The sequence below is a fragment of the Mustela nivalis genome (assembly GCF_964662115.1).
Source record: "Mustela nivalis genome assembly, chromosome: 8".
NCBI lineage: Eukaryota > Metazoa > Chordata > Mammalia > Carnivora > Mustelidae > Mustela > Mustela nivalis.
Window position 1 is genome coordinate 11928805 of NC_139027.1, and position 72089 is coordinate 12000893.

Here is a 72089-nt window from a genome sequence, read left to right on the forward strand (position 1 = left end):
GTATACAATCAGTGCTAAGCCTGGGGGTTAGTGGGTCCTGGGACCTGCAAAGCTGCTGATACAGGCCAGATGGAAGGGGCTGAAATAAAATGAATTCACAGATCAAAGTATCTCAAAGGAATATCAAGAGAGTAACCTTCTAAAGTCAATCTCTAAAAATGGCGAGATCTGGCAGTGATTAGATAAATTATTTCAAAAGGTATTTGGTGTTTATTGGTGCATCTGCATCCCTCCTTTGCCTCACCCCTGCAGCTCTATCGGTCACAGAGTTTCATCTATATCAAAAAGCTTTCCTTCCCTCTGATTGCCATGCCTGTCAGTAGACCAACATAAAATAGAGTAGAATAAAGTCAGATAAAGTGAAAGAGGGAATAGTAAAATGCAAGCCACGTGGAAAATTCAATGATCTCAAATTCAAGTATGAGCTTTGTTCTCCCCAAGGAGAGAAGAAATGCAAAGATTTTGGCAAGAATCATCAACAAAGTGACTTAATTGATTTTTTCATCTATATGTACATTTTGTGAATCTAAATAGCAGTTTGTACTGCAACACCTTGTGTTTTCAAAGTCCTTAACTATTGGTTTATGCTCAATTGCCTAAAATTTCTACATGTTTACTTGCCCCAGCCTCTTCCCTGGGGAAGCTCGTGGATTCTGCTTATATGAGTTTTTCTAGAAAGGCAGCCTTTAAAGTAAACAGTGTGGACATTTTAAAGTAGACAGTGTGGACATTTCCGGGAAGGAGTGGTGACTACCATGTTGTTATGGGTTGAATTGTGTCACCCCCAAACCCACATGCTGAAGTCCTCACCCCTCAAACTGTGACCTTATTTGGAAATAAGGCTGTCATGGATGCCATCACTGTGGAGCCTAATCCAGAATTACTAGTGCCCTTGTGAAAGGGGGAAATCAGATACAGACATATACAGGAGAGCAGCAGGGGAAGATGAGGCAGAGAGCAAGGTAATGCCTCTCTGTTGACAGTGTCCAGTCCACCAGCAACAGCTAGGAAGGAGGTTTGGAACAGGTTCTCCCTCACAGTCCAGAAGGAACCTGGATCTCAGACTCTGCCCTCCACAGCTCAGATACTGGCTATTGCAGTTGGGTAAACACCCCTCCTCCCAGTTTATGGTACTTTGTTACAATAGCCTCAGGAAACTAGCACACATTCCTTCACCCTTTTCCTCCTTAATTTTTTGGAAAGCATTTCCACTTCTACCACTTAACACTTTTTCAAAGAACCCCAGTAACGTTCTAATCTTCCAACAAACTGGCATGGCCTCTTTCCTCCTCCTCCCTGGCTCTCTGTCACATGTGACCCGGCTGACTTCCCCTGCCCCTGTTAGACAGATGGTCAGGGAACCAGTCTCTCTGGGAGGGGGATCCTCAGAGTGGGGCCCTTCAGTGCTCAGGTCCCAGGATAAATGTCACAATCATGTCTAAATGTAGTTGTCAAGTTTGAAGAAAATTCCCATGGAATCATCTTTTTCAGTGAGGGTGGGAAGACAAGAGTTAAATAGAATAACCTAGGGTTTCTCAATATAAACCTCAGCACTATTAAAACATTTTTTTAAAGACTGATTTATTTATTTGAGAGAGAGAGAGAGAGAGAGAGAGAATGAATCCTCAAGCAGACCTCACTGATCACAGAGCCCAATGTGAAGTTCAATCCCAGGACCTTGAGATCATGACCTGAGCTGAAATCAAGAGTCAACCATGAGCCACCCAGGTATCTTGGCACTATTAATATTTTGAACCAGGTAACTCTTCACACTTTTTTCAAGATACCCTCAACTCTCTAAATGCCAGTAGCATTTCTTTCTAGTTGTGATGATCAAAAATGTCCACTGACAGGAGGCAAAATCACCTCAAACTGAGAATGGCTTGAACAGCATACTGAGAAAAGCAGCCAAGCAGAAAGCAAAGAGCCCCAGCCTACTTGAGTCAGGAGAGTAGGGTGAAGGGAACAGACAAGAGGAGACCTATTCTAGAGAGCTTTCAGTGGATGGACAGTAGCTCCCTCAGTGCCTCTAGGCCTCTGCTCATGTCCTTTCTCCTGCTTGAAGATGGTCTTATCATGATTCAGTCACTAGCTGTCTTTTGAAGTCCGGACGAAGGCTACAACACAGCTGGCCACAACATGGCTCAGAAATCTTTCCCTTCCCTCTGAGTTCTACTGACCTGGACCATCTCTGTCCCTTTTTGGATACCCAGCCACTCAGTCCTCTCAAGTTGTTATTGTTGGCCTAAGTGAGAAGCTTCCTCTCCAGTTACAAGGTATCTCCCGGAGGGTGGGGTATAGTCCTTGTCTACATAGTCTTGCATATCAGGGATGTTCCAGACACCATTGAGGAAGAAAGGAAAGAGATGATTATGAATGGTTGAATGCTTTCTGATACATAAAGGATCCTTTCTAGAGCCACCTTCTTCTGGATTTGCATTAACTTTCATAAGAGAAGGTAAAACCTGACTGGGGTGGAACTCCTCTGCAGTAGTCATTTGAGAATCAGCAATCAGTTGTTCAGACTCAAGAAGCCACAATTCCTCTTTTGGCCCATCTACAGTAGAAATGATAACCCCTTCATGGCAGTTTTTGTGTTCCTGCTATAGGTAACGACTAGAACATTCACTCAAAGTTCTGTTTCTGTGAAACTTAGTAAATAGGACTACATGGTTCCAGATTCTCTACCATCTGTGGCCATTGCTGCTCTGCTCACACAGCTTCCATGTATGGCCATGGGTCCATTTGTAACACTCTGTCCCAAGCAGATAATGTGAGTCTTTGCACATCTAGGAACACCTAGGACTACACAAGAAGCTCTACAGCAATTTGGCATACAGATTTTCTCTGCATGCACAGCACTCCCCCCAAATAACCAGTCTTTTGACCCACAGCAAGGATTCCCAGATACCAAACTGGTTAGTGAACCAAGCACCTGCAGAATTAGTACCACATTCTTATTATATTTTGTATGAAGGACCATTACTGTGTGGTCCTTGGGCTTGAGTTCTACTTCCCCCTGCTCTGCACCTGAACCCCACAGTATACTTAATCACTTACTGTCCCTCAAACACACTTGCCCTCTGCCCTCCATTTCTTTCTTCTATTGTTTACCTGCAAAACATCTATCTACTCACACTTTGAGACTCAGCCCAAAATTTATCTCTTCACTGAAACTCATCTCAAGCCTCATAAGCAGACCAGATTGCCACTGTCTTAGGCCCCCTCTTTTCCTCACATCTAACTCCATTATGCATTCATTTTATCCTATTTTAATTACTTATTTCCCTGTGTCTCTTTCTTACCATTTCCTAATACCTGACCAAGTAACATTGTCTTATCCATCCCCATAAATTTAGAGAGACAGGTCAGACTTTTTCTCTAAAATATCTGAGGTTTCCCACCTTAAATAATGATTGAGAAAACATTTGATACCTATGTCAAATTATTGGTTAAAACTGACTGACATTAACATTAATTTTATTGTTCCTTATTTCTCTTTCATGGCATCAATAAAACTACCCGGGCAATTTTTAGATACATAATGTTTACTCAGAAATTATGGATTAACATTTATTTGACTAAAGTTCAAACTCTCTGAATTATATTAAAAGTTATTCATTAAAACAGATGTATTACATATCAATCTTTCCTCAGAAATAGAATTCCTATTATATAATAAGGAGAAAAATTCTCATTTAGAAGGAATGCAATTAAGCTTTAAAATCTACTTCTAAATGTTCAAGGATTTGGCACTACCAGCTGAAGTGTTTGTACTTGTCAGGAGTTTAATAATTCCCTTTAAAATGCATTTTTTTTTTCTGATCACCAAAATTTTTTGACAATTTGTCGGAATAATAATTGCTAACTTTTATTGAGCAACCCTCAATATTATTATAAATCACTTTATTTAATTCTCATGGTGGTACTTTGAGATGGATTGCCCTTAATCTTGCAGAAAAGAAATTTGCAGCTCCGAGATGTAGGTGACTTGTGTAAGATCGCACAGCTGGGAGGGGTGAACCTGGGACGTGAATTCATCGGTCTCATTCCAGGAGGCCCATTCCTACCCTCCACTATGTGCTGCATTAACCTGATCGATTTTCAATCCAAGACTTCCGCAGTCCAGCTACTAATGATACCTTAATGCGCGTGACCCAGTGCAATTGGCATTTGGGCACACACACTAGACAAGTGTGGTAATTCATGTGCTTGTTCCTTGTGTTACAAAGAAGTCATCTGTGGCCCAGCGATGTAAGATGACTTGACATAATTCAAAGAGCTAAAAAGCATCAAAACTGGGGACTGGATGCTAGGTATATTCCAGTATTGTTACTTTTAGTTCAATGCTTAATCCACCTGGCATACCTGGTCCACATATTTAGACATTTATATGAATTAGGGAATTCTTCACCAGCATATACACATACACATGCCAGTGTGACCTAATTCTGAGGCCTTTAAAAGTAACATGGAAAAGAGACGTTAAGTAGTGAGAATTCAACACTCTTATTTCACCCCCAGGCTGGATTAAAACATATGTTAAAAAATTGGCATGAATTCTCAGAGCTGCTTCATCCTCCTAGGGATAGGGAGGGCTTGTACTTACGGGATTGATTAATGCTCTTAAAAGGATTTTTACAAGGTATTATCAACATATGATTCCTTACGTCTGCTGAAAATGAGTCAATACTTTTTAACTTAAAATTTTTAAAAAGACAGAATTTTCTCTGTGGGTTACAAATACTCATTGTCAAGGTCATTCAAGACTCCAATTGCTCACAGTACCCCAGAACGCTCGCTCAGATTTACTCACAGCCTTACAGTCTGCGTTTGCTGGTGAAGAACACGGGCTACATACAAATGACTTCACCTCTGCAGCACAGAATTTAAATCAGCCAAGCAAGAAGCCAAACAGTCCTTCCACTACATGTTAATCTGACTCCAGAATCAGGCCACGAGCCGACTAAATATTTTGGTGGTGTCAGAACTTTACCATATCAAACATAACTTCAAATGAGGGGACTGTTAAAAGCAATTGATTTTCTAGAACTCCTCAGCATTTATGGCAGAGAGCCTGGCTCGGTTCATCTCTTGTTTACACCTTTACTAAAGAACAACGGACACACAACAAAATGCACGTATTGAAAGTGTTCAGTTGGATATGACTCACATAAATACGCAGGCATGAAACCATTTCCACAATCAAGATAACAAACCTATCAGTCACCCCCGGAAAGATCCTTCGTAAACACTTGATCCTGCCCTTCTCTGTCTGGCTCATCTCAACCACTGGTCTGATTTCTGGCACTCTATGTTCGTTCGCATTTCTTAAAGTTTTTCACAAATGGAATCAAACAGCAGGCTGCTTTTTGCCTGACTTCCTCATGTAGTGTAACTGTGTTGTCACATATGTTTATAACATATGTATTGTCACATGCATTAGTACTTCATGACTTTTCATTTCTGAATGTTGTCTCATTGTATGGGAATACTACAATGGGTTCAGATATCTATGTGTGGATAGACATTTGAGTTATATCCAGTTTTTGGTCTTTTTTGGTTATTTATGGTTTTTAAAAATATTTTATTTATTTATTTGAGAGAGAGAAAAAGAGAGAGATAGAGATAGTGAGAAAGAGTGCACATAGGAAGGAAAGGGAGAAGCAGGCTCCCTCAGGAGCAGAGAGCCCAATGCAGGACTCCATCCCAGGACTCTGAGATCATGACCTGAGCTGAAGGCAGACACTTAACCAACTGAGCCACCCAGGCGTCCTCTAGCTTTTGTACATTTATAAAGCTACAAAGAACATTTTTGTGTAAGTCCCTCTCTTAGGGCAATATGGAGAAGAGTGGCTGGATCACGTCTTGCGTAACTTTTTTTTTAAGGTTTTATTTATTTATTTGTGAGAATGAGTGAACATGAGCAGAGGAGAGAGGCAGAGGCAGAAGGAGAGGGACAAGCAGGCACCCTTCAAACCTAGGAGCCCAATGAGGGACTCAATCCCAGGATCCTGGGATCATGATCTGAGCCGAAGGCAGACACTTAACTGACTGTGCCACCCAGGCATCCCATTCTTACTATTTTTTTAAAGATTTATTTATTTATTTGACAGACAGAAATCACAAGGAGGCAGAGAGGCAGGCAGAGAGAGAGGAGAAAGCAGGCTCCCCGCCGAGCAGAGAGCCCGATGCGGGGCTCTATCCCAGGACCCTGGGATCACGACCCAAGCCGAAGGCAGAGGCTTTAAGCCACTGAGCCACCCAGGCATCCCGTTCTTAACATTTTTTAAAGAAACTGCCAAAACATTTACCAAAGGATTTGTATCATTTTAGATTCCCACCAGCAGCAGATGAGATTCTTGTTTTCCACATTCTAGCCAATACTTGGTATGGTCTGTCTTAACTTTTAGCTGTTCTATTAGAAGCATGTTGGCCTCTTGTTACTCTTAATTTACATCCCACCAGTGACTGGGGATGTCAGACAGTTTACACAAGCTTATTTTCTATTTATATTTCTTCTTTAGCAAAGTGTTTGTTCAAATCTTATGAAAAATTTTAACCGGGTTGTTTGTTTTCTTATTGAGTTCTGAAAGACCTTTATCTAGATACAAGTCCTTTAGCACATGCATGTTTCTCAAATATACTTTCTCTACAACTGTCTGTTGCCTTTTCATTCTCTTAGGAATCCCTAATGAGAAGCAGCTGTGTTAATTCTGATAAAGTCCAGTTTGTCTATCTGCTCTCTCGTGGCTTCTGATTTGGGGAAAAATCTTTGCCTAACTCAAACTCAAAAAATTTTCTCCAAGTTTTTCTCAGAAGTTTTATAGTTTTAGGTTTTACATTTAGAAGTATGATCTATTTTGAGTTAATTGTGTATGTGTACCCAACATGATTTATTAAAAAGATGATCATCTGTCAGAATGGCTAAAATCAAGAAGACAAGAAACAACACATGTTGAAGAGGATGTGGAGAAAAAGAACCCTTGTGCACTGTTGGTGGGAATGCAAACTGGTGCAGCCACTGTGGAAACCAGTATGAAGGGTCCTCAAAAAATTAAAAATAGAAATACCACATAATCCAATAATTCTACTACTTGATATTTACACAGGGAAACAAAAGCAATAATTCAAAAAGATATATTCACCCCTATATTTATTTCAGAGTTATTTACAATGGCCAAGACATCAAGGCAACCCAAGTGTCCATCAATAGACAAACAGACACACTACTTGTATATTAAGCACAAGTTTACAAACTCGGTTTAAGTGATGTCATTTGGGGCCCATTTGTTTTTTTCTTTAACAATCCAAAGACATGCACAGTATCTTTATATTTAGTCTCTGAAATAAATACCATTCCTACTCTTAAAAAAAGTAGACAAATGGACAAGGAAAATGTGGTATATCTACAATGGGATATTACAAAACCATAAAAAAGGAAAAGACTGTGCCATTTGAGATAACATAGATGGAGCATGAGGGTATTATACTAAGTGAAATAAGTCGGACTGAAAAGACAAGTACAATATGATTCCACAGAATCTTTAAAAAATGAACAAACAAAAAGCAGAATCATAACTATAAATACAGAGAAAAACTGATGATGGCCAGAGGGGCAGGAGGTGGGAGGTTCAGCAATGGGTGAAGGGGAGAGGGAGATATAGGCCTTCGTTGATGGAATGAATAAGTCAGGGGAGTAAAAAGCAGAGAATAAGGAATACAGTCAAGGATATTGTATTAACGATGCAATGGGACAGATGGTAGCTGTACTTGTGTTGAACATAGAATAATGTATAAGATAATAAAATGACTAAGTTGTACACATGAAACTAAGGTAACGCTGTGTGTCAACTATACACAAACTTTTAAAAACATGATCAATTCTCTAGTGAGTTGTCTCTGCAACTTGGTCAAAAATCAGTCTTCCATATGTGGATGAACCTGGCTCTGGACTCCCTTCTCCTCTATTGATCAATTTATTTGTTTTCATTTTAATTCTATTACAGTTAACACAGCGTAACACTAGCTACAGGTGTATAGTATAGTGATCTGACAATTCTCTACATACTCAGTACTCATCATGGTAAGTGCACTCTTAATCCCCATCAAGTACTTCACCCATTTCCTCACCCTTCTTCCCTCTGGTAACCATGAGTTTATTCTCTATACTTAAGATTCTGTGTTTTGATTTTTTTCTTTGTTTTGTTTTTAAAATTCCACATATGTGTGAAATCATATGTTACTTCATTACTAGTGTATAGAAACGCAATGGCTTCTGTATATTGATTTTGTATCCTGAGACCTTAACTGAATTCACGTATCAGTTCTAGTAGTTATCTGGTGGAGTCTTTAGGGTTTTCTATAGGTAGTATCATGTCACCTCCAAATAGTGCAAGTTTTGCTTTTTCTTTACCAATTCTGATGCCTTTCGTTGCTTTTTCTTGTCTGATTGCTGGGTCTAAGGCTTCCAGTACTACACTGAATAAAAGTGGTGAGAGTGGACATCCTTGTGTTAGTCCAGATCTCAGGGGAATAGCTCTCAGTTTTTTACCATTAGGTATGATGGTAGCTGTGGGTTTTTCATATATGACTTTTAGTATGTTGAAGTAGGTTACCTTTAACCCTATTTGTTATGAGTTTTTATCATGAATGAATGCTGTACCTTGTAAAATGCTCATTCCACATTTATTGAAATGATCATAAGGTTTTTATCCTTTCTTTTCTTGAGATGATATATGACATTGATTGATTTGTGAATATTGAACCACCTTTGCATCCCAGGAGTAAATCTCACTTAATAGTGGTGAATGATTTTTTATTAACATATTGTTGGATTCAGTTTGCTAATATGTTGTTAAGGATTTTTGCATCCATGCTCATCAGAAATATTGGACTGTACTTCAATCTCTCTCTCTCCTTTTTTTTTTTTTTTTTGGTAGTATCTTTATCGCGTTTTGGTATCAGGGAAATACTGGCTTCATAGAATGGATTTGGAAGCTTCTAGCCCTGTTTTATTTTTTTTTAATAGCTTGAGAAAGATAAGTATTATTATTCTTTGTTTTTATAATTTTTTATTATGTTATGTTAGTCACAATATAGTACCTCCTTAGTTTTGATGTAGTGTTCCATGATTCATTGTTTGCATATAACACACAGTGCTCCATGGAATACATGCCCTTCTTAATACCCATCACCGGGCTCACCCATCTCCTCATCTCCCTCCCCTCCAAAATCCTCAGTTTTAAATGTTTGGTAGAATTCACCTGTGAAGCCATCTGGTCTTGGACTTATGTTTGTTGGAAGGTTTTTGATTACTGATTCAACTTCATTGCTGGTAATTGGTTTTTCAAATTTTCTACTCCTTCCTGATTCAGTTTTGGGACATCATATGTTTCTAGGAATTTATCCATTTCTTCTAGGTTGTCTGGTGTGTTGACATGTAATCTTTCATAGTGTTCTTTTGTTATTGTTTGTATTTCTGTGGTACTGGTTGCTTTTTCTCCTCTTTCATTTCTATTTAGTTGAGTCCTTTCTTTTTATGAGTCTGGCAAATATTTATCAATGTTCTTGATCTTTTCAAGGAACCAATTCCTGGTTTTGTTGATCTGTTCTATTGTGGGTTTTTTGTTTGTTTGTTTCTATATCATTTATTTCTGTTCTAATCCTTATTATTTCCTTCCTTCTGTTGGTTTTGGGTTTTGTTTGTTTTTCTTTTTTCTAGTTCCATTAGGTGTAAGGTTGGATTGTTTGAGATACTTCTTGCTTGAACTAGGCCTATATTGCTATAATCCCCTCTTAGGATAGTTTCTGTTGCATCCCAGTTGGACTGTTGTGCTTTCGTTTTCACTTCTCCCCATGTATTTTTTTAAAATTTCTTTTATTTCTCTTTTAACCCATTTATTGTTTAGTAGTATGTTATTTAACCTCCATGTGTTTGTATTTGTACCAGATTTTTCCTTGCGATTGATTTTAGTTTCATAGTGCTATGGTTGGAAAAGACCTACGTTATGACATCAATGTTTTTGAATTTATTGAAGTTTGTTTCATGGCCTACTATGTTATTTCTTCGTGTTCCTTGTGCACTTTACAAGAATGCATATTCTGCTCATTTAAGTTGGAATGCTCTGAAGGTATCAGTTAGATCCATCAGGTCCAATGTATCATTCAAAGCCACTGTTTCTTGTTGATTTTCTGTTTGGATGATTAATCCACTGAGGTAAGGGGACACTAAAGTCTCCTCCTATTATGTATTACTATGAATTACTTCCTTTATGTTTGTTACTAGGTGCTTTATGTATTTTGGTGCTCCCATGTCTGGTGCATAAATATTTACAATTGTTCTATCTTCTTGATGAATTGTTCCCTTTATGATTCTGTAGCATCCTTCTTTGTCTCTTGTTACAGTCTTTGCTTTAAAGTCTATTTTGTCTGATATAATCATTGCTACCCTGGCTTTTTTTTTTTTCCACTTCCATTTGTATGATAAATATTTTGCCTCCCATCACTTTCAATCCATGTATCTTTAGGTCTGAAATGAATCTATTGTAGGCAGCGTATAACTATATCTTGTTTTTTTATCCATTCCATCACCCTATGTCTTCTGCTTGGCACATTTAGTCTTTTTACATTCAAAGTAATTATTGATAGGCATGTACTATTGCCATTTTGTTACTTGTTCTACGGTTGTTTTTTGTAGTTCTTCTCTGTTCCTTTCTTCTCTTGCTCTGTCCTCTCACAGTTTGCTGCCTCTCTTTAGTCATACCGTTGGACCCTTCTCTCTTAATTTTTTGTGTATCTATTACTGGTCTTTGACTTGTGGTTATCATTAGGTTTATAACATCTTATGATTATAGCAGTCTATATTAAGTTGATGGTTGCTTAAGTTTGACCCCACTTAGAAGCACTAAGTTTTTACTCCTTTCCTATTCACATTTCAGGTATATGGTGTTATACTTTACATCCTTTTATTTTGTGAAATCCTTGACTGGTTGATATCCTTAATTTTACTGGTTTTGTGTTTCCCACTTTTCTTACTCCAGCTTATAGTCTTTCCTTTCAACTCAAAGAGTCTCCTTGTTAAAGAAATGTTAATTTCTTGTATGGCTGGTTTAGTGGTGATGAATTTCTTTAACTTTTGTCTGTGCCGGGAACTCGATCTCTCCTTTTAGTCTGAATGATAGGCTTACTATGCTTACTATGCTTACTATGGTTGCACATTTTTTTTCTTTCATGACACTTTCTTCCGGCTTGCAATTTCTGCTAAAAAGTCAGCCAATAACCTTATGGGGTCTCCCTTGAATATAATTTTCTTTTATGTTGCTGCTTTTAAAATTCTCTATCATTACTTTTTTTTCCATTTTAATTACTATGTGTCATGGTGTAGACCTCCTTGGGTTGATTTTGTTGGGGGCTCTCTGTGCCTCCCAGATCCAGATTTCTGTTTCCTTTCCCATATTTAGGAAGATTTCAGATATTATTTCTTCAAATAGATTTTCTGCCCCCTTTTCTTTCTCTTCTCTTTCTGGGATCTCTATAATGTGAATGTTGCTACATCCCATGGTCTTGTTTTCTTAATCAATTTTCATTTTTTAATTACTTTTTTTCTCTCTCCCGTTCAGCTTGATTGCCTCCCATCACTCTGTTTTCCAGGTTGCTGATCCATTCTTCTTCTTCCTCTTACTATTTATTCCCTCTAGGGTATTTTTTTAATTGCAGTTATTTGAGTTCTTCATCTTTGATAGGGTCTTTATGTTTCCTATCTCTTTCTTGAGGGTCTCACTGATGTCCTCCACTCTTTTCTCAAGTCTAGTCCGTATCTTCATGACCATTACTTTCAATTCTCTCTCAGGCATATGACTTATCTCCATTTCATTTAGCTCTCTTGTGATTTTGTCCTATTCTACATTATGGACATAATCCTCTATCTCTTCATTTTGTCTAATTCTGTGTCTGTTTCTATGTGATAGGAAGGTCAGCTATGTCTCCTGCTCTCGAATGCAATGCCTTGTGAAGTAGAGGTCCTGCAGTGTCCTGAGTACAACATCCCCTGCTCATTAGAACCTGGTAGTTCAGAAATGTCTTCTCTACAGGCTACATGTGCCCTACTGCTGTGCTGAGCCACATGTCTACTTTCAGTCCAATCATCTGCAATGCTCTCTTTGCCTGTTGTGGGCAGGGTTTGGTCCTTGTGCTGTTTTTAGGTCATTCTGGGGCTGTCTTGGACGTGAGATGAGTCAGCCCTGGTGCTTGCCAGAGGTGCAGTAGCACTGAACTGTTGGGGCACTTTCCCAGTGTTATCCGCTGAGAAGCTTCCATGGGGGGGCAGCACCTGCAGTCAGACAGAGGTCCACCCCAGTCCATGGCTGGGGCCACCGTCAGACTGGTGTGTGGGGTTATGTTCCGATCTCCCTGAGTCTGGAGTCACTTTGCAGTGGTGCTGGCCCCTGTTAATAATGCTGGCTGTTGAGTAGTGCCAGGCTTGTGGTACTGCTTTGGATGGGTTCAAACAGAGATTGTATTGGTGGGAGAATGTCTGCAGGGTGGTGTGGGGGTAGGGTGTGCAGTTAGCAAGGTTTGTACAGGTCTTCTGTGGAAGGGGACTGAAGCTGGTTTATAGAATTCTTATGGCAGTGTTGGGAGAGGACAGAGCTGCAGAAAAACATCGGGTGGGGCACACAGTGTTAGCAAGGTTTGCATGAATCTGCTGTGGGAGGAGACCTGGAGTGGAGGCCTGGTTGGAGAGGCTGTGTCCACAGGAGAATGCCAGGGTTGGGTGTATTGTTACCTAATTAGATGGAGAGTGTTGATGCTGAGCTGAATCTCACAGATGTCCCTGTGTCTAGGTGGAGGTGTGGAGAAGTCTCATTAAGATCCTGGCCCTCTAGCACGTGCTCTGAGATTAGAAAATAAATCTTCCTGTATACCCCAAACACTTCTCAAACGGTTGCTCCTATGTTGTATCTCCATGGAGCTATTTGTTGCACTAACTCCGTAAGGGCTGCAACTCAGTTTCTTATTGTCCACCAGTTTTCCCAGAGCCAAGTCCACTGATTTTTAAAGTTCCAGGTGTGAAACCCCAGTGATTGTAAGAACTTGGAAAGTAAGGCACCCTCTGGTTTTTAAAGTCAAATATTATGGGGATTCATCTTCCCAGTGTGAGTCATCAGTGCTAGAGTGCTTTATGTGAGGTTCCTTTTCTGTTCTCTGTAGGTACCTCTGGTTCCCTCCCTCCCAGAGACAGTCCTACAAGACATTCTGGCTCCCAACTGGGTCTCCCCCCTTCCTACCTCTTCAGTGTGTCCTCCTTACATTTAGCTATGGAGAGTTTGACCTGCTATTCTTTGGGTAATTTCTGGGCTATTTACACTGATGTGGGTGTATCTAGGTGAATTCGTGGGTTGAGGTGAGCATGGGATCTTCCTATTCTGCTATTTTCCCCAGAAGTTGAGCTTCAACTTACCTATCTTGATGTCAGTATCACACTATATTGGTGACTGTTGCTGTAACAAGCCTTGAAACTTCCAAACTTGTTTCACAGTTCGAAGGTGTCTTGGTTCTTCTAATTTCTTTGCATTTCAATAAAAGTTTTATAGTCAACTTGTCAGCTTCTACAAAAAGCTTAATAGAATTTTTATGGTGGTTACTTTCAATCTATAGATAACTTGGAAATAATTGACATCTTAACAATAAGGAATCTTCTGCCCTTTAAAAAAATGTATTAGGTCTGTTTTCTCTTAATCTTTTGTAATTTTAGTGCACATGTCACTCACAACTTTTGTCAGATTTATCATAATTATTTCACATAGTTTGACACCATGGTAACTTACATTTTAAAATTTTAACTGAATAATCCTTTTAGTCTTTTGGTAGATTCCATCAGGTTTTCCAGACAGACAATAATGTAGTTTAGAAACAAAGGCAGTTTAGTGTGCCTGGGTGGCTCAGTTAGTTAAGCATCTGATTCTTGATTTCATCTCAGGTTATGATCTCAGGGACCTGAGACTAAGCTCCATGTCAGGCTCTGAGTGCAGCGTGGAGCCTGCTTAAGATTCTCTCTCCTTCTCTCTCTGTCTCTCCACCCCACTGGAAGGAAGGAAGGGAGGAAGGGAGGGACAGACAGAGGGAGGGGAAAGGGAAAAGAAGGGGAAAAAAAAGTCAGTTTTATGTTTTTTTTCCTCTCATTTTAGATGCCTTTTATTCATTTTATTCATTTTTCTTGCCTGATTGATTGTATGATTGTATTTAGCACCTCCAATGAAATGGCCATAGAACTGATAAAAAGTGGACATCCTTGCCTTATTCATGACCTTTAGAGAAGATATTGATCTTTCACCATTAAGTATGATGTTTTTCATATATGCAGGTTTTTCATATATGCTCTTTATTAGAGTGAGGAAGGTTCGTGATATCATTAATTCACTGAGAACAAATGTTGGATATCGTCAATTTTTTTCTACATTTATTGATATGGTAAATAGTATTGTTTGACTTTTGAAGGGTAAATCAACCCTGCATTCTTGAGATAGACAACACTTGATCATGATGTATTATGCTTTGTATATATTTTTGAATTCTTGTTTGGAACATTTTCATCTATGTTTTTGACAGATATTGCTCTTTATTGGAACAATTCCTGAAATATATATGCCTGGCTTGTGTGTCAGAAAATGTCAGTCTCATAGAATGAATTAGGAAGTATTTCCTCTTTTTGAATATTCTGGGGTGCTATGTGCAGAATTTTATAGTTGGTAGAACTTATCAGTGAAACCACCAAGACCTGGAATTTCCTTTCTGGGAAGGTTTGTAACCACACAATTTCTTCAATAAATACAGGTTACCTATTTCTCCTTAAATGAGTTTCTGTAGTTTGTGTTTTTCAAGGAACTTGTCCATTTCATCTGTTTTTCAAATGTATAGACATAATATTTTTAATAACATTCCCTTTTAATATCTATAGAGTCTATAATGATTTCAGCTCTCTGACTCATAATTCTGGTAAATGATGTCTTCCATCTTCTCTAATCAAATGCTAGAGGCTTATTAATTTTATTCATTTTCTCAAAGATCCAGTTTGAAACCTTGATGTATGAGAAGAAATATTGAAGTATGTGAGGGAGATAAAAGGATGAGTAGAACATTGATAGAGTCTTATAGTATTAATTTATCTAAAGTCAAAATATTTTTTAAATTAGTTTTATTAACATATAATGTATTATTTGCCCCAGGCGTACAGGTCCATGAATCATCAGTCTTACACATTTCACAGCACTTACCATACCACATACTCTCCCCAATGTCCATAACCCCACCACCCTACCCCTACTCATCCAACCCCCAACTTGTTTTGTGAGTAAAATCAAAATATTTTTTGAAAATATTTGAAAAAACAACCCCTCAGTTTGTTTTGTGAGTAAAATCAAAATATTTTTAACATTGAAAACTAAAAATGCCTTTTCAAGGAGCCTTGATCTTACTAATAGTAGGTAGCTGAATGTAAGGATTCCAGGCAAAGGATTGTGGAACCAGACTGCCTACCTTTGTGTTCTGGCTCTGCCTCTTATTAGCAGTGTGAGCTTGGACAAGTCACTTACCCTCTCCATGCCTTAGTTTTCATGTCTATAAACACTGGTAATAATAGCAACATTGTATAAGGTTATTGTGTATGAGTCAGTATATTAGTATACGGGAACTAACTTGAAACCTTCTGGCGTATGATGAGTGATAACTGTTACAATAAGACAAAAACATCCAGAAATAATTTGCCATACTTCAGAATTACAAAATGAAAGCATTTCATATTGCAGATAAAAACTCTTTATTTTTTCCTCCCAAGAAAGCAAACTAAAAGTCCAAAGAGAGAAACTGGCCCCAAAGGAAGAATTACTGTTTGGAGAGAATAAATTCAGATCCTACAATATGCCCATCTTTCTCTTCGATACATCTCTAGAATGATTATGGGTGTTGTTTAAAGTTAGAAATTCTCACATCTAGCAGGGCCTGAACATTGCTCTAACTATCCTTCCTATGCTTACAAAACCAGACATAATTTCAAGTACTATGTCTCCATGTTCTCTGTACTTATAAACCACCAACATGTTTCTAATATGTCAACATTTCAACATCCACAGTACATTTCCAAGATTGTCATATCATCCATGATAGGCACCAAAGGCCATGCTCTGTTTCTTGGCTCAAAATGTGTGGTTCTCTGGTTCAAAAGTCTCATGACTTTTGATGAGAAAAATGAGTCTTCCAGAAGTGACCTACTGACAGGTGGACTCTTTCCCTTTCACAAAGTAGAACTGAATGAATTAAAGTTTTCCATGGAACAAATATCCTTTCATAAATAATTAATGGAAATTTGAAAATGGGAGTGTTGAGCAATTTCACAAAGTTCAGAGCATCAAATAAAAAAGCAGTGAATATAATCAATGTTTTGACATTTTCACAGCTCTCTGGGTAATAGATGCTAGGCAGGAATGAATAATAGATCTTAACATCTGTAATCCCTAAAAGCATATCATTCGGACTCTCTAAGGCCCGAGTTTATGTTGGAGAATATCATATACCTTGGACTCTGACCCTATTCAGTAGAAGCAGAGTTGTACAACATACCAGCCATCATGAAAGTTCTCCTTCATGAAGTAGTTTTACTACTTGAAGCTTAAAGCTATTCTGTAAGAGTGCAAGTCAAATACCTAAGGGTTAGAGGCATCTCTTGACAGTACTATCCATGTTCAGTGATCCTTGGATTAAAGTGAGACCATTTAACTTGTCTAGGAATTTGGAAATCTGAAGAGGAATATAGAAGCTGGATAGAAGTACATTCAATAAATAAATAGATAAATAAATAAGTCAATAAATAGAACTCTCGCTTAACTGCTGACATCTAAATCCACTCATTCTGTAAGCATAGGTGAGGTCTACAGTGCAAATCCCCAAGGAAGAGAACAGATAGTCTTGTTCACACTAAAGTGTGAGTGACTGCACTGATCCGATCATTCCTTTATAAACTTGGAAAAGGGAAGCAGACTCCATGAATTCTATAAACTTTTCTATCACCTCCCAAAATGTAGTCATCATTTCTTCCTTGTTCCTGAGAAAAAGGAAGTATTTTTAATGGCTAGAAAAATATATCTCTTCCATGAGCACAATGCTGTCTGTCTCCTGAAACTTAAGTCTGACATTTAGTTGTCTTAAGGCAAATAATTTAAGGATATAATTCTCTCTTTGGATGAGAGATTTTACTCTTAGATGTTACTTTTTAGAGAGTAAAGAGAGAGTAGAGATTGATGACTGGCAGGCTAAGGAAGCCAAAGGAGTGCAAACTTAAATAAAACTGGGAGTGGGCTGGGGGAAACTTCATTGATATGGTCACACTGAAGCAAATATCTACAGGGAGAGCAAGCTAAGGGAATCTGTAGGTGAAGAGTGTTTATGGAAGACAAAACATGGAGTGCAAAGGCCCTGAGGCAGAAGCATGACTAATGCATCTGATGCACAAGAAGGAAGCCAGTCCGGTTGAGTCAGAGTGAGCCAGGAAAGAAAGCATATCATGTGATGTGTTGAGCTCTGGGTGTTATACGCAACTGATGAATTACTGTTGTAGAATAACTCTACATCTGAAATTAATGCTGCTCTATATGTTGGCTAATTGAATTAAATTTTTTTAAAAAGCAGATCACGTATGGTTTTTAGTCATTACAAGTGACTTTTACACTAGGATGGGGCTTCACCAGAATGATTTGAGCAGAAGAGTAGTAAGATCTGTCCTTAGCTTTGGAAGGCTCACTTTTGTTCCTTGCTGAGTAGAAACTATAAGGCAGGGAAGAAAGAAGAAAGGGTTTAAAGACTATTGCAATAATCCAGGCAAATGGGATAAAGGCTAGGATTTGGATGAAATGGAGGAAGGGAGAAATAAATTCTGGATGTATTTTGCAGATGGAACCAATATGATTTCAATATAGATTGGATATGGAGTGTGAGACAAAAAGGAAGAGTCGAGGATGACTGGGCATTTGGCCTGAGCCAGTAGAAAGATGATATTTGCATTTGCTGAGAAGACAAAACTTCTAAGCAGAGCATCTTGGGTAGGGATGGGGGAAGATCAGGAGTTCAGTTTTGGATTTGTTACTCATCCTGGTGGAAATGTCAAGTAGGCAATTGGACGGACTGAGTTCAGGGGAGAGGTCTCAGCTGAAGAGATACATTTAGAAGTCGTTGGCATTTGGGTGGAATTTAAGGAAGTGAATCTTGATGATATCATGGGAGTGAACATACATAGAGAAGAGAAGGACTTGCCCAACTCCAGGAGCTGCACTGCCTCTGAAGTTTATATACGTATCTATGTTTCTAACATAAATCTTCTGTTCTAATCCATTGCAAACTGATACTTTGATAAAAACAAATAAAAGTAAATTATTAGAAAGGGGACATTTAAAAAAATAACATAATCCCACATTTTTATTGTTAGTTTAAAAAAACTTAAGAGTATATTTCAATAACATAATCAGAAAAAAAAATAATCAAAAAATGACTACAAGTATGCCTTGCTCATTGAAAGTATGCATATAGGAAATTAACAGGAACAATACATTGTAACCTTTTATCCACTTGCAATTATTATTAAATAAAACATGAATTAAATAGTGATTCCCCATTTTCAAAATCTGAACATACATGGCAGATATCAATTCTTAACTTTATAAAGTGATAAGTGAGTGTGCTTCTTGCTTGCTTATTTATCTACTCTAGGTTGGAGTGATGACAAGAGTACTTATTCAAGCTAATGCATACCTAAATTGTTCCTGTATTTTGTTTTAAATATTACTCATGGTGTAAGAGGCAGGTTGGTAAGTACAGAAAAAGAATTTAAAGCAATTTCTGAGGCTCAGAATATGCTTTTTTTTTTAAATTTTTGTACAAAATGAAACAAGGGAAGTCTTATTTTCAACATTCATCTTCAATCCTTCATCAGTAATCTCTTTCAACAATTTATTTGATGGTGTTTCAAGGATTTAAATTCTCTTTCAATAAAAGAAATAGATTCAGAATTTGTAAAGTTTTCAGTTGACCTATGAAACTTAAAATATCACACATCGCAACACGATCATTACTGTGCATACCTAGGATACAGCTTGCATCAGCTCTGACTCACCGTTGGTAACAAGCAGTGTGCAGTCTACCGTCCTCCACTCGGATCACTGCTGCAGTACATCCTGGTCTTTGTGAATAGCAGGTACCAAGGATATATGGATCTCTGTGAAAGCGCCCTCTGGCGGTAATCAGTGTTGCACCTAAACCAAGAACCAAACTCTGGTAGAGGCTATGGTTTAGAGCTCAGGTTGATGAGAACTCCATGAAGCAGAACAACCTGTGTAGGATGAGTCAAGCCAGGACATTATCATGTCCAAAAGGCAAGAAATGTACTAGGTCAAATACTACTGATAGGTCAAATAGGACATTCCCAAGAAATGATTTATAGAATTGGCCTCATGGTCACTGATGAACTAATAAAAGATGCACAGTATGGTAAGAAGCTCAGAGAAGGGCACCACCAACCAGATCAGTTTCACATGATATTTTCCAATGGACGCTATTTCTATGGACTTTATGAACATTTACTGTTTTGACAATGGAGGGATGAAAACCCCCCAAAAGGAGGTAACATCATATCCAAGACTATTGGGACACAGAACATAGACGGCCTACTTTATCCCTAAATTGAACTGATCACCAGGCTCAGATCGCACTCTCTCTGGCTGCCCTAAGCACGGAGGGTTTTCACTGCCAATATTCCTCTGGCTCACAAGTACCCTGCTCTGCTGATCTTCTTAGTCTGAGCCAATGAGAGTGCTGTTCTCCCACTACACCCAGCATGGAGCTTGACACCTAGCAGCTATAAGATTTATATCAACCTCCATAATGACACAATCATATGCATTTTGGGGGCTTTTCCTTTTGCTTTTAATTATCAGGATTAGAACAACTATTTGAAATGAAATTAATTGGGACAATGCCTCTCTGAAATAGAAATGGCTCTGGGGAATCAAACTCTCTCAATCCCAGTGTTCCTTCCATCTATTAATCCTGCTGGAACATTCCCCCAGCCTGTGTGTAAGTATCCATTGTCTCATCCTGCTGCTTCTCCACTGTCTTGAAACTTCTAGCTGCAGCCACTGCCATTGCCACAGGAAAAAATGAATCCAGAAAATATCTCAGTAATTGAGTCAAGTCCCACAGCTCATTAGAAACACAGTGAAGGCCTTCCTAGAAGAGTGCGCCTTCCTGAAGGCTGCTGTTTTCTAGGACCCGCTTTTAAGGTGGGCTTTAAACAGCTGCATGTAATCTTGCTACTTCCCACCAGCAAGAGGTGAATTAGGGTGTCTGGTCTGGCAGGACCCAAGAGCATCACAGTGTTTCCTCAAGACTCAACATCCTTTCATCTTAGCAGAAGGAAGATGTAAGATAGTTTTGAAAATGAAAATGAAACACACTGAGATTGAGGGTTTCCTGAAGGTGAGATGTCTAGTATGAGTTGTTACCTTGATGTTACTTCACAAGAGGTCACTGGGAGCTTCCATGTGACCCAGCATGGCCCCCTCTCTGCTCTTCACCTATGAAACATGTGGGCTAGACTCCATGGTCCTGAAGGTCCCTTGCAGCATGGGCAGTGGTGATGCCTCATTTCTGTCCTTTACATAATTATTTATGGGGGTGTGGGCTCGACTATCCTGACATTTAAATGCTGAGTAATTTTCTCAAAATATGCTCAGTCTCTAAGAGATGCAGGCAGTTTGAGTTGTGTTTTAGACAGCAGTGTAAATGAGATGACAACAGTGTGTGGGGGGCCCTGGACCGGGCGGAGCCTGGGAGGCTTTTGAGGCCTCAGAAGGCAAAAGTCAAAAGCCCCTTAGATAAATTCAAATGTTTTGTGAGACCTGAAGTTTTAGAGAAAGCTTGAGATCATTCATTGGTTGAACCTGAAGAAAGAATAATCAGGAGGCTTCTGAGAAGGAGCAGGGCTGGCAGGAAAGCCCCCTAGGAAAGCCTGACATTGCCTTGAAGGAAGGAGGGGAAGGAAATCTCTCTCTGTTCTGGATCCTGAGGTTAAACCCAAGCCCACCCGTTTGACTGGAGGAGGGTTTCTAGTCTTCAGGAGAAAGTAGAAAACAGCTGTCTCACTGGCAAGAATTCTCAGCAGCCCTAACCCTGGCACCAGCCCAAACTTGCTGAAACTAGTACAAGAAGAGCCAACCTCAAGGTTGGCTGCTAGAATCACAATCCTGAAAGGGCACAGTGTTGGAGGGACGGGTGTGTTTTTGCAGCAGCAGGAGTCTGAGTGCAACTATGCTTGGAATAGTCAGCCATCATGTTGTCAGACCAGCGGCTGGAAGTGAAGGGGCCTCCAGAGACATGGAGAGGATAGCAGTGCTTTGCCCTAAGACCACTTTGCACCTGAATCAGGGGGAAGGATTTCAACAGAGGCAGAGTTCCAGTTAATCAACCTGGAGTGTGGAGGGAAAACAGAGGCACCGAAAAATGTCCCACAATGTTGTGGCCTGAGGAAATAATTATCACCCAAGTCTGGGAGTTCACCTTAAAAGCCCAAGGAACCCTAGTGGAGTGGCTTTAAAAAAGGACAAGTCTGTTCAGTTCAGGGCTCATTGGCAGGTTTTTGTTTGTATTATAGGGACCAGCCAACTCTGGAGAACCAAAATGGCATCTAGTGGAATCTTCCAGATATCTGCCTAGGGGTCTTCACAGGAAACAGATACCAGCTCCCTCTGGTGATTTCAAAGGTTCTGATCAGGCATGATGCCTCATGATTCTATTTGAAATGTCTTTATGAATAAAATTAGACAACAAGATAAATTAATTCTGTTATTTTCTCCCAAATAGGTGAACACTTTATCTCACAGACATTTTCCGAACAACTCCATACCAGGCACCATGTCTGACACTGATGACATCAATGACTGAGACTTAGGGATGCCTGTGGAGACTTCAGTCAAGTGCAGGAGACAGAGAAACAGATATGAGAGTGGTTTTCAGTGTGCCTCCTGTTAACTGCAATGCTAGAGGGATCTGCATGGTACTCTGTGAGCTCCAAGGAAATAATGAACTGTCCTTGAGAAGGACAAGTGTGAGCGATGGATACACAGAGTAAGAAGTATGTGAGCTGGATCTGGAGGCAAGAGGAAGATTTCACCAGGCACTGAATTGGGAAAACAGGGCATGGAGTTGGGAGAAAATTCTATGCATAGGGGTTGACATATGCCAAGTAACGTTGGCCTGAGATCTTAATATTCATCTGTGCTAACTAACCAGAAGTAACCACCATGAGCTTGGACTGACCCATTGCCAATCGGCCAGAAACCAGTCTTCTAGTTCTTTAGAAATGACAAAAAAGAAGAAGGAATGAATGGGAGCAGCTGGGCTCCAGGCCTAGAATCTACTTGTGTCTTCACTGTCAATCCTCCAGTCCACGAATCCCCCTTCTGGGCAGCAGGGGCAAGAATAGAGGAGTATAAATAACCAAGGACATCAAAAACAGAAACATTTTCCTACCGAAGTAAATTATAGACTGATTACATTCCAGAGGATCTGAGTTGCTACTTTGCTTTTGGCAAATCTATAAGAGGAAATGAAACTCTTATGGGTTGGAAAGATGAGAATAAGGCGAAAAAAAAAAAATAGAAAGACTTGGCTTTTCTCAAGCCACAGAACACACAGCTGAGAGTGAGGGGCTTGGCAGGAAATGAAGTTGGAGGCATAAGCTAAAGCCAGATTAAAGCTGAATGTATTATGCTAAGGAGCACAGACTTCGCTCTGCATGATGGAGAGCTTTTGAAGAATTTTAAGCAAGGAATTGGCATTATCACATTTGTGTTTCAGAAAGATTACCTTGGCTTCACTGCAGTTGGATGGATATGAGGGCAAAGACTGAAATCAATAAAATGAGACTGCTCAGTGTTTTTCCTATAATCCAGGCAAGGCACAACCGATGCCTAAAAAAGGGAAAGGGGAGTTTGAAAGGCAAGATTTGGTGCCTGACCTGACCTCTGGGGTAAGCATGAAGAAGTCATGGGTGACTCTGAGGTTTCTGGACTGGGTGACTGCATACCAGCTGGTGTCATCCACTGAGCTAGGGAACACAAAAGGAGAAGCAGGTCTGGTGAGGTGATGTGCAGTGGACCAGAGCAGGTCAGCCATGTTGATTTGAGAGATCCAGACGGTATCCATGTTGGAAGTCCAGAGGTCCAGATGAGAATAAGGCACATGAATACCAGCCACACCCATCCAACTCTGGACATCTCGACAGTACTTGGAAGAGACATGTGGACTGAACAGAGAGAGCTGGGAGACTCTGGGTCTCCCAGGTGAGGAGGAAATCATGTAAGACATCATTGTGAGGAGAACAGCAGAGAAGAACCCAAAGTGGTGCCCAGAAGTCAAGGAGCAGTGATGTTTGGGATTGGGGGAGTGGTTGAAAGGATCAAGGGCAGCAGAAAGGACAGGAAGATTAGAGTGAAAAGCACTTTTGGCAAAGCGAGTGTTATGGCTGCCTTTGGTGTGGAAGTCTAAACCAGGCCGTGAGGACAGGAGAGCTGGACTAAGGTGAACTGAAGAGTGACCAGGAGGGGAGGAGAGAATCTAAGGAAGGAAGTTGGAGCTATGGCCAGTGCCAGCTCCTAAGCTGCAGGAGACACTGGTGACTGTTGCCTCTCCTTTTTCAGTGATAGGGAGTTTGCATATCAACAGCAGTATAGATGGTCCTGTCTGTATACTTTGGAGTGTACTGTGTACCGATGGAGCTTTGGACAGAGCCAAGTCCTGAGTGCAGGCAGGGGGACTTCTCTTCACATGGGAGAGAAGGAAGAGAACAAGGGCCATGAGCACTAGTAGAGGAGTTTTGCAAGATGGGAGACAGAAGGTAGAGGGGTGCCCAGCCTGATTTCCTCAAGTTTTTAAATAGGTCCCCAATTCACTGTCAAATGAAAGTGTTTCATTTTCCACTAACTTTTATCCCGATCTTATCAAGTATCACAAAATGTCACAAAACCCTTTGCAATCTATTTTTTATCCAATTGTATCTGAGGAGGTCTTGTCACGAATGGTGGCTTGGTATGAGTAAAGAAAAGAAATATTTTGGGTATTTGGAGAACACAAAATTCCATACCTTTATATCAACTCACACACACACACACACACACACACACACACACAACTCTAAAAAACTGGTAGAAACTACAGGAACCATAATTAAGTGATAAGAACTACTGAACAATATCAAAAATGAATCTGATCACACCAATGCTGTTCCCAGACATGCTGAGCCTTAGCTTATGTCTCTCTCAAAAACTCTTCCCTTAGCAGGGAATGAATAATAATCAAAATGATAAGACTTGGTACAAGTGCGATGAGAAAAGAGTCCAGCAGAGCCTTTTTTAGGCCAGAAGTGTGTCTTTTCCATTCCCTCATTCTGGGGGGATCCCAACATGAATGTACTTTTCAATGTTCATTCACTAAAGAATGAATAATTTATAAAACTGATTTTCTAGCAATGCAGCCAAGAAATGATAAGATCAATTTAGGTGAAGAAGTGGCCACAAATTTCAGAAATACTGCAGAAGAGAGAGAAAATGGGGCGGAGCAGGCCAGAGATGAGTTAACAGTGACCTCAGAGCCCAGGGCACTAGAACAGGTTGAGTGAGATTATTTTCCTCACCTAATTTCCAAAGACTAAGAGACAACTTTTTTCAATATGATTTGGAAGGCACTTATGTATCTGGGTCCTTGTTCTTTGGGAGCTCTGGAGGCTCTGAGTATATCACAGAGATCAGAGGTGATATTTAAGGGGACTGAGTTAGCCACCTCTGTCTACAGCTTTTCCCAAGGGATCATTCCAGCCCCACAGTCTTATCTGTGGCAAAATACAACTTGGGTTTATTGTGTACTCAATCATGTAAATTCTTGAAGGCAAAAGCAAGCATTTGATAAAGACTAAGCTAATTATTAATTTGAGTAGTAGTCTGATTATATTTTATGTTCAGGCAAAACAATGATAGTTTTCATTATCTTTTGCTTTGATCACCTGTGTTTCCATACACTACTTGTTTATAATGAATATTTTTTTTCTTAGACTATAAATCTCTTGTCTCAGTTATTCTTAAAAAAAAAAAACAAAACCTTAAAATGAATATAGAAGTGGATATCTCTTAAGGAGCTCTTCTAGACTGAGTCACAGACACCCTATTTTCCTGAGAACTGTCTACCCCATTCATATAGGTGGGCTGGGGACAGTCAAGTCACACACAAAATCTTGTCCCTGTGGCCATACAACCCAAACAGACTCCCAGGCCAAACAGACTCATAGGAGTTTGGAATTATGGCTGGAGATTGCAGTCCCAGTGTGATCAGGATTCTAGAACAGAGAAGCTATAAACCTCTAAGCTGGGGGGCAGGCATTTCCTGCTGTCTCCACTGAATCATAGAGAAAGCCAGGAAGGAAGAGATGAGAGAAGTACGAAGAGAAAGAACAAGAAGGAGGGGAAGAGCACTCCTAAGCTTTCATTGACTCTCTTCCTAGTTCCATAGAATCTCCTTCTCATTTAATAAGGTTTTACCTGCAAATGCAGCACCCTAAAACTCTACTCAGCTGCCCACATATGGTTTCCCAGTCTCTGGCACACATTTGCCTTAGAATCAGCAGAAAGGGCTTTAAACTCTTTCCCTCACAAGAGATATAATATTAACCAAAATGAACCTAATTACCCAGGTTTATTCTGAGGAGCCTTAAGGCTTTTCACTGTGTACACACACACACACACACACACACGCACAAAATATATTTGACAATGAAATTACGTCAAATTTTTTTATAGCATTCAATTTGGACCTGAATGTCTTTTGTAGAGTTTCAGTTGTATGTGTGTGTGTGTGTGTGTGCGTACATGCACAAAGGCACTTGCGGGTTCCTATTACATGTAATAGGACCTTTGTCCCCCTGAAGTACATACCTGCAAATTCAGCCAGGAAAAATCAATGGATTCGATTGTCAAAATCAAGTCTGTTGACCTATCATCACAGTCTAGCATATCAATCAAATGCATATGTTTCCTTAGTTGGGAAAATCATTTTTTTTTAATGTAAGCTCCATGGTGGAGGGACTCATGTCCCTGAGATCAAGAGTCAGATGTTCAACTGACTAAGCCACCCAGTTACCTCAGGAGCATTGATATTCTGAAGACATTTTCTGGCTTACGATCCTTGTGTTCCAAATGTATTCTGGATGGTTACAAAATCCAAGAATGTAGTAACACTCCACAAGGCCAGCATGAACCCTTGCAGCAATGGCAAGTCCTTTACCTCATAAAGCAGTTCATTTCCTTAAGTGAGACAACACATTGCCTTCCAAGAACATCCTTGAATTCATAAATATGTGAACATTAAGCAAAAGGACCACAGATTTTTTTAAAGAATCAAAGCTAAATATTCCATCAAAAAATTATTTCTGGAATACAATCCAAAAACTGCAATTCCAACAGCATTGATTTAAAGATTACATGTGTAATTATTTATTCAAGATGTCTCCTTCCTGAGACTACAGAGTCTCTGTAAACTGATAGATCTCATGTCTCTTAAATCAAAAATTAAATGTTAGTCACAACCAGAATTCCAAGAGCAACATTACAAAAATATTTTCTCAGGTAGTTTATAGGAAGAATATAACATTAAATATGGATATAAATTCATTTTAGTATGTTTGATATGATGATGAAGTAGAGCCTCCAAAAATAAGAATGTCCAGCACTTATGGAATACTTAAAATGCTCTGGGTACAGAGAGGTTCTATTCTCTATTAATCAATGATGTCCACACAAATTGGTGTGGCCTTCAGAAGCCAATGAAGAATAAGATGGACAGAGCAATCAGAATATTTTAGCCTGGGTTTTTTCCTGGCTAAGGGAAAAGGTCATGATGTCCAGAAATAGTAAGCAAAGGGACCCCAGCTGTGTGAAGGCTGTTGAGGAACCTGGATGGGGAGGAGATGTCTGGAAGGTGTTTGGCAATTTGCCCCAAACAATATGGGTGCAACATGAGTTAAGTTTATCATTAAGGAAGTTGTCATCTTCCTCAATTATTTATTTTTCATAGACATTTGAGAAAAATGCACCCATGCAACTACTCTTTAGTTATTGTACCCACTGCATGCCAGATAACAAGCTAGGTACTGCATCTTCTTTGTTCCTTCATAGAGCTTACAGTCTGAGAGGATATAGAGTATAAGCAAGTCCACAAATAATCCTCCAATTACAGATTACGGTGAGGGTTCTGAAGGTAATAAGCCCAGTACAGTAATAGACAATAGGCAGTGTCAGGGAAAACATTTCCAAGGAAGAGATACCTAAGCCTCAAAGATGAGAAGCAATTAGCTATAAAGCATGGCATGAAGAGTGGTCTGGACAAGAGGGTCCATCCGGCATGAGAATTTCTGCTCTAGAACCCAAAGTCAGTCCAAACTGGCAAGGCAGACAGGGGTCACATCACTGGGACCTTGGCAAGAAATTTGAATTTTTTTTGAAGTACAGTAGGTGCCCATGTCTCTCTTCCACAGTGCCTGGCACATGGTTGCCACCCAATAAGTATTTGTTGAATGGTGATTCCATTAATGAAATTTGATTCTTGACCTCTAGCCACCCCCTAAAATGGGACTTGGTTCATGTCTTAGAAGTTCCCAAGGAATGGAGATGACAAAACAAAACATTTGAATGAGGAACAGTCATGTCAGGCACCAATACAAAGCACTGGGAGTGAAGAATTAACAGTCCAGGAGCAACAAGGCAGATTAGAAGGCCCTCATTAAGGGAGGGTATTCATATTTACTGAAGCCTACTCTCCATGACTCTTTTAAATGTGACTTTGGTGAACTCATTCAATTCTCACAGCAACTATGATAAGTATCCGTATATTACAGATATGGAACTAAGGCTCAAAGAAGTTATGCAATGCCACTGTCAGGATTTGAAGCCAGGATCATCAGCTTCTAACCATTTGATCTTTCCACTGCTCCAGAGAAAAGTAATGGATATGGGGCAAAGTACTCAAGAGGCAAAGGATAGCTTAGAGCAGGTTTGACAATACCAGGCATTAATAATGGCTAACACTGACTCAGTGCATATTACATCCTAGGCCCTGTTGTAAGGGCTTTATATGTATTTACTCAATTAGTTCTCATAACAACCTGATAGAGACCTGAGGAATAAGTGCTGTATTATAGATTATTACACCTTTTTACTGGTGAGGAAATTGACACACAGGCAGGATAAGTAGCTTTAAGGCTGTAGAGCTAGAAAATGGTAGATTTGGATTTGAGCACAAACTGTTTATGCCAGAGCACGTGCTCTCTGCCATGGTGCAATACTCCTTCTAGTAAGTACCTACCGACAGTTAATTTGGAGAACGCATTTGTTATACCAGGGAGCTTGCTAATTTGTATTTCGGTCAACTCCCACCATTCACACAGTGTGAACCTAAGAGGATACTCCCTGAATCAAAAAAATACGTCAAAAGACTTTGATAAAAGGATGCCATGTCTTTGCCTGATCCATCTGCCCAGAAACTCCAGCCAAGAAATAAATCATGGCCATGGCATTAATCTACTCTAAGAAAAACTTTTGTTCCAAATGCTATGCTGTTTGTTAGTCACAGATTCACAAGAAAATGGCCCATCCCTCAGCGATGGGAACATTCACATTCTCTGGTTTCTCTTTAGGGTTGAGATTTTCACAAAAATGAATCACAACCGCCCTGTGAAAATTAACAATTCAGCTCTGCTTATTAATGAATATTGGCACCTCAACTTTTCTGAGAAACATAAAATTTAACCCAGTTAATAAAAAGAGATTGTCAAGGAGAGAGGATTCAGAGCATCCACATTAACCATCTAAGCAAGGCTGATGCTGAGCGGATACACCCAGGGAAAGGGACAAAGCCCCTCTGCTTTCTCCTGTAAATCATCACATTCATATCCTGAACCACAGATTTTTATAGAATATTAAACATAATCAATAGGACTCCAGAATAAATTTGTATTTACCATAAAATACAGGAGCAAAATACATTTTTCATCATTCTTATCCATCTTCAATCCCCACCCCTGCTCCTATAATTAGTTTCATAAAATTACTGCCTGAGTATAGACTGAATTTTGCCCATTTCCTAGGATTCTAGAACAGCTGAGATTTGCTATAAACATTCTTAGTACAAAAATATATTTAGAAGTTTCATTAATAAAAAATAAGGAAGCATAAAGATCATAAGCTGCATATAAATTATAACATCCCTGGGCAGCCTCGACTTTCAAAACTCATTCTCCTGACTCGTTCTCATTAAAATTTACTTATTTTTCCTAGAAGAGGAGATTCTAGAGAGCAGCTTCCCATATTTCCTCTTTCAGTGAAATGCTAAGCCTTAGAATTCAGAATATTTTTGTCAGTACCCCTGCAGTCCAACTATTACCTTTTCTCCAGCAACTTCCTTACATTTCATAATATTTTATCCTGGAAAACTTTACATATACAAAAAAGCAGACAGTATGCCTTACTATATTGTATAACGACTTCCCATGGACCCATCACCAGCCTGATTATTGTGGAAATTAGTTAAAATTGCTACAATAAATTCCCACAAACTGAGTGGCTTAAACAATAGGCTTTTACTTCTCTAAGCTCCCTCATGTCTCTTCCTCTAAGGCATTGATCCCGTTCACAACACTCCAGCCTCATGACTTAATTAGTTTCTCAAGACCCTACCTTCTAATACTCTCACTCTAGGGATTAAGATTTCAGCATATCAATTTGGGAGTACATGAACATTCAGTCCATAGCAATTATAAATTTAGTTTTTAATCTCACCGTCCCCTCCTGCTCTCTTTGTATTAGTGTGAAACGAATTCCAGATATTCTATTATTTCTATCCTAAATATTTCTATCTCTGATTGTTTTAACAAAAGAATTACTATGAAACACAGCCACAGTACCAGTGGCATACTATAAAACATTAACAGTTACTTAATATCAGCAAGCATTCTCAGTGTTCAAATTCCCAATTGCCTCATAAAAGTCATAAATTTATTTTAAAGTTTGTTTGCCAAAGGATCTAAATTTGGATCCACATATTATGATTGGGTGATACAAACTTTAAATCTCTTTTATTCTGTAAGTTTCTCTTCCATTTCTTTCTTCCTCTCTTTTTCCTTATAATTATTTTCTGGAATAAATCAAGTCATTTATCTTGCAAAGTCACCTGTTCAGATTTTGTTGATTGTATCCTCAATTAGTTTAACACATCCCTTCTTTCTCTGATTTTCTTGTAAGTTAGTTTTAGGATCTAAAGACTTGTTTGTCATGAGTATACATTTTGTGACAAAACAGATAGCAGTAAGTTCTTCTGCGAGGAGTATAATTGTTGGCTCTCTTCCAGTAATATTAGCTTCCATTGATATATAATGTCTAGCTCCATTAATTATGGCATTATTCTTCCAGCATTAGCTGGAGAAAGTGTAAAGAGAAATGTCCTTTATCTACTATTTGGTTGCCCAGTGGTATGATTTATATAGGACAAACAGGATAAATGTTTTACTCTTCTTTCTTTATTTGGGGTGCTGATGCTACCAAAATTCCTTTTTAGGGAGAACTCAATGACTTCTTTTGGTTGCCATCTTGTTTGTTTCTTTTGCCATTTTGCTTTTCCTGCCTAGGCTAGAAAGTCATTTACTATCTTCATGAGGTCATACAATGCACTTTTCCTAAATCATTCCCACATCCCTCCCCTTTTCCATTGAATCCTGTATTATCACTGCATGCCTTTATCACAGTCTTGATTTACCACACTGGTGTTAGCAATAAGAGACCACAATGCATTTCCTTATTCTTTCAATTCTAAGACATTATATAGCATAAATATCATTAAAAGGGAGAGACTATTAAAGAATGTAGTCCCCAAGATACTTGAAATAAACAAGTTTAGTCTCTCTGTTTTGTTTGTCTAAAGCAAAGAAATTGTAATCTCTTTATCTTTAAAAGAAATAGAATTTACTGTATTTAATAGAATAGAATATAAAACAATGGGACTGCTATTTTGCATTGTGTGTGACAAGCAGTAGCCCTATGGCTTTTGTTAGCATTGCTGACTTCCCTGCCTTCTTCCTCTGTCACTAGGCAGTTACCCACATTTGGTCACCCCATCATCTAAAATCAAGCCAGTTCTGGTACAAGTGAACTCAAGGGAAATATTTTACATAAATCCAATTTATAATTTCAGCCTTATCCTGTGGATTGAAATTGTCACCACTATTTAAAATCCCACTATTCTCATTTGCAAAATGAAAAGTAGCACATGCTTCCAAAGATATTATCAAGATTAAATGAGATAATATTGGTACAATGCCATTATGTATTTACCAAGAGCTGCCATTAAGTAGGAGGTGTAAAGACTACTGTATTTCTAGTTTGTAAAAAGTAAGTTTCAGAAAACAGATAAAATACTTCCTTCCCTTAGGTCTTTAAAATGCTATGAGTATAATAATCACTCCCATTGCTAAAACAAATTCTAAAATCTCTCCTAAAAAGAACTCTCACTAGGCTGCAGGCTCCCCTGTCAGATGGTAAGCTTCCTGAAGAGAGGCACTCTATATCTTTGAGTCCTAAATGTATGGCACCTGACAAATGTCATATGTTCCATGAAGTTCTTTGAACGGAAGTGATCCAACCTTAATGACAATATCACAACACCTCACTAAGTTACATTAGATAATTCCAAGGCAAACTCCTTTCCTTGAAAGGTTATGACAATTCTAGAAGACATTGTATGGGACCATTATCTATTTCACACGGCTAACACATGGTGGGCATTCAAACAGTCACTCTGTTTGCCAGCAGTCACCCTGAGAGTTTCATGAAGTCTAACTCCTCCTCTCATCCGGCCTCCAGCCCATAGGGATTTGGTATGCTTCTGCTTGTCCTCAATAGGATAAAATGCTTCATCTGCCCTACCTCTAACTACAAGGCCATAAGAATCTGGTCAATTAGGTGACTTATCTCCCCAACCTTATCAGCAAAACTGGAACCAATTCATCTTGGTTTAACTGGGACAATCTTGGTTATGCCTGTTATCCACTGCCTTTATCCATGATGCTTCTTTCATTCTCAAAATGGCCTCATTCGATCATCCAATGACAACTGGTGAGGCATGCTCTGGGTCTTGTTGGTATTCCAAAGAGCATGATTTACTACTAACAGATGTTTCTTGGTTGAAACAAGAGTAGTGCTTTACTAACCAGTCTAAGAAGAGGTAGGTGTCTTGTTTCTGTGTGCATTTTCCCTTATCTCTTCTCTGAATGGAATATCTTCTCCAGAAGTTTTTATTTTTGACATGGTAATAATGCTTCCCTTGTCCTTAAATAATTGATGAGCTTAAAAATATCAGTCAATAGAAACAGAGTGATGTGGAGTGGAGGAAAACTGATTATTATGGTAGGAAAGTAAAAGCTGCCTCAATGAATATATGAAGTAAACTCCACAAATGGGGACTTAGTGGCCTTTTCTTTTCTTTTTTTTAATTTATTTTTTATTTTCAGCATAACAGTATTCATTATTTTTGCACCACACCCAGTGCTCCATGCAATCTGTGCCCTCTATAATACCCACCACCTGGTACCCTGACCTTCCACCCTCCGCTCCTTCAAAACCCTAAGATTGTTTTTCAGAGTCCATAGTCTGTCATGGTTCACCTCCCCTTCCAATTTCCCCCAACTTCCTTCTCCTCTCTAACACCCCTTGTCCTCCATGATATTTGTTATGCTCCACAAATAAGTGAAACCATATGATAACTGACTCTCTCTGCTTAACTTATTTCACTCAGCATAATCTCTTCCAGTCCTGTCCATGTTGCTACAAAAGTTGGGTATTCATCCTTTCTGATGGAAGCATAATACTCCATAATATATGGACCACATCTTCCTTATCCATTCGTCTGTTGAAGGGCATCTTGGTTCTTTCCACAGTTTGGCGACCGTGGCCATTGCTGCTATAAACATTGGAGTACAGATGGCCCTTCTTTTCACTACATCTGTATCTTTGGGGTAAATACCCAGTAATACAATTGCAGGGTCATAGGGAAGTTCTATTTTTAATTTCTTTTTTTTAATATAATTTTTTATTTTTTATAAACATATATTTTTATCCCCAGGGGTACAGGTCTGTGAATCACCAGGTTTACACACTTCACAGCACTCACCAAAACACATACCCTCCCCAATGTCCGTAATACCACCCCCTTCTCTTGAGAAATCTCCACACTGTTCTCCAAAGAGGCTGCACCAACTTGCATTCCCACCAACAGTGTAACCCACGGACTGGGAGAAGATATTTGCAAATGACAGTACAGACAAAAGGTTGATATCCAATATCTATAATGAACTCAACACACACAAAACAGACAATCATATCAAAAAATGGGCAGAAGATATGGACAGACACTTCTCCAATGAAGACATACAAATGGCTATCAGACACATGAAAAAATGTTCATCATCACTAGTCATCAGGGAGATTCAAATTAAAACCACATTGAGATATCACCTTACACCAGTTAGAATGGCCAAAATTAGCAAGACAGGAAACAACGTGTGCTGGAAGGGATGTGGAGAAAGGGGAACCCTCTTACACTTAGTGGCCTTATCACAGAATTTTCATTTCCTTTGTTACCAGAACCAATAAATTCTTGCCACATGACTGGTCCAGATGCATATTCAAGACTGACACTAAGATTTGTATGGAAATCAGTGCCACCTCAACTTGTGTCAGCAGAAATGAGGTGGATGACAGACTGACTCAGGAGGGAATACAAAGCTTGGCAAGACTCAGCAGGTGCTGGGCAGGAAAGCTCACTAAACCAATTGGCCCCGATTATAGCCACACAGAGAAAAGTATATTACCTAATGCTCACTGACCTGTTTTGTTTTTTTTTAAGATTTTATTTAATTATTTGACAGACAGAGATCACAATCAGACAGAGAGGCAGGCAGAGAGAGAGGAAGGGAAGCAGGCTCCCTGCAAGAGCTGAGAGCCCAATGTGAGGCTCAATCCCAGGACCCCAGGACCCCGGGACCATGACCTTAGCCAAAGGCAGAGGCTTTAACCCACTAAGCCACCCAGGCGCCCGGCACTGACCTGTTTTTATCACTTGCCAGGGATTCAGATATCTTTACCATTGAAAGTGCATAGTATTAGATATGTAGCCTAACTACTCCTTAATGAGGGATCAAGGAGAAAATCAAGTCAAGAACTAATTGCAAGTGGTTTCATTTTATTACAAACATCAACCATGTTGACTAAAACTCTAATATTCAAAGTATGAGAATATTGCTATGATTAACGCAATAAAATGCTGTCTCCTATAGTCTGATATTAGTGGATATCTTCTGGGAGTGATTTCTGCCCCACAGGACATTCAACATCTGGAGACATTTTTGAATGCCATGACTGGGACTCTGGCATGCAGTAGTCAGAGGCCAGACAGATAGACTCCTAAACATTCTATAAGACAGCCTCTACAACAAAGAATTATTCCATTCAAAATGTCAATAGCATCACTGTTGAGAAGCTCTAGTCTTTACCATTGCCATTTGCGACAACATGGATGGAACTAGAGCGTATCATGCTTAGCGAAATAAGTCAAGCAGAGAAAGACAACTATCATATGATCTCCCTGATATGAGGAAGTGGTGATACAACATGGAGGCTTAAGTGGGTAGGAGAAGAATAAATGAAAGAAGATGGGATTGGGAGGGAGACAAACCATAAGTGACTCTTAATCTCACAAAACAAACTGAGGGTTGCTGGGGGGAGGGGGTTTGGGAGAAGGGGGTGGGATTATGGACATTGGGGAGGGTATGTGCTTTGGTGAGTGCTGTGAAGCGTGTAAACCTGGTGATTCACAGACCTGTACCCCTGGGGATAAAAATATATGTTTATAAAAAATAAAAAGTTAAAAAAAAAAAAAAAGAAAGTGCATAGTATTAGACAGGGTACAATTATATTCAATGACCACTTACTAAGACATTAAGTTTGCTTAATTGATTCTGATAGAGATAAATAGGACACAGTTCTGAGAGATCCTATTCTGACAATTTGATGGTTTAGAGATCTGGAATGCCTCCTGTAATACAATTATGAAAACTCTCCATACACTATTAAGAACACTCTTGTAAAAACTGAAATGGGGTTGGGGGGTGCCTGGGTGGCTCAGTGGATTAAGCCTCTGCCTTTGGCTCAGGTCATGATCCCAGCATCCTGGGATTAAGCCCCATATCGGGGTCCCTGCTTGGCAGGAAGCCTGCTTCTCCCTCTCCCACTCCCCCTGCTTGTATTCCCTCTCTCACTGTGTCTCTCTCTGTCAAATAAATAAATAAAATATTTTTAAAAAATGAAATGGGGATATAAGGGGGGGGCAGAATTCTATTCATGTCAAGAAGTCAGAATACTGAGACCAGGAAGGTAGGCATACACTGAACCACCTCTCATCCTGGGAGTTAATGGAAGTCTATGCATTGGAGTTTCTGCATATTTGGGAAAAGGGGGCAGTAGTTTTGTCTTTCAAATCATTCATCTGTTGATGGACATCTAGGTTCTTTCCATAGTTTGGCTATTGTGGACATTGCTGCTATAAACATTCAGGTGCACGTGCCCTTTATCAATGTTTTATATATTCAGAAAATAAAGTTTCCTTTAAAAGAAGAAAATGCAAACCCTGAAACTGAAAACAAATATAAACAAAAGTATACCAAATATATACTAGCACATTGAACTAGTAACAAAGTTCACAAATAAGCATTCCAGGTGATTTTGAAAATGAAACTATATTCTTAGGTGGATATACCTTAAAAACAAAATAACTTAGAACCTTAAACAATGATCAGCGATTTTATTTCTGTTGGTAGAAATGTCAGCCTTTTCTGTATTAAAACTATTTTATGTGTTGCAGTTAGAGATTGCTGAGGAAATAAAAAAGTATGTTGTAGGATTCAGAAAATTAGACAATGTTCATGCTATTAGGAATTAAATTTGCAGTATTCAAGAATAGAAACTATAATCCAAAAGGTTGATAAAGGGTAAATAAGGTGAGTTTGAATTGAGAATATCTATATGAACACATGATCTTTAAAATATCTTTATTGCTTTCCATCAAAACAGTCTAGAAGCCATGATACCTCAATAGCGGTCGGTACAAAGATGTTATATTATCAGAGCCCAGCAGTGGAGACACGAACAGGAAGGAGAACAAAATTGACATACCTAGTGTGAGCTGGGACTACAGAGGGATGTCTGGAGAAATCTGGAGTCATGAGGAGAAGCCTCCATCATTGGAAGGTGCAGATCAAGAGGGAGGTGAGCCCTGGGTCTTTGTTGTCTTTGCCCTCTAGCCTTTCAATAGTCCTTCCTACTAGATGACCTTTCCTGGAGGCCACTTGCCAAGGAAGCCTGGGAAATTGAGTTCACTGTAGACTGACCATATCAGAGAAAAGGAAGGGCTGGAGAAGCCACATGAGGAGCACAGTCACACTTGTAAAGAAAAAAAATCTGCCTCCATCGGAGCTAACTCTTAGCACCAACTCCTTACTCCAAAAATCAGTAGACATAGGGGAAGAATTATCCTGTCTTTATAAGAGAATCTGTAGTTGATCCCTAGTCTTCACAAAAGAATACCACGTAAGTAATGAAAGAATAAAATCAATCAATTACCATTTTTGCCATATTCAATGAATATCTGATTCTGACAAGACTCAGGAGTAAATGTTAAAATCATTAGCTACAATGTTGGGAAACAGAATTTTTACACAATGCCAAAGCATCATACCACAGAATACTTGCTACTTATAAAAGGGAAAATGTTCTTTGACAAGGGAGTGATCCTCATGTTATGGTAATAACTGTACAATAATCACCACCTTAATCAAGTGATCACATTCAGCACTACCCAGCCTGACTGTGCTCCCTGAAATAAAATAAGATAAAATACAAAACATTGTTTATGAAATATTATTGCCAAAAATATTCTAAAACCTTTAGGCATACTGTCCAATTTATGGAAAATAGAGGAAGAGGAGAACGAGTTAACCACCACAAAGAAATAATGAGATAAATTCAGAAAATGAGACATTCTATTAGACAACTACATTCTATGAGAAAAATTGGAACCATGATAAACTTTTAAAAAGACAAAGGAGACATATCTCAATAAAAAGCATGAACATTGAGTGGATCCTGACTTTTAAAAAGTTATTGAATAATGTCATGTAATTACTGTTAATTCTCATGTGTGAGATGATAGTGTTGTAGTTATAATAAACAATATCTTTATTCTTATGAGATTATGTTGAAATACATAGCGTCAAATCATCATGACATCTGCAACTTGCTTTCAGATACATGAACATACATACATGTATGTAAATATGTATGTGCATACAACTATATATATGTAAGCATATGTGTGAGATAAATAGTAAATAATTATTGAATATAACCAGTGGGTGTAAGTCTGTTCGTTCTTAGTTTTTTCAGCTTCTCTTTGTTTGAAACTACCAGAATAAAAATGTGAAAAACCGGGCGCCTGGGTGACTCAGTGGGTTAAGCCTCTGCCTTCGGCTCAGGTCATGATCTCAGGGTCCTGGGATCGAGTCCCGCATCGGGCTCTCTGCTTGGCAGGGAGCCTGCTTCTTCCTCTCTCTCTTCCTGCCTCTCTGCCTACTTGTGATCTCATTCTGTCAAGTAAATAAATAAAATCTTTTTAAAAATGTGCAAAACCCACAACATATTAACATTTATAAAGGACAGTGTAATCACGAGCACATATTTAGGCTTTTATAATCATCATAATTTTTTTTTGAAAAACTCACAAATGAGTAAACTAACCCGCAGAATGTGAACCTGCTTGCCTAAATTACAGGGTAAACCGCTCCCTTGGCAGAGAAATCATCAAAGGCAAAGCTGTTCTTTCTGTTATCCGCACATTAACATGTTAAAATACCGCCCTACAAGTGAAAGATTTCCCTCTTAGAGACTTATTAATAAGTGAACACCAGTTAGATCCTTCTTCACAAAAGAAAAACAGCTTCTGCTTTCCTTTGTTGTAGAATTTTAAACTGTTAGTTGGGACTTTAGATGTCAATTTTTCTAAGAACTAGTTTTAGGACAATTTTCTGGAAATCACACCAGAAAAAAATAAAATTCATTTTAGTATTCACATGATAGTAAATCATTATTCTGGAATTCATACCTAACCAAGGGCATATTCTAAAGACATTTTTGTATCTTCAGCTATTTCATAGATTTTTACTCCTTCTAGATTCTCAGGAAAGAGGAAGTGTCTGAACCAGTATGAATTGAAGGATGAATTTGCTAAGCCTACTTATTTATTGACTTATTTATTTGCCACTTTATAAGATAAGATAGGCAATTATTTATAATCCCCTTTCATTTTGTAATAATTGACCATTTTAATGTGCAAGTTAAATCAGTGTTTTCTTGATGTTTGTCTCTTTAAAATTGAAATAATTATATTTGGTAGCTTTTCTATTTCCAAAGCATGCCATCTTAAATAATTCTTTGATTTTATTAAGCAAATTTTGTATCATTTCACTGATACATGTGAGATGTTAAAAAGCAGTTTTACACGTATTAAAATGTTTAACTAATAACTATCAAACTAGATATTTTTATACTTCTGAATCTTTTTTATTGAAGTGTAATTGACATACAATATTCTATTTGTTTCATGAGTACAACATAGTGACTCAACACTTGTATACATTGCAAACCCATCAGCATAATATTCTAGTTACCATTTGTCATGATGCGAAGTTAATGTAATAAATTAGTTGTATTTCCTATACTATACATTACAAAACTAGAATTTTTATACTAAGTAAAATTATCTTTTAAAAATTAGAATAAAACAAAAACATTTTCAATTAAAAAGAAACCTAAGATATTACTTCCAAATAGTGTCAACTAAGGGAATTTCTGAAGGATGAGTGAAAATAACCACAGAAGGAGTATCTGACATTCAAGAAAAAAATGATGGCTAAAAAATGGTAAATATGTGTAGTTGAAACAAACACTGACCATATAAAACCATTAAGATAATTCCACTTGAGGTATTAAATATTCCAAAGGAAGCTAAAATACTAAAAAATAATTGGATAACGAATTTGGAGGATATGATTGGAGGTAGCATTTTAAATCTATGTCGTTTAAAAGGATTATAAGTTACAGACAAAATGTAGACTTGGTTAAGTTAATAATGCATGCTAAAAATAGGGAATAGTAATCCAAAAACAGAAATAGCAGAGAAAAAAAATACCACGAGAGGCAACGGACTCTGAGAAACAAACTGAGGGTTTTGGAGGGGATGGGGTGGTGGGCTGGGAAGCCTATAGTCAGTATTAAGGAGGGCACATATTGCATGGAGCACTGGGTGTGATGCATAAACAATGAATCTTGGAACACTGAAAAAATAAAATAAAGTTTAAATATCAAAAAAAGAAATGAGAAAATAATCCACTTAAATAAAAATCATTCACTAACCACCTAAACAAAAGTTGAAAAAAAAGATTTGATAAAATAGAAAATAAATCCTTAGAAATATATGGGTAGTATATACCCATAAGAAGAATAAAACAAATTTAAACATACTGAATCTAGTTAAAAGACATAAATTATTAGACCACAAAAAAACACAGAAATTGAAATATTAAAAGTAGCCAAATTTCAAAGAATGAAATCTAAAGGTTAATGTAGCTAGACTAATATCATACAAAACATACAATATGGTAGGAAGTTCTTAATAGAATTCAACTAGTTTACTTTTGAATGCTAAAACTCCAGTTTGCCAGGAGGATATAATAGTTCTAGATTTTTATGCTTAAAATACAGTCTTAAAACATAAAAAGCAAAAATTGACAGGACTATATGAGGAAATTATTTGAGAAGTATATGTAAAATCATAATCCTGGAATAATTATTGGAAAAAAAAAACCTAAGACTATAATGGATTTCAATATGCTTAACAACATTGGCCTAATGGATAAATGCTGAATATTTCACAATACTCTCCACCAACATTTTTCACAATATTTCACAATACTCTCCACCAACATTCAAATAAGCACAAAGCCTGAATATAGATATATATATGATAAAAAGATAACTTTAAATGTTATCTTTTTACAGATATATATATGTTATGTATATGTATATATATGTTTATATACGTATATATAACATGTTATATATGTTATATAATTATATATTATAATTATATTATATAATATATAGTAATTTTATGTCATATAATTATATATCATAATTACATATCGTATATATTATTATATATAATAAAATAATATAATAAATTTATATATAATATATACATGCATTATATATTATATATAATATATGTCATACATATGATAACATATAATATATAACGTATGTCATATATGATATATTATATTATATAATATATGATATATAATATAATATATACTATATATCACATATGATATATAATATTATGTATCATATATAATACATATTATATTATATAATCATATAATATAATATAATTATATAAAATATAAAAATATAGAATATAATATATAATTATATATGATATATAATAATATAAAATATAATATATAATTATAAAATATAATATAAATTTATTATAATATAATATAATATAATATATAATAATATATCATATATATAATTATATATTATATATAAAATATATATTATATATAATATTATATATAGTGTATATAATATATAACATATATACATATACATATGTATACATAACATATATGTCTGTAAAAAGATAACATTTAAAATTATCTTTTAATCTTATATATATTTATATTTATAAATTTAAAAATTAAAATTTATAAATATATCATATATATTTATATATATTTTTATGTATATCTTTTAATCTTATATATATTTATATTTATAAATTTATAAATTTAAAATTTATAAATATGTCATATATAATTTAAATATAATATATATATTTATATATATTATATATATTTATATTTATAAATATATTATATATTTTTATATATATATATATAAAAAGTTAACATTTAAGTGTGCAGGCTATTCTGGGATGAGTAGCTCATTAAGCAAAACTAAACATACAAAGATTACTAGAAAATGTTCCACTTAATTTTTTTTTACATTAGAAATAACTCATGGGTTAAAGGATATTAAATTATCAAGGTATTTAGAAATTATATAACTGATTTATTGTTAATATGAGAGCTTGCAAAATGAAACCAAAGCAGTATTTTGAGGGGGAATGATAGCTTTAAATTCCTAATGAGAAAAGAGTGACTGAATAATTAATAAGCTAAGAATTTATATGCAAAATGTAGAAAAGGAAGAGCAAAACAATTTTTAAAAAATGAAGTGGATGGGTCATCTGGGTGGCTCAGTCCATTAAGTGTTTGTCTTGAACTCAGGTTTTGATCCCAGCGTCCTGAGATCCAGTCCCACACCAGGTTTCCTGCTCAGCAAGTAGACCTCCTCTCCATTTCCCCTCTGTTCCTGCTCTCTTTCACTATCTCTCTCAAATAAATAAAATCTTTGAGAAAAGAAATGGAAATAATTTGACAAGATCAAAAGTATTTATTTGAAAAGACTAATAAATTAGCACTTAATAAGGCATGAAGAAACAAAGAAAGGTAAAAAATAGTATTATGACAAAGGAGACATATCTAAGTTCCAGAAAATACCTCTAAAAGATAAAGAAAATACAATTTAGAGACATTCTATGCTGATTAAGAGAACTTGGTAGTATAAGATCTCTTCCTTCCAACCATGATATCTCATCATTTCTCCCATATATTTAACTCTATCACCTGGCTCTGGGCTACTCGTTGTCCATCACTATGTTTTTTCTTTTTCTTTTCTTTTTTTAATTGATTAATTTATTTTCAGAAAAACAGTATTCATTATTTTTTCACCACACCCAGTGCTCCATGCAATCCATGCCCTCTATAATACCCACCACCTGGTACCCCAAACCTCCCACCCCCCTGCCACTTCAAACACCTCAGATTGTTTTTCAGAGTCCATAGTCTCTCTTGATTCACCTCCCCTTCCAATTTACCCCAACTCCCTTCTTCTCTCTAATACCGCTTGTCCTCCATGATATTTGTTATGCTCCACAAATAAGTGAAACCATATGATAATTGACTCACTCTGCTTGACTTATTTCACTCAGCATAATCTCTTCCAGTCCCATCCATGTTGCTACAAAAGTTGATGGGAGAAGATATTTGCAAATGACAGTACAGACAAAAGGTTGATATCCAGGATCTATAATGAACTCCTCAAACTCAAGACACACGAAAAGGCAAACATATCAAAAAATGGGAAGAAGATATGAACAGACACTTCTCCCATCAAGACATACAAATGGCTATCAGACACATGAAAAAATGTTCATCATCACTAGCCCTCAGGGAGATTCAAATTAAAACCACATTGAGATATCAACTTACACCAGTTAGAATGGCCAAAATTAGCGAGACAGGAAACAACATGTGTTGGAGAGGATGTGGAGAAAGGGGAACCCTCTTCCACTGTTGGTGGGATTGCAAGTTGGTGCAGCCTCTTTGGAGAACAGTGTGGAGATTCCTCAAGAAATTAAAAATAGAACTTCCCTATGACCCTGCCATTGCACTACTGGGTATTTACCCCAAAGATACAGATGTAGTGAAAAGAAGGGCCATCTGTACCGCAATGTTTATAGCAGCAATGGCCACGGTCGCAAAACTATGGAAAGAACCAAGATGCCCTTCAACGGACGAATGGATAAGGAAGATGTGGTCCATATACACTATGGAGTATTATGCCACCATCAGAAAGGACCAATATGTTTTGTCTTTAGATCAATGACTCCTCATTTGGTTTCAGAACACAGTGTGAAGTATGGTGGAGTATTTTGTCAAATATTAACATTAGCATGTGAAGTTGTTGGTCCCATTTGCAAATGCTTGAGGGACAAATTAACCTCTGAGAATCCTTAGAGAAAAGATTGAGATGAATGTACATTTCAGAAAGAGCTGAGAAACATATTTAAACAAGTAGGATTAGATTATGTACACTATTTTAGAAACTTTTTTCACGTGAATTATCCTTTACAGAAATCTTTGTGTTACTAAATTAGGTCTGTCTCATTATGTATGAATATAATGCTAACAAACATGACACAGTTGGGACTATTTATATTCTGTCTGTGCACACAGTGTGTTGATAAATGTATGTATATGTATGATTCCTCTGTAATGCTTATCTATGACATTCTACACTTTAAGGAACCAACAATCATGGTCTATAACTGTGGATGGCATTTGGTTTTTGGGGTTCTCATCCAATGTCAGTCTGCCTAAGGAAAGCAGAACATAGATGAGATAAAGAATTTGTCTTGACCACTATTTTATACCTAACTCTTTAAACAGTGCCTGATTTGGCTATTTCAGACTAAATTTTTTAAAACTGTAAATGCTAGGTTAAAATATATTATAAACACTTAAATTGTTAGATATTATACAATTGCCTTCTAAAGGGTTTATGCCAAGTTAAAGTTTAATAATAGAGGATGAATGAGACATGTTTTATTTTTTATGTGAACTTTTTGTTCATATATACATTTTTTACCCTATCTAAATCTTTTTGCATGAGGATTAAAATTTTTCCTTTCAAACTATATTTTGAATTAATTAGCAAAAGTCGTTCATAATATTTTCTTTTCATCTTTTGAATACCTGTAGGATTTGCACCCCTGTTTCTCCATATTGGTAATTTCTGCCTTCTCTTTTTTTCTCCTATTTTTTTCCTCATTAATCTAGCTTATGGTTTATCCATTTTATTGATTGTTTTAAAAGCTATCTTTTATATTGTTCATCAGATCTTTTTCTTGCTTTTTTCTATTTTCCATTTCTATTTTATTGACTCCCTCTTGTGTAATACAACCTGGAAACACTCTTCAGATCATAAGCTGGTCAATGGTAGGTCTCACCTTGTTTGTTTTCCTTTTCTTGGGCATCATATTCTTGTACTGCCTGTTGTCCAATATCTAATAAAAATGTTTATACATTTTGTCCAGGAATTTAGTTATTAAATATAGAAAGGTAATCCAGTACCTGTCAATCCATCATGGGAAAAAGTGGGAGATCCTTTTGTTTTGGTTTCATTAAGAAAATCATACTTTTCTCCTTCTGAATACAAATTATATTAATAGATTTCCTGAAGTTGAAATATCTTAGCATTGCTGATATGTCTTAGTTGTTCAATTTATATGACTTTAAGTCCCTGTTAAATAAAATTCAAATGCACTGCCAAATAACACTTTATTTACATATTTGCATCTATATTCAAATTATAATTGGTCTAAAAATTTCTCTCTTTGTTAATCTACTTTTGTTCATCAAAAGTTATCAAAGCTCTGTTTAATAAAATTAGAAGTTACATATCCCTTTTTATTGCATGGAGCAAATCTAAACATATATGCTTATAATATTTCATGGCACTCAACCTTAAAAGAGTCTGGGATCCATTTATTTTTGAGGGATAGATATTTTGACAAACACTGTAATTTTTTTAAAACTAGTGTAATACTACTTTTGTATAACATCCTAGTTTTATTTATAGTTTATGTTTTTCTAAAACCACTGATTTTATCCACATTTTCCAATATATTGGTATGATATCATACAAAATATTCTGATGCTTTTTACTCCCTAATTATACTGTCTTTCTCATTCCTGATACTATTATTTATCTTTTCTTTTTCCTTTTCAGACTTCCTAGCTTTTAGTTATTTTATTGGTCCTATCAAATAACTGGCTTTGATTTTATCAAGAAAAATCTACAATTTTTCTTAAACCTCATTTTTCATATTATTCTTATTCATTTCTTTCTACATTTTTAGTTTTCTTTTTTTGCATTTTCCTTTTCCTTCTGAACAGTATCTGAATGCTTTGAATTTTTCTGTTAACTGGATGAAAGCACTTAAGTATGTAAATTTCCTTTGAGAACTGCCTTGGCCACAGCATGAAGTCTTTAAATGAATTCTATTTGTTAGGAAACCTTAATAAAAATATTTAACAAAACATTAAGCTGATAATTCAAATGACAACATAAACAAATCTATTTATTTTCTGATTGCTCACTTCAGCAATTCTTTCCTATTATCTGCATTTCTATTGTACACCAGGTGCAGACATTGACTCCAAAAAAAAAAAAAAAAGCTAACTTAATATATAATACATAAAAGTCACAAGTTACCAGAGATCTTATATCTGATCACTGCTTCACTCTTGAAACCTTGTTTTCATTTTGTTTTGTTTTCTCATAGTACAACTTTTTAAATCATTTTTTTAATTTCAATTTTATGTAGTTAACATACAGTGCAACATTGGTTTCTGGAGTAGAATTCAGTGACTCATCACCTACATACAACACCCAGAGCTCATCATAACAGGTCTCCTCCCTATTCCCCATCAACCATCTTGAAGTCTTTGATGTCAGATTTGACAGTAGACCAACTTTCACATGTTACCTACTCAGATGTGGAGCCTCAATTGAGCAAGATTATGGCCTGGGTTGAGTCACTGTGTCTTCTTCGGCTTCCTTCTCTGTCATCTTGTCAATCAATGATAGCTTGACAGTAGATCCTTAGCCTGCTTCTAAAATTTTCTGTGCAACTCCTGACTTCTTACAAATTATACAGCCTTACACTTGGTTATATAGCCTACACACACACACACACACACACACACACACACACATTCACACACACACATGCATGCACCTCACTGATTTCAAAGTTACTGCTATATTTAACTAAACTTTGCAAGAGCTAGACCTCAAAGCCTACCAGAGGCTATTTTTAGAAACATCTTCCCATGCCCAGAGTTACAGAGCTTGCCCAGATGACCCTAGCTCATTAAACCCCTCATCCACTTCATAACCCCTTGCTGTGTAACAGAGGAACACATTCCTAAAATTCTGCTACATTTTGATGAAGTCTCTCTAGTCTCTCCCAGTTTGCACTATAAAAATGTTATCCTTACTCTACTCCTCTTTCCACTTATGTTCCCTTTCTTTAAATGTTCAAAAATTATTAGAGTATGACTTTATTTTTTTTTTTTAACTTTTTATTTTTTATAAACATATATTTTTATCCCCAGGGGTACAGGTCTGTGAATCACCAGGTTTACACACTTCACAGCACTCACCAAAGCACATACCCTCCCCAATGTCCATAATCCCACCCCCTTCTCCCAAACCCCCTCCCCCCAGCAACCCTCAGTTTGTTTTGTGAGATTAAGAGTCACTTATGGTTTGTCTCCCTCCCAATCCCATCTTCTTTCATTTATTCTTCTCCTACACTGTTGGTGGGAATGCAAGCTGGTGCAGCCACTCTGGAAAACAGCATGGAGGTTCCTCAGAATGTTGAAAATAGAACTGCCCTATGACCCAGCAATTGCACTATTGGGTATTTACCCTAAAGATACAAATGTAGTGATCCAAAGGGGCACATGCACCCGAATGTTTATAAAGATTTTATTTACTTAGTTGATGGAGAGAGAGAGAAAGAGCACAAGCAGAAGAAGCAGGAGAGGGAAAGGGAGAAGAAAGTTCCTCACTGAACAAGGAACCCAATGCAGGACTTTATCCCAGGACTCTGGAATCATGACCTGAGTCAAAGGCAGATGCTTAACCAACTGAGCTACCCTGGTGCCCCTACAGTATTACTTTAATAGTAAATGTTATTTGAAAACATTTATAACAGATGCATAATGGATATATATTTTTAATGTATGACTGTACTCTTAATATTAAAATAATTTTTATATTTTTAGCATATCTTTTTCATTTATATAGGTTTATTTCTTCTTATGGATCTCTGAATAATATTGTGAAATATATTACCTGAGGTCAAGATTCTAGGTGCAACAATATGGATATTTTAAGGCTCAATCCATAGTACTACATACTTTCATTAATATGTTAAACTATTTACAGCAACAATTATATATGTTATATTCCTCTTATTACACACTTGAAATCACTGATTTCTTTTTTACTTCTTCTCTTAAATAAGGAAAAGTAGTATCATTTCATTTAAATTTGCATCTGTAATAACTAATAATTTTATAGATATTTATTTGTGCTTATTATCAACTTGTATTTCTCCTTCAGTAAATTTTTTGACATACTTTTTTTGTTTTAGTTCTTGTAAGTTTGTAAGAATGCTTCACCAAGAAAACATATCAACTTACATTTTATATGTGATACAAATATTTTTAATAAATTAAAGTTTTAAATTTTAGTGTAATCAAATACATCAGCCTTTGCCTTCATGTTTTTTCTTAGTTTATATCCTTATAAAGTTTGTGTTCTTTGTAAAATAAATTAATAACTATGTATGTGATTATTATATAGCTTAAGGTTTCACTTTTATAAAAACGCTTCACACAACTAAAATTAACTGTGGTGCATTATAAAATTTAATGAATTGTGGAGAATTTTTCTCCTAATCCAACTCTTTAAATACAAACTGTTGAATAATTTTCATAATGCCCATGAGTTTGTGACTTCATAGCTTAATGAGTCAAAATGAGTCATTTAGAAAAAACTTTTTAGTGTAGACTTGATCATATTTCCAAATATATACCTAAATAATGGATAAATGAATGCTATTATGGATTCCCACTGATAGTCTTGCTATTATTTCCAAAGCTCAATATTTCATAAAATGAGGAATAGATGATCTCAGTATCATTTTTCTATATTCAAAATTCAAAAATAAGAGAAATTTATAGGACATCTCTTCCACTCTCAAATTCCAAAAAAATACCTCTAAAAATAAGAATTTGAGTAAGAGACGGTTGAATTCTCAGTCTCCACTTCCCACTTAAGAGTCTTGGATTTAATAGATTTTGATTTCATAATGACCCAAATGGAGTCATTATAGCCATGATAAGTTTACTTATTTATTTATTTTTTTAGCCATGATGAGTTTATAAAGTTAGTTTCTCTATGACTTGAGTCATAGAGATAGAGAATTTTGCCTCTTAGTAATAGAGACTGACGACCCATCATTATATTTTTCAAGTCACTCCACTCAAACCTTCTGCCATGCCATCTTCAGAGCAGCACACTGTCTTATAAGGTCAAGACACTGATACAACCAGAAGTAAGTGGTCTAGCCTCCACCTCAGTCTCACTAGCAATGAGCTCTCACCAGTAGACTGGGGTGGGGGGGGGGTCTCATTTATTGATCAGAATAGCTATATTTGTTTTGAGGTATATATTTTACCTTTCCCAGTTAAAAATACAGGCATATGCAATTAAATTGTAAAAAAAGATTCTCTTTAAAGGGAAGAGCTAAACTTCAACCTAGTCTTTTTAGATTAAGTTCCTTGTTTTTCTTCCAATACAAATTGCCATTCATATACTGCTTAAGAGGATCTATTGGATGAAGAGAGTTCACATAAAAACACATTAAAAGTAGAGCTTCCCTATGACCCTGCAATTGCACTGCTGGGTATTTACCCCAAAGATACAGATATAGTGAAAAGAAGGGCCATCTGTACCCCAATGCTTATAGCAGCAATGGCCACGGTCACCAAACTGTGGAAAGAACCAAGATGCCCTTCAATGGACGGATGGATAAGGAAGATGTGGTCCTATGGAGTATTATGCCTCCATCAGAAAGGATGAATACCCAACTTTTGTAGCAACATAGATGGGACTGGAAGAGGTTATGCTGAGTGAAATAAGTCAAGCAGAGAGAATCAGTTATCATATGGTTTCACTTATTTGTGGAGCATAACAAATATCATGGAGGACAAGGGGTGTTAGAGAGGAGAAGGGAGTTGGGGGAAATTGGAAGGGGAGGTGAACCATGACAGACTATGGACTCTGAAAAACAATCTGAGGGTTTTGAAGGAGCCGTGGGTGGGAGGTTGGGGGAACCAGGTGGTGGGTATTGGAGAGGGCACAGATTGTATGGAGCACTGGGTGTGGTGTAAAAACAATGAATACTGTTACGCTGAAAATAAATTTAAAAAAAAACTCAATGGCCTCTCAATAATTATTTTATATTCTACAGAAAGGCTAGTCCTAAATACAATTGCATTTTACCACTGATTTTGTAGGTCTGTCTTGCACTCTCATACCATGTTAAGGCAAATGCACATATATGTTCCCAAGCTTCAAAATTATGATTAAAGGATCTTGGAAGCCACTTTTACTTTATGTCACTATAAAGGAAAAACCTTAGGATGTCAATCACACCATCTGATATTGGCATCCTTAAGATTTATGAAAACTGGATGCAAATTTGACCATTTTTGGTCAAATGCCTTCCTATTTCATTCCTGTTCTGCCATCACTGTCAAAGCCTTATAGTATCCAAATGCACAAAGCCTGGTAATTTTGTAGACTGGTGAGGGGTTTAGTTAGTTGTCAAGTTTCATGGAACAAATAACATTCCTCACACTCCCCAGAGTGATGAAGCATCAGAATTTACATTGGTATCATGCTATCCAGAAACGCTTGTCTTATGAGACAGTATTTCCAACCAACATGTTTACATATATAACTGACATCGTACTGAGGAGCAATAAAAGTCCTCTAGATCATGTAATTGCAGGCATTCCTGGGGGGAAAATGATAGTCATTGGCTAGTCCTACTCCCAGTACATATTAAAATCAGGAGAAGGAAGACTGGTTAGGTTGACCAGAAATGGGGTTATATATCTGGACCCTCCTCCCTACATCCCTACACTCTATCTCCTCACTGCTTTTATCCTGAACTATAAATCCACACTCTTATCTGGTAACTTAATCTCAATTTTACCTTATGCTCTTTGCTGCTTGTAGAGTTCAACCTTATCTGGTCCTGACCCTGGACTCTGCAATAGACTAATCTCCTTACCCTACAAACCAATTATATTATTTCTAGTATGTTGCAAAAAAAAAAGTAATAAGAATGCTATTTTGCCTCCAACAAAGTCTCTTGTACAATAAAATAACACAAAGATTGATTTGATCAATATTTTGAGTTAGAATGAGCTGTCAAAGAGCTCAACACTGCTTTCAGTCTTCTCATTTTCATTAATTTTGAGGAAGATAAATCATATTAACTAAATATGCTGTTCTAAATTGAATGGTATTATAAACAAGGGAGAAAGGACCCAAAGAATGCAATTGGAAATGGCTGGGTGGCAGTGGTAAATAAAACACACAGGCTTCATCTCAGCAAAGAAAAACAAACCTCTTAAAAGGAAGTTTATCTGTGTATCTTGGCTGTACTTTAAATAGAAAGAACACAAATATAGTAGACCCAGAAACCGACACTGATGAATCTAGTTTGTACAGCTTGCAAAAGGGAAACTACAATTTGAAAGAGAAAAGCTGAGTCCATTAAATTCATCAAATCATGCTTGACTATTTGATCTCCAAAGTGTAGTACTTAGGAAATGAGGAAACTCAGGTATGAACAATTCAAGTAGCTGTGTTAGACATACTGTTGTCACTCAACTTCACTATTCTGGGCCCCAGAAAACAATATGTTACCTTGCCAGTTACTGTCCTTGCCAGTTACTTTCCAGTTACTGTCCATGTGACTTTAGGCAAGGTACTCAAATTCTCACACTGAGGGCAATAAAGGTCCTCTCGATCATGAAATTTCAGGCATGCCCAAGGGAGGAAAAATGGTAGCCATTGGCTAGTCCTGTTCCCAGCATATGTTCAAATTAGGAGAAGGGAGACTGGTTAGGTTGGTCAGAGTCAAGTCTCCCATATATAAAATGGCCCTCCTCCCTACATCCCTATACTCTATCTCTTCACTGCTTTTATCCTGAACTATAAATTCAGACTCTGATCTGTAACTCAATCTCAATTTTAGCCTGTGCTCTTTGCTGCTTATAGAGTTCAACCTTATCTGGTCCTGACCCTGGATTCTGCAATAGACTAATCTCCTTATCCTACAAACCAATTATATTATATCTAGTATGTCCCAAAAAAAGGTAATCAGAACGCTATTTTTCCTCCAACAGAATCCCTTGTAAACAATAAAAAAGCAATGTCTTATCTGCACAAATGAGGATAATAATAATTTCTACTTTGAAGGGTCAGGAATTACATTTTAAAATGAGTGTAAAAAGCCTTAAAAGTTGTTGTTATTTAGTAAGTGTTTGATAGGTATTCACAATTTTTTTTAAAGATTTTATCTATTTATTTGACAGTAGATGGAGAGGCAGTCAGAGAGAGAGAGAGAGAGAGAAGCAGGCTCCCTGCTAAGCAGAGAGCCCGATGCGGGACTTGATCCCAAGACCCTGAGATCATGACCCGAGCCGAAGGCAGCGGCCCAACCCACTGAGCCACCCAGGCGCCCCGGTATTCACAATTTTTAAAGGTCTGGGTTTTGTTTTTTTTTTTTTGTTTTACCAGATCCCCCAAAATTCTATATAGTGCTGCTTGAAGGTGAGAACAAAGTATTATTAAAAATGATAAGTTAGGGGTTGCCTGGGTGGCTCAGTATGTTAAGCCTCTGCCTTCGGCTCAGGTCATGATCCCAGGGTCCTGGGATCGAGCCCCCGCATCAGGCTCTCTGCTCTGCAGGGAGCCTGCTTCGTCCTCTCTCTCTGCCTGCCTCTCTGCCTACTTGTGATCTGTCTCTGCCAAAGAAATAAATAAAATCTAAAAAAAATGATAAGTTAAATTTATAAGCAAAATAAAGTCTAAATATATCAATCAGGATAGCTCTATTTTTTTTCCAGTTTTTTTTTATTTATTATTTTTTTAATTTTTTATTTTTTATAAACATATATTTTTATCCCCAGGGGTACAGGTCTGTGAATCACCAGGTTTACACACTTCACAGCACTCACCAAAGCACATACCCTCCCCAATGTCCATACTCCCACCCCCTTCTCCCAAGCCCCCTCCCCCCAGCAACCCTCAGTTTGTTTTGTGAGATTAAGAGTCACTTATGGTTTGTCTCCCTCCCAATCCCATCTTGTTTCATTGATTCTTCTCCTACCCACTTAAGCCTCCATGTTGCATCACCACTTCCTCATATCAGGGAGATCTTTCTCTGCTTGACTTATTTCGCTAAGCATGATATGCTCTAGTTCCATCCATGTTGTCGCAAAATAGAGCTATCCTTCCATTTGCGACAACATGGAAGGATAGCTCTATTTTTAACCTTTTGAGGAACTTCCACTGTTTCCTGAAGTAGTTGTACCAACTTGCATTGCCACCTACAGTGTAAGATGGTTCCCCTTTTTCCACAACCTTGCCAAAATTTGTTGTTTCTTACCTTGTCAATTTTTGCCATTCTAACTGGCATAAGATAGTATCTCAATGTGGTTTTGATTTTAATTTCCCTGATGGCTAATGATGATGAACATTTTTTCATATGTCTGTTAGCCATTTGTATGTTTCTTCAGAGAGGTGTCTGTTCATGTCTTCTGTCCATTTTTTTTACTTGATTATTTGTTTTATACGTGCTGAGTTTGAGAAGTTTTTTACAGATCTTGGATATCAGCCCTTTATCTGCAGTCATTTGCAAATATATCCTCCCATCCCATGGATTGCCTCTTTGTTTTGGTGACTGTTTCCTTTGCTGTGCAGAAGCTTTTTATCTTGATGAGGTGCCAAAAGTTCATTTTCACTTTTGTTTCCTTTGCCTTTGGAGATGTGTCTTCAAAGAAGTTGCTGTGGCCGATGATGAGGAGGTTACTGTCTATGTTCTCCTCTAGGATTTTGATGGATTCCTGTATAATTTTGAGGTCTTTCATCCATTTAGAGTTTATCTTTGCAAACACACATATCTTGATAACTTTATCCCAGCTCTTTGCAGCATGTAAAAGCACAGGAGAAGAGATTGAGGCATGGAGGCCTTGGACATGAAGAAGACTACCAAAACATGCCCTGACCCTCTCAGTTGCCCTTTTGGGAGCTTTTGTATTTATCATTGTCTTCTGCATATTTAGGAAAGAAGTTTGGTTGCTTCTAGAGCAAGTACTTTTCTGATTAGCTGTAAATTCCATGGGGCTCATCTTAATATGGCTTTAGAGGACCAATAATATAGTATAGGCTCAAAAATAACTCTTTGGTTTTATTAAAACAATATTAGTCAATAGCTACAGTCTTACCTGATAGCTTTTAACCATCATATTTCTTAAAGAGAAGTTCAAGCAAGTATATGAATCATCTGTTTTAGATGATTTAGTCAATCATCTGTTTTAGTGTTAGGAATTTGCAGCATCACTTAAAAGCCACTGGAAAAACAAAATTCACTGTCATTTCCTGAGTTCCAGACTATATTATCAATAAGGGATGACTAATTTTCTACCTCCACTGCACCTCCACTATAGTCTGATTTCCCATCAGCTTATAAGCCTAGCATTCTTATTAAGGAAAAAAAAAATGTATCACCCAAATTTTCAGAATGTATCTAATACCTTCTGGAACATAGGTCTGCAACATTATGAAGAATCATAAATTATTAAAATTAAAATATGGTCATGTCTTTATTTGCTCACTAATACATAATAAGAGTACTCTCATCTTTATTAAGGGGACTGAAAATGGTACAATGAGAAGAGCTGATAAGAGTCAGTGAGTTTGGCTCTTTGTTAGTTTCTCTCGGGCCTTGAAAAAGTCTCTTCACTCTCCAGTGCCTCAGCTTACCCAGTTATAAAACCAGGGTGATGGTTGCCTTAGTAACATTCCAAATTCTTGAGTTTTTAAATGTTATTGAAAATTATAACACACAATGTAAAAGTCTGCTAGAATTATTGGTATTGGAAATGGTGCAATTTATGTTGAATTTTAAACTGTCAGTTTATCAAAGACTTGTTTCCAGCATTGAGTTCACTAATGCCTGACTCTCTCTAAAAATAACCAGCAATTTCAGTAAATTGTGAAAGGGGAACATTTGCACAGCTTCCTGTCAGTAAAGACCATTTATGTGCTTGAAAGAAATGCCATTTAGATATGACAAATATAAACCCTGAAATTCTCTATAACTAACCTTGCTCAGCAGAGAGAATATTTCCTTAGAAACTTACCACATCAACAGGCTCTCCTGGCACAAGTCACTTTATTCCAAAGAGTGAAGTTGAAGACAGTTCATAAGGTTCACTACAGTTTTTAAACTTGTTTCCAAAGCCCAACAATTACTACCTTCTAATTTATAAACCTTTTCCATATGGTGATGATTCCTCAAGTTATTTATCTCTAACCCAGGTGACTGTTGACATTAAGCTCCATTCATTCAACAGCCCATCAGACATTCTATGCTAAACACATTCTTGACTAAACTTTTCAGCCTCCACCTTAAACCATAAGAGACTCTCAATCTTAGGAAACAAACTGAGGGTTGCTGGAGAGGAAGGCGAGGAGAGGGATGGGGTGGCTGTGTGATGGACCCTGGGGAGGGTATGTGCTATGGTGAGTCCTGTGAATTGTGTAATACTGATGAATCACAGATCTGTACCCCTGAAACAAATAATACATTATATGTTAATTAAACAAACAAACAAACAAACAAAAATACATGCTCTTTCTCCATTCTTCACATGGTTGTCTTTCTTTTGCACAAGTCAGAACATGTTAAGTCAACTGAGCCAAGGCTCTATGCCACCTGGGATCCAAAACATCCATCTTTCATACCTCTTGGGTGTCTAGCTCTGGGTAGACACATGAAAAAATGTTCATCATCACTAGCCATCAGGGAGATTCAAATCAAAACCACATTGAGATACCACCTTACACCAGTTAGAATGGCCAAAATTGACAAGACAGTAAACAACGTGTGTTGGATAGAATGTGAAGTAGGGTAACCCTTTTACACGGTTGGTGGGAATGAAAGTTGGTGCAGCCACTTTGGGAAAAGGTGTGGAGATTCCTTAAGAAGTTAAAAATAGAGCTTCCTTATGTCCCTGCAATTGTTCTAGTTGGTATTTACCCCACTATACAGATGTGGTGAAAAGAAGGGCCATCTGTACCCCAATGTTCATAGCAGCAATGGTCATAGTCACCAAACTGTGGAAAGAACCAAGATGCCTTTCAACGGACTAATGGTTAAGGAAGATGTGGTCCATATATACTATGGAGTTTTATGTCTCCATCGGAAAGGATGAATACCCAACTTTTGTATCAACATGGATGGAAGAGATTATGCTGAGTGAAATAAGTCAAGCAGAGAGCGTCAGTTATCATATGGTTTTGCTTATTTGTGGAGCATAAGATATAACATGGAGGACATGGGGAGATGGAGAGGAGAAGGGAGTTGGGGGAAATTGGAGGGGGAGATGAGCCATGAGAGACTGTGGACACTGAAAAACAATCTGAGGGTCTTAGAGGGGAGGTGGGTGGGAGGTTGGGTGAGCCTGGTGGTGGGTATTATGGAGGGCATGTATTGCATGGATCACTGGGTGTGGTGCATAAACAATGAATTCTGGAACACTGAAAAGAAATTAAATAAATAAATAAATAATTTTTAAAAAGAAAAATTGAAATGAAGCCAGCAATACTTTTGCTTGATCCTGGGACTAAGAAGTAATATTTGACATGTGTACAGATGTTGAATTCAACTATGTTTCTTGGCATTGAGTGAAGAGATTTAAACTGAGTTTAAATGCTGACCCATCACTTACTAGCTTCTGATATGGAGAAGGTCATTTGGCATATCTGACAACATGTCTACTATAACCAACCAAGCAAAGAAATGAACATATCCACCTATGTCTGTGTCCCCACCCAGTTCCAGGACTCTCATCAAAGTCACTTATGATAGTGAGTAGTACCAACTACCATAAAAACCTTCTAAGTTGCCTCCTTTCTACCACTTTTCACTACTTCAGCCCATTATCCCCAGAACAAAATAATCATTTTAAGATCTACTAGCTTCCATTCCTTTTTGACATTATAACACATCAGTAGCTTCCCATTATTGATACTAAAACCCAGATCTGGGAAAGGTCCACCAGACTTTCTTACTTCTTGAGCATCAGTGCTCTTGCTCAACTGGGTTGTAGGAGCACTGACTTTCTCGTAATCCCCCAGGAACAAACACTTTCTTGCCACAGGTGGTTTGATCAAGTACCCTTTCTACTTGGAATGCCATGGGTATTTAAATGGATGTCTCCTCCACCATCAAGGTTTCACAGTAGATATACTTCCCCTACAGAGAACTTCTCTTGTCACCCAATGTAAAACGACAGTCAATATGTTGGTTTTTATATCCTCTCATTAGAATGTAAAGTCTAAGAGGATAGAGACTTCATTGATTTTGTGGACTGCGGTATCTGAAAAGACTTAGAATGACACATGATATGTAAAAGTCACATTTCAATGAATAGTAGTTGGTTTATTTCATCAATCCATAAGCGTGATAGCACCATGCTTACTTTCTTCATAGTCTCCAGCATAGAACATATTAATATCAACCCTGAGTTTGTTTAGTTCTTGATTGTCTCTCTTTACAAAAAGTTAGGGAGTTTGCCGGTTTTCATCACTGTGCTTTCAGTACCTAGAGCAGGACTTGAAATTCTAGATGCCAGCCTCATATGACTACTCTATGTCTCATTGTACTGTGCACAGAGCAGGCTCTCAAACATTAGGAAATCTATCATGATGGAAATTTCTTCATTTTGTACATCATAATATTCACTAGATAGTTTCTCTCTATCCCGAGGCCACAGAGAAACAGACTTTACTCTTTGTCTCAGCACCCACCACAAAGTATTTACATGTCTATATTGAAGTATTCCTTTTTAAAAAATATTTTATTTATTTATTTGACAGAGAGAGAGATCACAAGTAGGCAGAGAGGCAAGCAGAGAGAGAGGAGGAAGCAGGCTCCCTGCTGAGCAGAGAGCCCGATGTAGGGCTCAATCCCAGGACCCTGAGATCATGACCTGAGCTGAAGGCAGAGGCTTAACCCACTGAGCCATTCAGGCACCCCTGGAGTATTCCTTTAATTCCCACATTGAGACTCTGAGCTGAGTTACAGACATCTACCAGACATACATGTGCAGTTTTGAACATGGCTGTCAGCGCCATGATCATTATGTTTGTGCTCATTTGCCTTCTTCTTTGTTTGAAGGAACTATCTGGTTCTCCAGTTTTATTAGTTTTGGGTTTTAAAAGGATATTGCATTTATATATAGAAGATACTCTATTTTAAATAAATGACAGGGTGTTTTTTGTTTGTTTGTTTTTCTCCCAATTCATTAAAATTTTGTTTATTATGTAGCATATTTGTTCATAAAGATAGACAGGTAGATAGATAGATAGATAAATAGATGAGAGCTATAATGGCAGATATTTGTCTAGTGCTATCTTTGGCTTCTATATTTTTATTTTCTTAGTCTGGGTTGTTTTCCATCTTATTCTATGTCTGTGCATTATTTCGTGGGAATTTTACATCTTCAAATGTGTCATGTGATCATCCACAAAATCTTCAATATCTGTTACACTTCCTTGTGGTTTTAGAAGCCTATTCTTTTTATCTACAGGTATTGATGGAGTTGGACTTCTGCTTTTTTTTCCTCCATGGATGTAAATTTTACATAAAATTCTCAGTTAAAAATATGCTCATTTGAGAAACAAGATGGGATTGGAAGGGAGACAAACCATAAGTGACTCTTAATCTTACAAAACAAACTGAGGGTTGCTGGGGGGAGTGGGGTTGGGAGAAGGGGGGGTGGGGTTATGGACATTGTGGGGGGGGGGTATGTGCTTTGATGAGTGCTGATTCACAGACCTGTACCCCTGGGGATAAAAATACATGTTTATAAGAAAATAAAAAATTTAAAAAAAATGCTCATTTGATTAAGGTATAATGTTAATACAGTTTCTAGCATACAGTTATGCAAATACAAATGCAAACAGTTCTGTGACTGCCATGACTGGAACATACGTAGCCCCAGCCCCTCAAGGACATCCTCTTCCCAATGTCCTCCACTAGTCCCCAGGTCTGAGCAACCTCTGGTCTGTTTTCTGTATCTGGAGTTTGGCCTTTTCCAGAATATCAAATAAATGGAGGAAGATAATATTCAGACTCTTGAATCTGGTTTCTTTTACTTAGCAAAATCTTCTAAAATTTATTCATCTTGTAAATATCAACTCATTTCCTTCTAATTTTCTGAGTAGCATTCCATTATATATGCATTTATTACATTGTATTTATTCATTACCAATTGTGGTAGGTAGGTTAATGTCTCCCTAAAAATAGCCATGCCCCTAATCCTTAAAAATTAAGTATGTTACCTTATATGGTAAAAAGAGACTTGGCTAATGCAGTTAAGTTACAGGTCTTGCAATGGGAAGGTAATCCTGGGACAAATATAATTATGTGGATCAAAGAGATGGCAGTGGCAGAAGGATTTGCTACCCTGTTCCTGGTTCTGGAATGCGGGAGAGGAGCCTCTTGGAGCTACAGTGGAACGCAGCTGACCGCCAGCAAGAAAACTAGACCTCAGTCTTCTACCACATGGAGCTGGGCTCTTCCAAGACGCAAATCACTAAGAAAATACATTTTCCCCTAGAATCTCCAGAAAGGAATACAGGCCTGCCAACACTTTGATCTTAGCCTGGAGAGAGAGCTAAGTAGACTTCTGTCCACCGGAAATGTAAAATGATCAATCCGTGTTATTTTAAGCCACCAAAATTGTGGCAATTTCTTGCAGCACCAAAAGAAAGCTAATAGACCAGCTAAAGGACATTTGGTTTATTTCTAGTTTTGGGTAATATTGAGAAAAGCCACTATTAACCACGAAGTACAGGTTTTTATGTAAACTTCAGCTTTCATTTCCCTTGAGTGGAATTTCTGGGTTCTATGATAAGTGCATAATTATTAGAAATTGCAAAACGGCTCTCCAAAGGGACTATATCATTTTTCATTTTCATAGTCAATGTATGAGAGTCCTCACCTTTGCTTGGTGTTTATAGAAAACTTTTTATTTGTTTGTCTGATAAATATTTGGTGGTATATCACTCATTGGTGGTTTTATTTTGCATCCTTAATGATTAACGATGTTGACTTAGAAAGTATTTGTTCAAATCTTTTGCCAAACCTTAATTAGGTCATATATTATTGGTTTTGTGTATTTTTCATATCTTGTGGTATATTTGTTTCCTAGTGCTGTGTATATTACCACTAACTTGGTAACAACACCCATTTATTATCACTTAGTTTCTGTGTGTCAAAAGTCTGGGTTCTCTGCTTATAGTCGTACATGCTAATTTAAGGTGTCAGCTGTTGCATTTTAATCTCATCTGATCTGGAGCTCTGGATCCGCATCCAAACTCATTCAGGTTGTTGGCCGAATTCAGTTTCCAGCTGATATAAGTGGGATCGGGATCCTGATTCTTTGTCGGGTCTTGGCTGGGGCTGCTCTCAGCTCGTAAAGGCCACTCTGAAGTCCAAGCCAAGTAGCATCCTAACAATCTGGCTGCTTACTCAGAAGCTCTCTCCATTCTCTGTGATGGGATCCTAGTGCCAAAGCAGTTGTCTCATCACATTTCCCTTAATGTGTTATCCAAACAAGGGGCTATCTCATCATATTAAATGGCCATGCCCATAGTCAAAGGGAAAGAATATATAGTACGTATGCATCAAGGGGCAAAACCCCTGCAGAACATCTTAGAATTCTGCCTACTATATCTGGATATAAGTCCTTTGGCAGATAAAAGATTTACAAATGTTTTCTCTTGGTCTTTCACTTTTCATTCTTTTTTTAACAATATTTTGATGAATGGAAGTGTTTAATGATGAAGAAGCCAAATTTTTCAGTTTTACCCTTTCATGTATCATGTTCTTGGCATTGTATCTAAGAAGTCTCTGCCTAACCCAAGACGCAATGTTTTTCTCCTGATTTCTCAAAGCTTTATACTTTTCCATTTTCATTTGAATATATGATCAATCTTGAATTAACTTTTGCATTTGGTACATGGGTATGGGTAAATGTTTTGGGTTTTTTCCTCTTTTTTGTATATCAATATATAATTACCTAGTAATTACTTAGTACCTTTTGTTGAAAATTCCACCCATTCTCTGTTTCTGGACTCTGTATTTGCCACTGTTTTGAATTATTGCAGCTTTATATCAAGTTTTAAAATCAGACAGAGAGAAACTTCTAAATTTGTTCCCCTTCAAAATACTGTAACTCTTTACATTTTGTATTGTATTTATAACTATAAGGCAAAATATATTTCCCCTACCAGATAACTATATAATCAGGTTGTCAGTTTCAACAACAAACAAAATCTTGCTGGGATTTTGATTGTGTTGAATCTACAGATAAGTTTGAGGAAAACTGACATATTTGAACAGTAATGAGCCTTCCCATAAATAAACATGATATAGCTCATCATCTGTTTCTTTTCTTTTTTCTAAGGTTTTGTGGTTATCAGCATACAGCCCCTACACATATTTTGTTAGGTATGTACCCCAGTATTTTATGTTTATTGGTGCTACTACAAATGATATTTTTAAAATTCAATTTCTCATTGCTTATAAATATTATATATTATATAGACTGACCTTCTACCCTGAAACTTTCCATTTATTTGTTCTAATAGATTTTTGAGAATTCTTTGGGATCTTTCAGTATAGACAATTATTAATCTATTTAATCTCTACTATTGGTTTCATTTCATACATTTTTTTAAAAGATTTTATTTATTTATTTGACAGACAGAGATCACAAGTAGGCCGAGAAGCAAGCAGAGAGAGAGGAGGAAGCAGGCTCCCCACTGAGTAGAGAGCCCGACGCGGGGCTCGATCCCCAAACCCCAGGATCATGACCTGAGCCGAAGACAGAGGCTTTAACCCACTGAGCCACCCATGTGCCTCCATTTCATACATTTTTTAGATGTTTTAGTTTTTGTCCTTGAGTTTATAATATATCAGCAATAAATTATAGTAACTTCAAATAATATCATATCATTCTACATAATTATAAGAACCTTACAATCCAGGGATTCCATCTTGCCTTTTGTGCTGTTTTATCCTATATTTTGCTTCTGAATATTCTACAAACCCAAAATACATTCCTTTTATTTTTATTTTGCAGATAATTACTGTTTAAAGCAAGTACAAATAAGAAAAAAATTATATTTACTTTCATATTAATTATTTCTGGAGAACTTTGTAACTTCTTTGTAGATCCAGGTTCCTGTGTAATATATTTGTCTGCCTAAATAATTTCTTTTATTATGTCTTCTAGTGTAGTTCTATTGATCAAGAATTATCTTTTTTTAGGTCTTATCTGTAAAGATATTTTCACTGGATGTGGAAATCTGTGTTAGCCTTCTGATTCTCAGTACTTTGAAGATACTCCTTTCTTGTCTTCTAGCTTACATGATTTTAATCATTTATTTGAGAGAGAGTGTGTGAGAGAAAGAAAGCAGGAAGGGGTAGGGTCAGAGGGTGATAGTCTCCTTGCTGAGCAGGAGGCCTGATGCTGGACTCCATCCTGAAACTCCAGGATCATGACCTGAGCTGAAGACAGACACTGAACCAACTGAGCCCCCCCAGACACCCTAGCCTGCATAGTTTCTAATGAAGAGTCTGTCTTATTTCTAACATTGATCTTCTGTGTATGTTTTGGGTGGACATTTTGGGAGGAGTGGTTTGGTTTTTGGATTTTTTTGTTTTGTTTTGTTGTTGTTGTCAATCTTCTTTACAGATTACCTCTTTTCTTTGATTTTTAGCAGTTTGAATATGATGTATGTGAATGTTTGTGCATGTGTTTTTATCCCTCTTGGTATTCTCTGAGTTTTCTAGATCTGTGGTTTATGTTTTATGTTATTTTAGGAAAGTTATCAATCATTACATCTTTAAATAATTCATATGTTTCATTACCTTTCCTTTTGCATTCTAGGATTCAAGTTACACATATGATACTAGGACATTTGGATGCTATCCTATAGTGCTTAAATGCTTTGTCTTGTTTTTATTTTTCTATTATCTTTTCTCATTATATTTCAGTAGATTTGTATTGACCAGTTCATTGATTTTTACATTCCTTAGGATTGTTGCATCTTCTAGTGAATTAATCAAAAGAATGCTTCATTTCTGTTACTCTATTTCAATTCTAGCCTCCTTTATAGTTTTCATCTCTCTGCTGAAATTCCCCCGGATCCATGCAAGTTTTCCACAAAAGTTTTTTTTTTTTTTTTAAGATTTATTTATTCACTTGAAAGACAGAGAGACAGAGAGAGCACTAGCATGGGGAGGGACAGAGGAAGAGGGAGAAGCAGACTCCCCCTGAGCAGGGAGCCCCATGTGGGGCTTGATCCAGGACCTAGTGATCACGACTTGAGCTGAAGGCAGATGCTTAACCATCTGAGCCACTCAGATACCCCTCTACAAGATTTTTGTTAACATATTAATTATAGTAATTTTTAATTCCCTGTCTCATAGCTCTAATATCTGGTTCTTATCAGAGTCTGGTTCTGTTGACTATTTTGCTTCTTAATAGTGTGTTGGTTTGTGTTTCTTTCTTCCCTGACTTTTTTTGTGTATGATGGACACTTTTTGTTGGAAAGCCAGATATAATGTATAGGACAATATACATTGAGGTAAAGAGCATTTATGCCTCACATATGAATACCACTTACTCTGTTTGGCCATTAGTTACAAGTGTTTGAGTCTTTAGGCCTGCACTGCAAGGTATGCTTTCTATGATCCCTGTCCTGTGATTAGTATTTTCCATGATTTCTTGGTGAAAATCCAGGAAGAAGAACCTCTGAAAGGTTGAAAACTCCCTTTGTGTCCAGAACCCAGGAGTCTTACATTATCCTACACTGAGACTAACAATTAATTAAACATGTTAGCTGAATTTTTCTTTTCCACTTAAATGGAGGACCAGTCTTCCTTCCCTGTTTTGTAAAGGTTAGTCATTTCCTGTTCCATCTCCCCTTTAATATACCTGCCTTTCCTTAGGTTTAAGGCTAGATACTTACTTTGCAACCTCATCTCTTTGAATTTGATAAAATTATGATTTTTTAATATGACCTGGGTTTTCCTTATTGTGGTGGGAAAAATAATCTTTCCAACATTCTGTATCCTAAGTGAAAGCTAGAAGACCACTATTTCTTAAGACAAGAAACATTGTGTGCTTTTATACTACATACTAATCAAACCGATTTAGAAATCAGCGGTAGCTTTAGTTATTATAAATGAATTCATCTTCAATGTTTCTAGAAATTATAGTATGACCAAGGCAACTAAAGAATTATAAATAAGAGTCAAAATCCATTCCTGTTTTTAAAAAGCTTGTGATCTTTTGGGAGAGAATAGAATGATAAGGAGAAAAGTATAAAAAATGCACGATCAAATTCTTTCTGCTATTCCCTTATATTACCTTTAAACAAGAATGATAAAATGAGTTTTCTTCTATCCAAGATTGAGGTACGGGGCCTAATATCATGAGAATTCAGACAGCCATCTCCAAGAGGCATTAAAGAGTTTGTGGGGAGCCTGGAGGCACCTAACTATTAGTGTCTTGTCTCAGTATATCACTATAACAACTGACTATACAAAACTGTAGAGAGTGGATTAAAATAATGTAGAATTAAATCTGGTTCAAAAACAATGCTGAAAATGATAGTCTGATCCTTGTTTGTCTTCTTTGATGGCATTTGAATATACTTTCAGCAATTAATTACTACTTTTCTTTGATCCTGCCAAGGCAGGAAAAAGATTAAAAAGGAGGTACAAGTAGAGAGGAACAAGGAAAGTGTGAGATTATAGGAACCCAAGGGATAGTTCATATTCAAATATATATGGAAATAGAATTTTAAAATCCCCTGCAAAACCAATCTTAATCTCGGGTTATATAATATGGTATAAGAACAAACTTGGCTTTTGAAGCAGAGAGAAGAGAACAGAATCAACCAGATGTTCAGACAAATTGCTGAGGCCCCACAGCAGTTTTACTTAATGCCACCCTATCATCCGCTTTAGACAATTTAAGATCGAGAGCACAGTCAGATTGACAAATACATTTGCTCAAGACCTTCTCCATTATAATTCCATTAATATCTCTGGGCCCAGTGCCAGAGGAAAACATCTGGTAGGGATTATATTTTTGCAGAGATAAACTTGCAGATGCTCAAAATTATTTTTAAAGAAAATTTATCTATAAAATATTGTGATAAGATTAAAAAATGGCAAAATGAGATTAGGTATTATATATTATAGAAGCATTTGGAATTTTTTTTACTTTAATATAATAAAATCAAGGTGTTCACACATTAAAAATCAATCCAAAAAGAGGATAAGAGGACACTTAAAATATTTCACCCCAATTCTTTACATTCCCACTCCCCATTTAATTTCCCTTAAAACTGTCTTATTTTGATAAAGTTGATAGCTCTCACAATTCCAAAGAGTATACTCACAGCTCTATTTCTTAAGCTAGAAGTATTGTTTAAATATTGGCTATGTAAACAGGAAAACATTAGTTTACTTAATATTATTAATATTAAGTATATTAATATTAATATAACATATAATATATAATATTAAGAATAATATTACTTAATATTATTCCTCCTATAATATTAATATATTAATATTAATATAATATATAATATTAAGAATAATATTACTTAATATTATTCCTCATCTATCTACTCTTCTTGTTACTAGTCTAAATATTCTAGTTATTATTTCACAGTTAAAAATAAAATCCTTGGAGTACCTGGATGGCTCAGTGGGTTAAAGCCTCTGCCTTCAGCTCAGGCCATAATCTCAGGGTCCTGGGATCGAGCCCCGCATTGGGCTCTCTGCTCAGCGGGGAGCCTGCCTCCTCCTCTCTGTCTACTTGTGATCTCTGTCAAATAAGTAAATAAAATCTTTTAAAAAATAAGAATAAAAAATAAAACCCTTGGGGGACACCTGGGTGGTGCAGTAGGTTAAGTGTCTGACTCTTGGTTCCAGCTCAGATCATGATCTCGGGGTCCTGGGATCCAGTCCTGAGTCAGGTTTCACACAGCGGGAATATGCTTGAGGATTTTTGCTCTCTCTCCCTCTCCCTCTACCCCTCTGAATGTGTGCTCTCTCTCTTTCAAATAAATATATTTTTAGGACAAAGTAAAATAAAAATAAAATTCTTAAATAAAATAAATTAAATTCTTAAACTCCCATTTCTTCATCCATTTTCTCTTTAGCTATTAGATTGCATCTCATACCTCTCCACTGTCTAGAACAAGGAAAGGAAAGTCCTTTACGTCTCCTCCCACACTAGTTCCACTTACTGGCTATTGTCAGCCCTAAAATTATTTCCACATTCATGCATTTATAACATTTGAATCCTGCTTCATAACTATTGTTAAGATATCCAAATATTATCTATAGGAGAATAATAAAACTGAAAACTGAGTAAGATTATTGAAAGTATTATAATTTTTCAATATCATAGAATATGCATATTCAGTAGTGATTGATTCCTAGAGAAGGATATACAAGCTTGTTTTAAACCCTTGCCACTCACAGATTTCAGGCTTCAGGGTCAAAGAGTCTATTTTTCTTTACTGGAGCAATTGCCAAAATACACAATACAGTTATGTTTTCTTCATAATTGGATGACTTTTTTTTCTATGTACTTACTATTTAAATAAACCCTCCTTTATATTTTTATTGTGATTTAATTGTGATTATTCAAATTCTCCATTGATCTGGTTTTTTGAGCCTGAGATTCCATTGCCCCAGAGGGAAGAAAAAGAGCTCAGAAAACAGTTAGTGTTTGTTTGTTTGTTTTACCTTAAAGGCAGGTTTTTAACTTAATTCAGAAAAAACAGCTAGTCATGAGAATTTTATACCTCACATCCTTATCTTGTGAGAGTAGAAAAAATGTTAATGAATAGGAAGAAATGACAGCTCCAAAATAGGATCCCTTGACTAAACATGGAGTCACAAAGGTATAGAAGTTCTTACACGACAGCCTGGAAGCCTGAGACAGGTCAAAAGAACCAACAGACTGGACTCTGAAAACAATCTGAGGGTTTTGAAGGGGTGGGGAGGTGGCAGGCTGGGGGAGCCTGGTGGTGGGTATTATGGAGGGCACTTACTGAATGGAGCACTGGGTGTGGTGCATAAACAGTGAATTCTGGAACACTGAAAAGAAATACAAAAACAAACAAACAAACAAACACAACAGACTGAAAGATTCACAGCAAGAAGACAGGAATGGAAAGAAAGTGTTGACCACCTAAGAAGAAGCCACAACAGAGAACAGACAGCAGCAGCCTGTTCTAGCACATCCTGGAAACCAGTTCTCACAAATTGCATCAGCAATGACAGGGGCCAACACCCAAAGACCAAATAGGATGACCTATCTCAATAAAAGGCCATTAAGAATGCATTGGATGTCAAGTGGGTCTGAGTAATTAATAAAAGGTAGGAAAAAATTAAGTGAACACAGAAGATATAAAAAGTAGAGCATGACTTGACCTATGTATTTATAGCACAGTGTACAAAATAACCAAAAAATACATTTCTTTTTTAACTGCATATACTAAGTCCATACAGGAAACCACAAATTCTAAATATATTTCAAAAATTAAAATCTTACAAGCAGGGCACCTGAGTGGTTCAGTCAGTTAAGTGTCTGACTCTTGATTTCAGCTCAGATCATGATCTCAGGTTCATGAGATAGAGCCCCGTGTCTGTCTCCATGCTGGTGGTGAAGCCTAATTAAGATTCTCTCCTGCACACACCCCCACCCTGCCACCTGCACCATTTTTGCTCTCTCTCTCTTAAAAAAAAAAAAAGAAAAAGAAAAAGAAACCACCTTACAAAGCACATTTTGTGACTATAACAGTATCAAATGAGAAGCCAGTATAAATAAGACATACAAAAAAGTCCACATATTTAGGAATTGAACATATATCCAAGGAACCATGATGAAAATAGTAATTTAAACTGGAAAACATAAAAACAAACATAGCAAAGTTTATAACATGCTGCTAAGAGAGTTCAGAGGGAAATTTATAATTTAAATGTTTGTATTAGAAAAGAGAAAGGACTTGTAAATAAAATATTTAATTTTTCATTTTAAGAAGCTAGAGAAAGAACAATTTAAGTCTAAAGGAGGAAGGGAGGAATTAAAAGAAGTGGTAATTAATGAACTAGAAAACAAAGAATAATAAGATATAAAATATTTAGGCAAATGTCAACAAGACAGATCAGGATTAATAAAAGTGAAAAAAATACAAGTTATCAATGACAGGAAAGAAAGAGGGATAAAAATAGAATTGTAGCTATAATTACAAAAAGACCTTAAAAAGATAGTAAGAGATTATTATGAATACGTTTATGCCAATAAATTTTATACCTTAAAATAATCTAATTAGTAAACGACTTTAAAGAAGCAATAGAAAATATAAGTAGCACTAGATTTATTAAAAAGTTTAAATTTGTAGTAACTTTCTCATAAAGAAAAATCCAGGCCCTGATGTTGTCTTAATTAAACTCTAGCAAATACTTAAGGAAAACATAATACTAAATATGTAAGAAACTATACCAAAAAATATGCAGAAATCTTTCATTCTCATAAATAAATTTAGCAATGTCAAAGGATAAAAGGCAAAAAAGTTAAAATTAACTGATTTCCATATTCGAGCATCAATTTGAAAATGAATTTAGAACAATTTAAACAGCAGAGAGACATGCAAAACCTCCAATGAAAAAGAAAAAGAAAGGGAGACCTAGAGACTAAGGGGAAATTAACCAGTTGAAGAAATGAGCAACGGTTCTTGAGATATAGGACTGCAGGGATGATGAAGTGGAGAAGAGAGGTTCCAGGCAGAAAGAACAAAGACCTGTACGAAGGCTCTGGGGAGAGAGAAAACTGGAGCATATCATGGAAACCAGGTGACCTTTAGGATGACCGCACACATAGCCCAAGAATGAAGTGGGGGTGGGAGAAGAGAGGTGAGTAGTAAAGCTGGATTTCATTTTTTCATTTATATTTAGAGATGAGATTTTATTCTGAAGGCCATAAGAAGAGAGTAAAGGGTTTTGTTTGCTTGCTTTTATGAGGGGAGGACAGGATGCACTCGGCGTTCCCTAGCTGTCTGTCGTGTCTACAACCAATTGTGTGGGTCAGTGGGGCTGTGGATGACTCAAGGAGCAGTGAAAAAACCTGCAAGGAAACTGATATGCACATGCTGAATGAAGCCCCAGCAGGTAGACTGGGAAGAAATGGGTGGTACGGGTTTGAGAGAGATTGGATCAAACTTGACTCTAAATGTAGAGCCTGAGAAAGGAGAGAATGTTAGGGATATTCTCCATGATTCTGTGTATTTCAAGTTGGAGAAGCTGCCCCACCATATCTTACGATGGAAAATACTCAAAAAATTCTAGCCGTCAAAAGTGTCCATGAGTTTGAGCAAGAAGGAAGTCTCTGGTGGATTAAAGAGTTCAGGTGTCATTAATGGGTCAGAAAATGAATTCCAGTTGTTTCAAGAGTGAATAGGAAGAGAACAGGTCACTAATTTTGAGGAATTTTTTTTTTTTTATAAACTTAACTATGAAGAGGGGGAAAAGGCTGAAGTTGAGAGAAACAAGAATAGATATTTTTTAAAGCTGAGATATGAGTGCATATTTAATATATTGTAATGTATAGAATTATTAGATCCCTATATTGTACATATGAAACTAATATAATGCTGTATATGAACTATCCTGGAATTAAAATAAATAATATAATAGGAAAAAAAAAAGGAAGGAAGCAACTAAAATTATGAAGAAGAAAGGAATAATCCACGTGGTAATTTTCGAAGGAAGGTCGGCAGGAGGTGGAAAAGAGAAAGACAACAGGGAGATGAAACCCGCATCAAGGTGAAGATGTTAGCTTAACCCTGAAGAAAGGACATCTATGTATTTGGTCCAGTAGTTTTCAGGGACATAAGCTAATGTACAAAGAAGTCAGACCATTGTTTCATTTTAGTGATTTTTCAGGTGAGTGTGCCAGAGGATAAGGAGGAAAGCCAAGGTTATTGGCAAGGTGATTGATGTAAAAGGCCCTGGTGCGTAAGCTGGATACAGGAAAAAAAAAAAAAAAAGATGAAAAAGCTTCGAGATAAAGAACATGAATGGGAGTTTGCAGACCATAGTTCTTGATAAGGTCTTGAATTCAGTTACTCTGTGAGAATCATGGATGAAGCACTAGGAAAGACAGGAGATTCTAGTTAGAGAGTAGCAGGTTGAGACATAAAATCTTAGGAGTTGGATCATTGGTTCCTGTAGGTACCAAGTTCTGGAAGGGCATATTTGCAGTAGGGGTGAAATGAACATACAGTGCAATTGGAATCAATAAAGTCAAGGTTTGGAGTGGCCATCAGAGTGGACATGGAAATGACTCATCATAGCTTGAGTGGGAGTGAAGAGGAGGAGTCAAGTATGGTAGGACAAATAGTGGTGAAGAAAGCAAAAGGAACGATGCACCGAAGTTATCACAAGCAGACAGAAACCTGCACCAGGACACGGACACCTGGAAGAATGCAGCAAATTCACAAGGACAAATGGTGAGGCCTTGAGCCCAGGGGAGAAGAGGAAGGGAGAGGACAGGATGAGGCAGCAGAGGTCTTGGATTCCCATTTTACTACAAGGAACTTATAAAGGTATATTTATTTCCTACCAGATAGAGAGACAAATAAAAAGATGCTGACAAACATCTTCATCTAACCTTTACAGATATAAGTAGCAGGTTGTATGACAACAGGGAAATGAAATGGCACTGCCATTATACCTGAATTGAAAAGTCATAGAAGACTGTAAATAGTAGTTATTACCATTTCCAAAATTTGCTTTCAGTCTCCAGGAACCTTCTAGAACCCGGAAACTTGATGACGAGGTGACTTTAAAAAGAATAAAGATGTTTGTGGCAAGAAAAAAAAAAAATAAAAGAAGAGAGAGACAGAGATGGTCCATAATTAATATGAACATCAATCTTTTTGAAATGTCAGGGTAGAAGCCTATTCTTGCTGAAATAATTTGATTCTGTCTCTTAAAATAGCACAAAAAGCAAGAGAAAGGGGGATTGGCAAGGAATAGGTTAGTAAAAAACAATAGCACCTGGTTTCTTCCCCTATTTCCATGATGTACATGGTCCTGGGAATTGGGGGGGAGGGATCTACTGGGAGACACAGCTACTGGTTTGAGCAGTAGAGATATCTGTAGAGAATGGGAAGTCCCTTGATTTATACTACAATTTATATTATAAATAAAGTCAAGTTCCAGAGGTATGTCAGCTTAAAGGGTAAGCTTTCCCCATAATACATTCTAGAAACACCCTCTGAAATGCTGACACTGTTCCATAACACCGCTATGGCTATAAAGCATTCCCTTCTATTAAGTGGAATGCACTTTCGACATATGGCTTCTTTTAGTTCTTACATCAGCCTCATGTGGGAGACATAACCCCCGTCTTGGAGAGGTGAAAACAGAGACCCAAAAAAGTTAACAGTTAAATAATACATTTTAGATACAAGTCATTGTCCCTGTGACTGCCCTCCCAGTATTCTTCCCACCATGTCACACTGCCTTCTGAACAAGTCTCTGTGGTCACCAGCATTTTCTCAGGAAAGCTCTGGAAAAGACATGGCAAACTGTACCCTGTTGCTGCTCACAGCAGTGTTCCTTCGGGTTCAATGTCTCTATGGTGATCAGGGATCAGACCCAAGACTCCAGGAGGGTACAGTGAATCCACGCTGTCCTTTCTGTCCACACCTGGGGGCTCATCTTTTCGGGGAAAGTCCCCCCAAGCAAAGCACAGATTTTTGTCTTTCCCTAAGGCTAGAAGGGGATCTTGGCATCCAAAAAAAGGTCAACCGGTCCTGGTGATGATCCTAATTTATGCAATCTTTTCATCCAACATGCATTTCCTGAGCATGATCTATGGACTATATATGGACTATGACTTGTATTCACAACATATAAATCAATAAAACAGTGCACCTGCCCTCAGTGAGCTCACAGATCAGCGAGGGCAAAGCCATGAGGGTAAATGATGACAAGGTAGCATCGAAGGGGAAAGACAGCACGATGCAGGCAAACTCCGAAGAAGTAGGCAGAGGGAGAGAGGCAAAGATAAGCAGCTACACCACAGCATTCTCCGTGGATACCATAGATGTACTCGTTCTCACACTCACTGCCCCCAGGAACGTTTGGTTTTATCATAAGTTTTAACATCTTACCCATATTGAAAAGAGTCAGAACCAGGGTCTTGAAGTTAATTGAGTTTTTCAGCCATAAGTCAACCCAGGACCAAAGGAAAATTAGATAAAATTGGAAAGACTTACTTTCCAAAAAGGCTAATTGACATTTTTTAATGATTTAAAAAAAAAAAAAAGTGCTTCTGCTTTAAAAAAAAAAAAAAAAAAAAAAGAAGTGGCTATAAGACTAAAATATACTGGTTTATTCATTGCTGGTCCCAGACATCAATGTTTTCTTTCCAGATTTCTGAAGATATTTTTATCTAGAGATACATTTTATCCATTAGTTGCGCTCACCCTGGGTAACAGAAATCCTGGCAAGTAGAAGAAAGTTCCTTTTATTCCTCTCTTGCCTCATGAAAATGCAAAATCTGGTAGCAAGCTATGGTTAGTATTGACTGAGGGTCATCAAAGTCTTTGTGACTCCCTGGTTTTTTCTTCCAGTCTGTGTTAAGAGCACTATTGCTGTTCCCTCTCTGGTGCTGTAATAATGGAGAGCTTAGCCGATGTATGTCCTAGGCAGGAAGAAGGGGAGACTAGCCAAGGAAAAGGGACATGTGCCAACTAATTCTACTTTTCCTTCCTGGAAGCCCTGTCTAATAACTTCTGTTTACATCTCAAAGTAGAGGTCACATGTGTTGCATTTCAAAGACAAACACCACAGCTCTATCATCATTCCAC